The sequence below is a fragment of the Schistocerca serialis genome, chromosome 9 (assembly GCF_023864345.2).
Source record: "Schistocerca serialis cubense isolate TAMUIC-IGC-003099 chromosome 9, iqSchSeri2.2, whole genome shotgun sequence".
Classification (NCBI taxonomy): Eukaryota; Metazoa; Arthropoda; class Insecta; order Orthoptera; family Acrididae; genus Schistocerca; species Schistocerca serialis.
Genome location: NC_064646.1, coordinates 457,123,208 through 457,195,296, shown reverse-complemented (window position 1 = coordinate 457,195,296; position 72,089 = coordinate 457,123,208). Strand labels below are relative to the sequence as shown.

Below are 72,089 nucleotides of genomic sequence, written 5' to 3'. Positions count from 1 at the left end.
ACGTTGTTCGGAATGGTCCCCTAGAGTGAGCGCATATCCGACACGACCAGCAACCATCGAACCGTCAGTGTAAACAACACCAGAGCCCTGATACGTGGCCAGGATGGAATAAAAGCGGCGGCGGAAGGCCTCTGGAGGGACTGAGTCCTTAGGGCCCTGTGCCAAGTCGAGCCGAAGGCTAGGGCGACGAACACACCATGGGGGTGTATGCAAAGTAGCCCGGAAAGGAGGTGGAACAGTGAAACCCTGGAGCCCAGAGAGAAGCTCTTTGACGCGGACCGCTATTGTACAACCAGACCGGGGCCGACGTTCTGGCATACGGACGACCGACCGCGGGAACAGGAGACGATAGTTTGGATGCCCGGGCGAGCTTAGAACATGGGCAGCATAAGCGGCCAGCAAACGTTGGCGTCGGAACCGCAGTGGAGGTACACCTGCCTCCACTAGTACGCAGTCCACAGGGCTGGTGCGGAAAGCACCAGTGGCAAGGCGTATCCCGCTGTGGAGAATTGGGTCCAGCACCCGTAACGCAGATGGGGATGCTGAGCCATAAGCCAGGCTCCCATAATCCAGACGGGACTGGATTAACGCCTGGTAGAGCCGCAACAGGGTAGAGCGGTCGGCGCCCCAGTGGGTGTGGCTCAAGCATCTCAGAGCGTTTAGATGCCGCCAACACGTCTGTTTAAGCTGCCGGATATGAGGCAGCCAAGTCAACCGGGCATCGAAAACCACCCCCAAAAACCTGTGGGTCTGCACCACAGCAAGGAGTTCGTCGGCAGGATAAAGCCGCGGCTCAGGATGGACTGTTCGGCGCCGGCAGAAATGCATAACGCGGGTCTTGGCTGCCGAAAACTGAAACCCATGCGCTACAGCCCAAGACTGCGCCTTACAGATAGCGCCCTGTAGCTGACGTTCAACAGCTGCAATGCCAGTAGAGCTGTAATAAAGGCAGAAGTCGTCAGCATACAGGGAAGCGGAGACAGAATTTCCCACGGCCGCAGCAAGCCCGTTAATGGCTATTAAAAACAGACAGACACTTAAAACAGAGCCCTGTGGCACACCGTTCTCCTGGACGTGGGAGGAACTATACGAGGCCGCGACTTGCACGCGGAAGGTACGACACGACAGAAAATTGCGGATAAAAATCGGCAGAGGACCCCGAAGGCCCCATCCATGAAGCGTAGAAAGAATGTGATGACGCCATGTCGTATCGTACGGCTTCTGCATGTCGAAAAAGACAGCGACCAGGTGCTGACGGCGGGCAAAAGCAGTACGGATGGCCAACTCCAGGCTCACCAGATTGTCGGTGGCGGAGCGGCCTCTACGGAACCCACCCTGAGACGGAGCCAGAAGGCCCTGAGACTCCAGTACCCAATGCAAGCGCCGGCTCACCATCCGTTCAAGCAACTTACAAAGAACGTTGGTGAGGCTAATGGAACGGTAGCTGTCCACCTCCAGAGGGGTCTTCCCAGGTTTCAAAACGGGGATGACAATGCCTTCCCGCCATTGCGACGGAAACTCCCCCTCGACCCAAAGACGGTTGTAAAGATCGAGAAGGCGCCGCTGGCAGTCCACTGAAAGGTGTTTCAGCATCTGACAGTGGATGCCATCTGGCCCAGGAGCGGTATCAGGGCAAGCAGCTAGGGCACTGCGAAATTCCCACTCACTGAATGGAGCATTGTAAGATTCCGGGTGGTTGCTGCGAAACGAAAGGCTCCGACGTTCCAGTCGCTCTTTAATGGAGCGGAAGGCTTGGGGGTAATTCGCAGAAGCGGAACTCATAGCAAAATGCTCTGCTAAGCGATTTGCAATGACGTCGGAGTCGGTACAAACGGCTCCATTCAGTGAGAGCGCAGGGACGCTGGCAGGGGTCCGATAGCCGTAGACGCGTCGAATCTTGGCCCAGACCTGCGAGGGAGTGACATGGAGGCCAATGGTGGACACATACCGCTCCCAGCACTCCTTCTTGCCTTGGCGGATGAGGAGGCGGGCCCGCGCACGCAGCCGTTTGAAGGCGATAAGGTGGTCCATGGAGGGATGTCGCTTGTGACGCTGGAGCGCCCGCCGGCGATCTTTAATCGCTTCAGCGATCTCAGGGGACCACCAAGGCACAGCCTTCCGCCGAGGGGACCCAGAAGAACGGGGAATGGCAGACGCGGCGGCAGTAACGATTCCGGTGGTGACCGATTGAACCACCGCATCAATGTCAGCAGTAGAGAGAGGCTCAAAAGAGGCAGTGGAGGAGAACAAATCCCAGTCAGCCTTATTCATAGCCCATCTGCTAGGGCGCCCAGAAGAGTGACGCTGTGGTAGTGACAAAAAGAGCGGAAAGTGGTCACTACCACACAGGTCGTCATGCACACTCCACTGGACAGATGGTAAGAGGCTATGGCTACAGATGGAAAGGTCAATGGCGGAGTAGGTGCCATGCGCCACACTGAAGTGTGTGAAGGCACCATCATTTAACAGCGAGATTTCGAGCTGCGACAATAAATGCTCAACGATGGCGCCCCGACCTGTGGCCACTGACCCACCCCACAGAGGGTTATGGGCGTTGAAGTCGCCCAATAGCAAGAAAGGTGGCGGCAATTGGGCGACCAGTGCAGCCAGGACAGGCGGCGAGACATCACCATCCGGTGGAATGTAAAGACTGCAGACGGTAACAGCCTGTGGCGTCCACACGCGTACAGCGACAGCCTCTAAAGGCGTCTGGAGAGGGACAGACTCGCTGTGCAGAGTGTGAAGGACATATATGCAGACGCCACCAGACACCCTTTCATAAGCTGCTCGGTTCTTATAATAACCCCGATAGCCACGGAGGGCAGGGGTTCGCATCGCTGAAAACCAAGTTTCCTGGAGAGCAATGCAGAAGAAAGGGCGAAGGCTGAGAAGTTGGCGGAGCTCAGCTAAATGGTGGAAGAAACCGCTGCAGTTCCACTGGAGGATGGTATTGTCCATGGCGGAGAAAGGCGTGACGGGACTGGGAAGGCAGATTACGCCGCTGGGTCACCTGCAGCCTCCGATTGAGCACCCGTGCTAGTGCTATCCATGGCGTCTGAGGGACCGGCGAGATCGAGGTTCTCAGCGGACGCCAGGATCTCCACCTCGTCCTCAGACGCAGATCTGGAAGGTGGCGGTGGGGTGGCTGCCACCGCGAGTTCCTTGGGCTTAGAGCTCTTCTTCTTTGATTTCTCACGCTGCTCCTTGGGTTTAACTGGCTGGGAGGGCTTCACCGATTCAGTCTCCGGGACTGAGGAGGATCGTGGAGCCCGTCGACCAGCTGATTGTGGGCACTTACGCCACTGTCGGTCGTCAGCCTTCCCACTGGTGGAAACCTGGGAAGGGAGGGACCCGAGGGACCCCTTGCGAGCGTGAGAAGCCGAAGAAGTTGGACACTTCTCCGGCTTAGAAGCAGGGACGGACGTCCCTGACGGGGGGGATGGTGTTGCCCCTGAGGTAGGTGGCGCAGGAGCAACCCGGTGGGTAGAGCCCCCCACTGGTAAGGGGGCAGGAGGAGTTGTACCACTCAGCGATCCGGCCGGAAGTCGTGAAACTGATGGGGCGAGCACAGGTGTTGTAGCGGCGGCGTAGGATGACGTCATTCGCACGGGATGTAATCGGTCGTATTTCCGTTTGGCCTCAGTATAAGTCAGTCGGTCCAGGGTCTTATATTCCATGATTTTGCGTTCTTTCTGGAAGATTCGGCAGTCTGGCGAGCAAGGTGAATGGTGCTCCCCGCAGTTGACACAGATGGGAGGCGGGGCACATGGAGTATCGGGATGAGACGGGCGTCCGCAATCTGGACATGTGAGGCTGGAAGTGCAGCGGGAAGACATATGGCCAAACTTCCAGCACTTGAAGCACCGCATCGGGGGAGGAATATAGGGCCTGACGTCACATCGGTAGACCATCACCTTGACCTTTTCCGGTAACGTATCACCCTCGAAGGCCAAGATGAAGGCACCGGTAGCTATCTGATTTTCCTTCGGACCCCGATGAACGCGCCGGACGAAATGTACACCTCTGCGCTCTAAGTTGGCGCGCAGCTCGTCATCAGACTGCAAAAGAAGGTCCTTATGATAAATAACTCCCTGGACCATATTTAAACTCTTATGTGGTGTGATCGTAACAGCAACATCCCCCAACTTGTCACAAGCAAGTAACCGTCGTGACTGGGCAGAGGATGCCGTTTGGATCAGGACCGATCCAGAGCGCATTTTTGACAAGCCCTCCACCTCCCCAAACTTGTCCTCTAAATGCTCGACGAAGAACTGAGGCTTTGTGGAGAGAAAAGACTCCCCATCAGCTCTCGTACAAACTAAGAATCGGGGCGAATAAGTGCTACTGCCATCCTGAGATTTACGTTCCTCCCACGGCGTGGCCAGAGAGGGGAACGTTTTCGGATTGTACTTTTCAGCATGAAATTGAGCCCGAGAACGCTTAGAGACTGCTGGCGGCTGGCCGCCAGCGAGAGATGATGTACCACGCTTCATTGCGGGTCATCCGCCCTGATGCCACCTACTCCGACCAAGGGCCCTCCCCACGGGCGCCACCCAGCCGCAGCAAAGGCCACCTGGCAGGACGGCCATTGCCGGGAGTCCTGATGCCCCAAGGAGATGGGCATCTACTCCTTGGCATACGTGGGGAGTTAACGGCGCAGGCATCAGTAGAGCGATCCCTGTGTTGTCAGGGGGCTACAACCAAGAGGGTACATGGCGGCCCCACCACAACGGGCTGGCTACCGTGCTGGATCTTAGGTGCAAAAATGGCCAAGGTCGTCGTCGCAGTTAAAAGAAACACTGCAGAGTGCAGCGTGGTAATCACCCAAGAGATCGAAAACGAGCGGGACACCATTGCAACGACGAGAAAGACGGCTAAAGGTCTAATTGCACGACGGATACAGTGCACCATGTAAGGCGCCCTTCCCCAATTGGCTCGCTCTTCGGAATAATTTAGAAAGATGGAGGTCAAACCCGAGAGGGGACCATCACATAAGGCCGAAACATGTGAGACTCCTTTTAGTCGCCTCTTACGACAGGCAGAAATACCACGGGCCTATTCTAACCCCCGAACCCGCAGGGGGGACGAATCTATGACCTCTCAATCAAGGTTGAACGTCTGCGCCGCTCGCGCGGCCACGTTCAATGCTTCCGCTGTCAAGGTTTCAATCACGTGGCTCGCTACTGTATTATGCCGCCTGTCTGTGTAAAATGCGGTGCAGACCACGACAGCAGAGAGTGCAAGAGACCGAAAGAAGACACACCAACCTGTGGACTATGCGGCGGGGCGCATCCTGCAAACTACCGCACCTGCCCTAGACACGAGGAAGCCAGTCGAAGATTCCGTGGCCTGCCACCAATGAAGCCTTCTGCTCGACGGCAACGCCCGCCGCCTCCTCCAGCACCGATTACGGACCAGAGAAGCAGGCCCACACCTATGCAACATCGTGCAAATCGACTACGCGCAGACCTCTCCGCTGCAGATGCGTTGAAGCAGGGCCTCCCGCCCACTGCACCACCGCCACCACCTCCAGCACCACAAAGACAGGCAGCACCGACAATACATCCGACAGCAGCCACCTCCAGCACCACGACCGCCGCCACCTACGCCAGAACAACCTGACGTCTACGTTCTGCTCACGCAAATTGCACCGACGCTTGCGGAAGCGAGCAAAACGCTCGCACAACTTCCACGCACCATCGCTGCCACCATTGAGGCAACGATCAGCAGAGCCTTGCCGGCAACCACAGCAGTCACAACACAGCAACATGCCTAGAGCGCCACGGTTCGAAGAACTACGCATTATGACGTACAATGCAGATAACCTGACCCACGATATTTCGGAACTGCAGCAATTCCTGACTGACTACAAAATCGACATCTGCATGGTCGACGAGACATTTCTAAAGCCAGGCATCCGTTCAAATATACCAAACTACAGTTGCTACCAGACGGACCGACCGACGCACGGAGGAGGAACCGCCATTTTCATCCGCCGCTCCATCACTCATCACGAAGTTCAGCCGCCCATCACCCGCCACATCGAAGCCACCGCTGTTTCTGTGCAGACGCAAACCGGACCCATCACATTCATATCAGTATACCGCAGCCCATGACAACTGCTGGACTTGGACGACGCACGAGAACTGCTCCGCGCGCCGGGACGACTATTCATCGCCGGAGATCTAAACTCAAAACACGCACCTTGGAGCTCTTTGACGACCAATATGAGCGGTCGCCTTCTTCTACAGGCCACAGATGAGGCAAACGCATATGTCTGCGGACCGGAAGAGCCGACGTGCTATCTATCACGCGGACGCCCGGACATTATCGACATATCCATTACGAAGGGCATCCCTCAGTTCATGACAGCAGCCTCCATGCGCTCAATTCCAACCATCTTCTCGTCATCTTCTACCTCCACATCGCACCAGAACATCACACCGGCCGCCTCAACCTCAGACGCACAAACTGGGACGCATTCCGAGAGCATGTCACCTTCTCTGTGGACGTGTTGCAAGGCGAGAATGACATCACAGAAGAATCCATCACAACATTCACAGACTCCATCACTGAAGCTCTCACTCATGCCACACCACCGCTGAAGACGCCGCATCTGCAAACTCCGGGGCTGCCTCCAGAAATTCTCGCTTCAATACGACACAGGAATCGACTCAACCGCGAATGGCGTGTCACGCGAGATCCGCACCTCAAGCAGCTAATTAATCGACTACGAAGAGACATCAAAGCTGCCATAGTCGCTCACAGAAACCAACAATGGGCGGCCAAACTTCGTGTATTCACTCCTGACCCAATGCACTGGCACATGATACGTTTCTTCAATAACCGCAAGACGACAATTCCACCGCTTCAACACTAAGACAGAACAGCCTACCGACCGGAAGACAAGGCCAACATGCTGGCAGATACATTCGAAGCAAATTTTCAAGCACTCAACGACAGGACTGACCCGCAGCGCATCGCAACCATTGAAAGGGAAGCAGACGCCATACTTCAACAACAAGACGACGAAGACGAGGACGCAGAAGACGACCATATTCCGCCCATCAGCGCAGAAGAAGTACAGGCTGGCATCCGGGCATTACCTTTGAACAAAGCACCCGGCGCAGACGACATCCAAGGACGTGTCTTGAAGCAACTGCCCTGGACATTCAACTGGATCATCACCACTGCCACATACCCATCACAATGTAAGCTTTCAATAGTTATAGCGGTACCTAAACCGGGAAAGGATCGCCACCACCCACAGAGTTATCGTCCTGTAAGCCTCCTGCCACAAATCAGCAAGCTATTCGAACGCATCCTCCTACCAAGACTACAAAACATCATCAATCGAAATGAAGTGCTACCACAAGAACAATTTGGATTCTGCAGCGGACACAAATGCTTCAGTGATGTATTCGACGGCTCGAAGTATCTGCTGCGTCGTACTAACAAGAAGGAATCCTGCGGCGCCGTACTGCTGGACGTCACCAAAGCCTTTGACACTGTCTGGCACAAAGGCCTCATCTTGAAACTCAACAGACTACAATTTCCGAAGCCATACACCCGGCTAATAGCCTCCTACCTGAAGAATCGCACGTTAGCTGACCGGATTGACAACTCAATATCAACAGATCGCCATATAAAAGCCGGAGTGCCGCAAGGATCCATCCTTGGTCCAGTCCTGTACTCGATATTCACCTCCGACATCCCATCGCAGCCGAGGGTGGAAAAAGGGATTTACGCAGACGACACGATGATCTTCACGAGAAGCAGATGGAGAGAAGTCCTCGTGCCTCGCCTTCAGAGCTCTCTTAACGCCCTTGAGCAATGGGCTGCCAAGTGGCGCATCAGCTTCAACCCGACCGAGACTCAAGCCGTCATACTCACCCAACGTAAGACCATGCCTGCACTCCATCTACGACTCTACGACGTAGAACTACCGTGGGACGTCTCCGCCAGATACCTGGGAGTCATCTTGGACAAACGACTGACATGGAAACTCCACATAGAAGACGTGAGAGCGAAAGTAAACCAGAGGATAGGGGCATTGTACGCCCTCATTAACGAAGACTCTGACCTCTCAGTGGAAAACGGAATTTTAATCTTCAGGATGTACATCATGGATTACACCTCCGAAGTCTGGGGATGTGCAGCAAAGACGCACATCCAACGACTCCAGTCTCTCCAAAACAAAATTCTCCGACGCATCTTTCACGTACACTCACAGTTTCTACACCGCTACCTACAGGAAGCTGCAGAAGAACTTGAAGTAATGCAGAGACACCAAGACCTGGCACGTCGATTCTACAGCAAGACACAAGAAGCTGACAACCCACTCATAAGAGCATTAGGAGCACCGCAGAACCCACGAGATAAATACAAGAGACCAATAGCACTACTGGACCGATAGAAACGACGTAACAACAAGACGAACAATTGCAGCCATGAAAGGCTCAGAAGAAACCAAATATTGACGACAAATCAAAACTCCGTAACGCAATAATGCAAAGAAGTTCAACACCCGTCCCACACACACACCAGATACACATAAAAATAAAGAAGCACAGACCCCACACGCCAACCCCAGAAGAAGCAGGCAATGCTTAACAAGTAAACCCTGCGCCACATAGCTATAAGATAGCCATAAGAAGGTGGACGGAGCACGCGCTGGCGAAGTGCCGACTCGCGAGGTGCTGATCCCTCGCCTTCACGCAGCTTGCCACGCCTCGCAAGATTGGGCTGCAAAATGGCGCATTGCGTTTAACCCGGCGAAGACACAGGCCATTGTCTTCACGAGGAAGTGGACTGCACCGGAAAGAAGACCCCGCCTCTACGATGTTGAAATTCCATGGAGTGACACCGTCCGCTACCTGGGGGTCCTCATGGATAAAAGGTTGACGTGGAAGCCTCACATTGAAGATGTGAGGATAAAGGTCATTCAACGGATGGGCGCCCTCTACCCATTCCTAAACGAACAATCGGAGCTGTCGCCGGAGAACGGCCTTCTCGTATTTCGACTCTACCTAGACGACCAGTGGCCATGCTAGACCGATGAAGACTGAAAGCAGAAAAGCACTGCCATCCCCCATCATGACCTGAAGACCAAGAAAATCCCAAAACTGATGAAACCACGACGTCCCGCACCCACAGATGCCACACAGAAATAAAGATGATAAGATAAACACACACCACCTCAGCAGAAGCAGAAAATGCCGCAAGGTAAACTCTGCACAAAGCAGCTAATTTAAGTTAGCCTTAAGTAAGCGGATGGAGAAGTGCCGACTGAGATGTCGCACATGACGGAGGGGGTGTCTGCGCGTGCGCGAGAAGCGAGCGATCACGTGTCGGCCGGCCGCGGTCCGGCGGGGCCTGCCCCGTCGGCCGCCCCGCCATCAGCCGACACACCGATGACGAACCGACCCGCAGCGGGGGGAAGTAATAGTACCCACGCTGCGGAGCAGCTACAGGACGCCGAGATGGACTACAATTATGACACGGATGCCGACAACGCTGCAGACGAACGCATTGCGCGTCGTCGTAAAGATGAGAGGGAGAGAAGATCTCGCCCACGCACAACTGATAGACTATTTGTGCGGGACGAGCCGCCCACTGACGGATTCCGGCCAAGAAGCAAGCGCGTCCTAGACCGCTCATTGTTGCTCGGGAACTACAAGTTTCCAACCGCTACCAGCCACTGCAAGGAACGGGAGCGACTTTAAATGAAGCCATTGCATCCCTGGCAGCCCACCAGCGCGGCCGCGCCGAGCAGCAGCGCCCTGAGGAAGCAGAACAGCATCAGGAAGAAGACGCCGGCGAAAACACCACGCCCGACCAAGCACCGCCAACTGCAGCCTCTAGAAAAGTGCCGCCGATCGTCCTGCAATTTAAGCAGGACTATAAGAAGCTGCGTAACTGGCTGAAAGACAATTGTAAACAGTCATTTACGGTGAAGCAGATCGGGGAGGACCTATTAAAGCTCATATTGTCGTCCACAGAGGATTATGTAGGGTAGACTAGGTACGGTTGTGCCAGGGTACGGTTGTGACAGTCGCCATATTAGCCAAACAAAAATGAATAATGTGGAGAGTGGGAGGGAGACAAAAGCGGCGTGCCTGTCTGGACTTGTGGACCGTTGCTACCGTTATTGTCGCGCGACGGCTGACGCAATACTATGACATTACTTTTCAACAGTCAAAAGTAAGTTTCTTGATTCCATTTCATTTAATGATTGTTGCTATATGTGTGCTGATAAAGTAATGAGAGTTTCTTCTCGTTAAACGTTAAACATTAGTAGTTTAATATCAGTGATTACATCGCACGTAGAAAATTTTCTATTGCCATTGCGATGTTTTTCTTGTGGAGGAGTGCGTTGGGTACGGTTGTGACATGTTTTCTGGGTACCGTTGTGACACGAAGATAATTATTTTTTCTAGATGCCCAGAAAGAGGTTGAGGAAGACTGACAGAGGGCAGTGTGACATTACAAAATATGAAGACGCTTATAAAGAAGTGGAAAAACGGGTGTTCTATACGCAGAGCCGCGGAAATGCACGAAGTTAATCGCATGTATTTGCTACGATACATTCGTAAACGCGATGGAGTCACTGCAGGCCAGAATGAAGAGAGCGTCAGCATGGGATATGACGCACATAATAAAGTGTTCTCTGAGGAGCAGGAACAGCAGCAGGCACTTTATATAACACGATGCGCAGAAATATATTTTGGCCTTTCTCCGAAAGAGGTGCGGAAGCTAGCTTTCGAACTTTGTACTAAATACAATCTGAAGCGACCTGCTACTTGGCTCGAGAATGAGATGACTGGCGAGGAATGGTTTCGTTCACTCATGAATATAAATCCCTCACTCTCTGTTCGCGTAGCTCAAGCAACTAGCCTTTCAAGAGCAACGAGGTTTAATAAAACAAATGTAAAAGCTTTTTATGACAATTTGCAAACTGTTATGGACAGACAAATATGAACCGCAGGATATATACAATGTTGACGAAACAGGCGTCACTACTGTCCAAAAGCCTGACAAGGTAGTAGCAAGACGTGGGGTACGCCAAGTGGGAGCTCTTACCTCAGCTGAACGAGGCACATTAGTCACAGTTGCTTTTGCAGTAAATGCCTTGGGGAATACTATGCCTCCTCTATTTATATTTCCACGAGTTCGTTATCGTTATCATTTAGTTAGGGATGGGTCTGTATGATCAATTGGGACTGCAAATCCTTCAGGATGGATGCAAGATGAATCGTTCTTAGTATTTCTCCAACATTTTAAGAAATTCTCTAATGCTTCTCAAACGCATAAAGTGTTGCTATTGCTGGATAACCATTCCTCACACATCCACATCAACACACTGGACTTTTGTAAAGAAAATGGAATCACATTGCTTTCATTTGTCATAATTGTGATGAGTCAGACTAGATCTCAGTGTCGTACTTTTGTACTTTTAGAACTAAGAATCAACCTTATATTTCTACTGTTATTTGTTTTGTGATCATATTTACACAAATGCTTCGATGTTCCTTGAATATGACATTTTAAGATTTTTGTTTCACTGGTTTTTATAATGCCTGTTTATTTATATGTTTTGTATGTCAACACAGTTATTATATTGTATAGTTTGATATTTTAGTTGAATTCTTTTGCTGATTGCAATATGATGACTGTTATAATAACAGCTATAGGTGCTAGAGTTCCTTATTAATAACAAGCTATTAAAGTGTTCCAAGATTATATTTCTTTTGTTGCATGAAAGTTAAATTTTTACAGAAGATTATGTTGCTATTATGTTAGATATTAGTTGCAAGAAAACTGATTTTATATTATTTTGATGCAATATTTAACGTGTCACTACCGACCCCAGGTACTGTCACAACCGCCCCTGGGGTGTGGTCGGTTGTGACATTTTTCTTTTTTTTTTTTTAATTTGCTCCTATGAGATAACCACTGTAACTAGCGACAAAATTTTAATATTTTCATTTAGGCAAATGTACACTGTACCATAAAAAACATCTTTACTCCATCTAACTCGCATAGTAACAACAATATAGGGAATCAAATGAAAATAGTCACAACCATTCCCAGTCTACCCTACTAGTAATGGACACGCTCGGGAAACAGGGAATCCCGAACTACACTTTCCAGGCGGATAGACCGCCTACCATCAAAGCCCTGATCAAAGGAATTCCCAAGAGACTACCGCACGAAGATGTAAAAGAAGAGCTGGAGGAGATGGTAGTCCACTTTGGAAGCAACGTATCCCATCACATGCCAGGCACTAACCAACTTTATGGACACTGAGTTGTCATACTAAAGAACACTCCACAGCATCGCGGCATTTTCAATGTTACGCGATTCTTCAATTTAACGGTCACAGTTGAAAAGCTGCGAAAGACGCGGGGCACAATACAGTGGTTCCGCTGCCAGGGCTTCGGACACGTCGCCCGTCTATGTACGATGCCGATTATGTGCGTCAAATGCGGCGGTGCGCATGACAGCCGAACGTGCACACTTCAAGAGGGAAAAACACCGACATGCGGACTCTGCGGCGGCCCTCATACAGCAAACTTCCGGTCTTGTCCGAAGCATGAGGAGGACAGCAGGAGGAGAAGAGGACTACCACCACTTAAGAACACTTCCACAACGCAACCGCGACGGCAACCACCGCCACCACCGCCGCCTCCTGCTGATGGACGCTGCTGGCCTACATTACGTACTCGCAACCCGGCCCAGGCACGGCTAACAACGGCCTACGCTGCTGCAGCCTCTGCCCAACAAACAGAAGCTGCTCCTACTGCACCAGCACGAATACCTGCCTCCAAAAGGCAGCGCCAACAGCCTCAAACAGCTCCACAGAACGACGCAGATATCATTAAATTACTAACAAGCATCGTCACCACCTTGGCTGATGTTACAAAGCAGCTAACACAGGTGCCCAACACCATCGCCGCCGCAGTCGACACGGCGCTCTCAAGAGCCGTCACGGCAGCCATCGAAGCTGCAAGAACACCCCAGCATGCCTAGAGCGCCAAGGCTGGATGAACTAAGGATTGTTGCTTATAATGCAAACAACCTTACTCAAGACATCGCCGAACTGCAACAGTTCCTGTACAATTACAACATTGATGTTTGTCTCGTCAACGAGACGTTCCTAAAGCCAGGCATACGCAGCAATACTGCAAGTTATCGTTGTTACAGACTCACGCAGGGGGCACCGCCATCTTCATCCGCAACTCCATCCAACATCACGAAGATCATCCGCCCATCACTCAGCACATCGAAGCATCGGCAGTTCTTCTCGAAACTCAAACAGGACCCATCAAATTCATCTCGGTCTACCGCAGTCCACGAAGAATCATCACTCTTGAAGACGCAAGATCGCTCCTACGTGTGCCAGGCAAACTCATCATAGCAGGAGGTTTGAACTGGAAGCACGCCGCATGGAACTCGACAGTAACAAGCTGGAGTGGTCGAATTCACCTCCAGGCACTTGAAGAAGCCCACGCCCATGCGTGTGGCCCTGAACAGCCTACATGCTATCCCTCGCGGGGTGTGCCAGATGCATTGACGTCATAATCACGAAAGGAATTCCACAATTCCTAGACGCCGACGTGATACACGGACTCAATTCCGACCACCTTCCGGTCCTCTTCAGCCTGAGAGTGACGGCAGAACACGTACCTGGACGACTAAATTTACGACGAACTAACTGGGATCGCTTCCGCGAACATGTAGACTCTGCGTTCACCGACACTGACGACGAAGACATCACTGAAGATTCGTTTAACCGACTCACAGACATTGTCACCGACGCCCTACATGAAGCCACACCGCCGCCGCAGCCGCTTCGCCCTGTGGTGCCCAGCCTGCCACCGGACATCCCCGCCTCCATCCGGACGCGAAACCGACTATGCAGAGAATGGCGCCTCACGCGCAATGCAGCTCTCAAGCGTCGTATCAACCAACTCCGGCGAGAAATCAGAGCCGGCGTTGATGCACATCGTAACCAGCGACGGGCAGACAAGCTCCGCAGCTTCACACCCGATCCACTCGGGTGGCAAACAGTCAGCCACTTCACGAACAGCTTATCGACCTGAAGAAAAAGCTGACATGCTAGCAGACGTCGCAGTCGACACTGCGCACGGCAGAAACACCTTGTTTGCAGTCTATAGGCCGCCGCGCGGACAACTAGATGTCGCGGACGCCAACAAACTCATGTCCCTCCAAGTAAACCTTATACTTGGAGGCGACTGGAAAGCAAGGCACGTGGCATGGAATAGCTGCCTCACCAACAACAGCGGCAGACGGCTACAACCCGTCATAGAGCGTCACGACGCGGTCGCAGTAGGACTTCACGACGCAACGATCTATCCAACACGCGGACGGGAGGACGTGGTGGACTTCATCATACTAAAAGACACACGGCAGCAAGTGGCGGCCAGCACGCGAACAGCACTCGCGTCCGACCACTTGCCAGTCATCTTCATGCTCAACGCTGACGTCACACCGTTGCAACGCAGAGGACTCGACCTAAGAGGCATAAACTGGGAAGAGTACCGAGCGAACGTCACGAAAGCCCTCACGACGCTCCCCGACGTCGACGCCGAAGGCGCCGACGCCGCATTACAGCACCTGACAAGCCATCACAGATGCAGCCACGGCCGCGAAGTACACTTCCCTCACCAACTCCCGCAATGCACCCGAGACGCCATAGCTGCCAAAAACAGGCTCCAACGCGAATGGCAGCTCACGAGAAACCCGCGCACCAAGGGGGAATTAAATCGCATGTGCCGCCACATCGGGGCGGACGTGGAAGCGCACCGAAACGCCGAATGGGCTGCGAAAATAGAACAACTAAATATCGAGGACGGGACGACGTGGAAGTCCATGAAAAGCTTCCTACGCCGCACGCAGCCCATACCACCTCTGCTAGTGGGTAACAGGTTTGTTAGCGAACCAGACGCCAAGGCTAATGCACTGGCTGATGCTTTCGCTGCAAATGTCACCCCAATGGTTGAACCAATTGACGAAGAGCACGTCCGCCTCGTCGCAGACCGTCTACCAGCCTTCCTACGCGAACGCGAAGAGGACGACGAGATCCAGCCCGCCTCGCCAGAAGTAGTGCAACTGCAGCTTCGCCACCTTCAGCGCAAGAAAGCAGCCAGTGGAATTTCCACGGAGCGCCGAATACTTGCGGGTGTACCTCAAGTCTCTACATCGGCCCGACGCTTTACTCCCTCTACACCGCCGACCTGCCACGCACGAACCGCGTCCAGACGGCACTCTACGCGAACGACACGGCGATCTACAGCAGTAGCTGGAGCGTCGACGTCCTGCAGCGGCATCTACAGGCGGCCACAGACGAACTCACAGAGTGGGCAAGAAAGTAGCGGCTCGCCTATAACGGAGAAAAGAGTCAGGCGATAATCATCACCAATCGCTCCATCCGCCAAGACGCGCCGACAGTCTCGGTGTGTGGTGTGCCAGTACCTTGGAACCACACCGCCAAATACTTAGTCGTCACATTAGACCGGCGTCTCACATGGCAGCAACATGCAGAAGCAATCAGAGGAAAGGCACTGGGTAGATTGAGGCCGCTCTGCCCAGTGCTCAGCCCCACGACAACGCTACCCGAAGACGTCGGCCTCACTCTGTATAAGGACGTCATACGACCGCTGCTGGAGTACGCTGCGGTCGTCTGGGGCAACACGGCCTACACCAAACTAAAACGCCTGCAAACAATTCAAAACAGGGCGTTACGTCTTACTCTCCATCTACCTAAGGATTTCCCTACCGAGGAGCTCCACCACGTCGTTGGTATCGAGCCGCTGCGGCAAAGCTTCAGAGAAGCAGCGACAACATTTTATGACCAACGTGGTAGAGCAGTCGGCAACCGGCCACACTGGCGAGCATCAATTCGCACGACGACGACGGAGACACTCAGCATACGCTGAGCAGCAGCCGGTGCGAACACACGCGTGTTCCGTTGAGAAAACTGTAGTTGTGTTCGGCGAGTTGGAGCAGCGCCTTGGGAGTATTTGCAGTTACCGCTGCCGCGACGCGAGGCGCGTCTTCTTGTTGCCGCGGGCCGCTTTGCCGTCCAGTTCGAGCGCCTCAGCTGCCGCGGGGTATCTCCCTGGTCCCCCGAGAAGTAGGGCATTTGCGTGTCAGGGCCTGGAAGACGACCAGATCCGTCAGGAACTGCTCCCCGGCCAGTATACCCGCGCACGTCAGGCGTTAGGGCTGAGTGTTGGCCGGAAACGTATAACGGTGCCAACAAAGGCCGCACTCAGCAATCCTTTGGCAGCCCTTGACTTTGCCACTCCCACCGCGCGCGGAGATGGAGGACTCGGTAGAGATCGACGTCACGAGAGCAGGGACGAGTTTTACAGTAGAAAGGAGGGACCACAGGAGACTGGGCTCTATACTCAACAACCCGTTAATACAGATTGTCCTCTCACACTTCGACCCTGAAGAGGAGAGGAAGCTGATGCAGAGGGTTATGAGAACCAAAAAACGTAGGGAGAGGAGGAGACTAGAACAGCGCAGGGAACAGGCAAAACAGGACACGAAATACACCAGGGAAATCGAGAGGAAAGCCGAAAGAAAAATCCTCCCAAAGACGACGGCAAAATTGCTCGTCAGAGAGAAATGAAAGCGCGCCAAGTCACCCAAGGGAGTAGTAGGGGTACCCGAGGTCCCCCCCCTCCCCCCCCCCCCCCCAGTGTTTCAAACACAAACAGCCACAGATAGGACGGACACAGCTGCAGAGACGGCCACTCCAGGCCCAAGCAACGAATCTGCGAGAGAATCCACTGTGACGGACGCGTCTCCCGCAGAAGCATCAGTGACAGACGAGACTATAGTTACAAACGACGAACCAAAACCAAGTACGTCCTCCCAAATACACGACACACATGACACACCGGCCACGGACTCGCCCCAGAGCCGGCACTCACAGGCACCATCGCCGCTACAGACCGCGCGCCTGCCACAGCCAAAGAGCCGGAAGCTAACGGGACCTTCCAATTGGCGCGGCGCACGGCCAGGGCCACGCCGCCACCAGCCGCGGCCGGCACTGCCTGCGCCACACAAAACAAATTCGCCGCGCTCGACGAAGACGCGCAAACACATCAACCACCACCACCACCATCAACGACACAACAAAATACACACCAACCAGAACACGAAAAACTGCCACCAATAACTGCCACATTCCCAGACTATTACAAAAAGATATACAATATTATCACCGCCGCCATAGGCGACGAACCCTTCCACGCAAAATCCGCCGGCGGTGATAAGATCAAAATCACACTGAAAACGTCGGATGACTACACTACCGTGAAAAACACTCTAAAAGAGCACAAAACACCACACTAGACTACATATACCAACAGTCGCACAGTAGACACCGAAAGTCGTTTTGAGAGGCTTCCCCACACGCATCGACCCCGCCGATATCAAAGACGCCATAACGGCGAAAGGATACGACGTAAGATCTGTGCGCAAACAGGGCTCAAATAACCGAGACCCACTCTACTGTCCCACATCAACTGACACTCCACAGCACCGGAAGCTGTTCCAGGAAACCCGACTAATGGGCCTCGGAATAACGACCGAACCACTCATAGATCGATGGCACCTCAGTGCTTCAACTGCCAAATTATCGGGCATGTTAATTATTATTGTGACACGCCGCCACGCTGCGTGCGGAGCGCTGCAAGCCTTGCGTCCAGGGAGTGCCGAACGACGCTCCAAGACGAGCCAAAATGTGCGAGCTGAAGAAATAGACATATGCATGGTGCAGGAGACCAACCTGAAACCGGTAATCAGAGTTTCTGCACCAAACTACCTCTGCTACAGACGAGACCGACCAACTGCAGGGGGCGGGGTAGCAATCTATATAAAAAGAGGATACCGCACCACCAGATTCATACACCAGAAATGACGCAGTTGGAAACAGTAGCACTAGAGGTACAGACATCCACCGACTCGGTAACTGTGGTGTCACCATATCGACAACACAAAAATCACAGGTTAGTTGAAGACGACATCGTCAAATTTGGACAAATTGGAGGCAAGCTGATACTTGGAGGAGACCTTAACTCCAAGCAATCCGACTGGAACTCCAGGAGGACGAACCAAGCTGGCCGACAGTTAAAAATCATCGCGCGCATCCACCACATGCACGTGTGGGCCCCCGAAGAGCCCACACACTTTCACAGAAACAAACCGGATGTAATCGATATAGCAATCACCAATGCCTCCCCAGCTGCTTCCGCAGATCAGGCACAAAAACAGGACCGCGAAGGAATGGGAACTGACGCGAAATCCGATAACCAGGAGGCTGCTCATTAGTTTACAGAGGGAACTTAGAGTAGCGCTCACTGAGCACAGAAACCAGCAATGGTCAAACCGCCTTACAGCTCCCAAAGTGCAGGATAACAGCCTATGGCAAGCCACCAAGCAGTTGACTAAAAGACGCGCAAGGATGCACGGCGAGAGAGGACTAGTGTTCACCGCCCAACATAAAGCCAACGCACTCTCCGAGGCGCAGGATCACGAACATGAAAGAATGATCCGCAGACAAGTAACCGCATTTCTGGCGGCGGATGACGACGTCAATGACGATCCACCTGCCTTTTCAGCGGAGGAGGTAGCGAAACCCGTCATATCGCTGCCCAAAAAGAAAGCCCCAGGTCACGATCTCCTCACCAATGAACTGCTTAAGCAACTGCCCAGCTACCGATAGAAAAACTGACAGAAACGTTCGATGAAATCACACGGTCACAAAAATTCTCGAGATAGTGGAAACACGCGGAAGTGGTCGCGATCGCCAAGCCTGGAAAAGATCCCATCTTTCCCCAGCACCATCGTCCCATAAGCCTACTCCCAACACTGAGTAAGCTGTACGAGCGCCTCCTCTTAGTGCGCATAGACAGGCACTTAAGGAGAGAGAACATGCTCCTCAAATTCCAGTTCGGATTTCGCAACCAACACTCAGCACCCCAACAACTCAAGTGAGTGGTCGAAGCCGCCACAGAAGCCTTTAACCGGAAAGGCTACTGTGGACTACTGCTGCAAGACGTAGCCAAGGCTTTTGACAGTTTGTGGGACACCGGACTACTGTACAAATTGTACACATTAGGTTTCCCTGGCCATGTCGTTAAGCTCCTGAAGAGCTACCTAGTCAACCGCACATTTTGCTTCAAAGTGGACACTGCGAGTTCCTCAAAGCGCACCAACAGGGCTGGGGTACCACAGGGCTCGGTACTGTACACGGCCGACACACCGTCTGCCGCACAGATCCAGACAGCCCAATACGCCGATGACATGGCATTCTTCACCGTTAGCACAAATAGGAGGATGGTTACTGCGAGACTACAAAATTTACTACACTAGACGGAAGCCTGGGCCAGGAAACGGCGGATAACAATAAATGGGGAGAAAACGCAAGCGTTAATGCTCACCCAAAGGAGAGGCAAACGTGTCGTGCAGGTGGGCAGGATTGCATCAGACAAGTACGACTACACAGACATGACATCCCATGGAGGGCTACGGCCAAATAGCTGGGTGTCACCCTTAACAAAAGACTGATATGGCGCGCACATATCGACGACATCAGAGGAAAGGCCAGCGCCAGACTCAACGACATTTACCCCCTTCTACACATCCAAAGCAGTTTGGCGGCAACTACAGGAGTGAGGCCGTACTGTACGCTTGTCCGCCCTATCATCGGGTATGCCTGCCCAGTCTGGGGCTATGCAGCCAAAACGCACTTGCAGAGGCTGCAGAGAGTCCAAAATGAGGCACTCAGACGGGAAATTCACGTTAGGACGCGCTTCCCCACTGCCGACACCCACGAGGCAACGGAAGTGAAGATGTTAAAAGAAAGATTCTGAGAACTCGCGGCAGCATTTTACCAAACCGCAAGTCACTCTGACAACCAACTAATAAACAACCTAGGGAACTGCCCCACTGAAAATCTAAAATACAGGAGGCCAAAGTGCATCCTAAATTTCAAACACAAACACACAATAGTGGTCCATGAAAATCTGCATAAAAAGTAAGGTCAAAACAAAAAGTAAGGTCCATATCACAAGCAAAAATTTAACATATAAGTTTGGACGGAATGTCAAAGGACAACAAACCTCCACCAAAAGTCTGCTCAATGTCCGAGTACGTCAAATAAGGTACATGTGCCAAATAAGGCCCGGTTCCTAATAAAGCCCACTCTCATTTTCTAGCATAAAAAGTTTGAAAACAGCGCGAAATGTCTTCGGTAGTGACAGCTTGTGACATCTAGTGGCCAAGGCAACAACTATTTCCGCAGCCGCTCTCGTGCTGGCCATTTTACTTTCTGTTGTGCTACGGCGTTCAGCAAAGGAGGGCTGCTTCTTATTTGCACGATACGTTTCATCTAATGCAATCGTTTCGGTTATGAAGCATTTGTATTAGTAAATATGTATTTATGAACAGAAAATTGTGCTCTATTAAGATAGCTGCATTATCTTCCTAACAGTAAGTTTCTTTTTAAACAATTAACGCACACGCGTTTTAAACTGGTTGTTCCCAATAAGGCCCATCCGTGGCGCTCCAAACAAGGCCCGGGCGGGCCTTATTAGGCACCCTGTTGTACGGAGCTGTGCATAACTGCAATGCATATTTTAAGTTCAGTGTATCCTGGGAAACCTCATGGAACACGTATTTACTATCTGTAAATTAAATTTAAATTGCAACATGGGATGCAGATAATAACGAGCTGTAGAAGCTGTTGCCGAAGGGATGCCTGTCAGAGCCGCTTCAAAACATACGGCATTCCTCGACGTACGTTACGCAACCACATACGTTCTGGACTAACAACCAAACGTTTGGGACGAAAAACTTGTTTGAACGAAACTCAGGAAAGAGAACTTTGCCAAAGAATTTTTCGACTCGCTGAAGTTGGGTATCCAATTACAACAAAAGTGCTCAGAAAATGTGTATATGTATATTGCGAAAAGAATAGTGTGCAGAATCCTTTTAATGAGACGAAGAGATTGGCTGGACGCAAGTGGCTTAAGCTCTTCCTACAGAGACACCCAGACATTGCAAGAAGGGAGGCACAACACTTGAATCCAGGAAGAGCTGCAAAACTGAACAAGATTATTGTAAATGATCATTTTCAGAAACTGAAAACGGTCTTGTCCGAATTGGAGGTATTTGACAATCCCCACCTTATCTACAATATGGACGAAAATGGATGTCGCCTGGCACTCCGTCTCCTGAAGTTTTAGCCAAGAAAGGTGTGAAACGCTTTGTTGCCCCAGAACATTGGGAAAATGTTACCATTGTCTCACGTGGGAATGCAATTGGACAGGTTATTCCTCCTATGATACCTTTCAAAGGAAAGCGACGCAAGCCAGAATGGGGAGACTATTTGCCACCTGGGACTGCAGTAGAAATGACAGATAAGGGCTCAATGAATACTGCGACATTCATCAAATGGATAGATCATTTTGCCAAATACAAGCCTGCAAAAGATGTTATTTTGATATTTGATGGAGCATCGTCACATTTGGACCCGAAAATTTGCGACGTTGCTGAAGAGCACAATATCAGACTTTACTGCTTGCCCACCAACACAACACATGAGCTGCAGCCCATGGATAAATCAGTATTCAAGCCGTTTGAGTCTTACTGGGATGACGAAGTTCAGCTGTACTGGTCTACACATGAAAGGGAAGAAAACAGAGCAATTAATAAACGTGTGTTTGGAAAAATCTTCAGCAAGGTGTGGCCAAAAGCAGCATCCCCAGTAAATGTCATGTCTGGAATAGCTTCTGGGTGAAAAGGATAAATCCCTGCTGCACGAAACCCATACACTGCATTTGCTCCCTCTCGTCCATCAGAGCGTCCTGACCTAGAAGAAGACATGACAATTGCCCCTGAAACAGGGAAACTGCCAGAGACTCAATCAGTCCCAAAGGCTTACCGCAAAAAGGGGCGCCAGTCCATTGATTCCAGTTCATCAGAAAGCGAGGCATATTCAGTAAAGGATAGTTCAAGTGACTTCAGTCTCGAAGATAGTGACGCACCTGAAGTCTAGAGTGTTCTTTCAAGGAAATTTTGCAAACCCCAAAGCTGAAGAAGAAAAACCAAACACCAACGAAAGTACTGAGTCTAAGGCAGATTCACGTCGCCAAAAATTTCACCCTCAGTAATGAATATTCAGAAGAAAAAAGGCAAAAATAAAGACTCCACTGAAGCAAGCAGTAGTTCTGCCTCTAAGAAAGTGTTGCAAGAGGTTGGCTGGTTTTGTCACGTATGCTGTGAAGACAGGATATTCGACATGAGACTTTGCAGAAAATGTATGAAATATGTGCATGAAGATTATGTAGGGTTGACACGAAAAGACAAAGTGCTATTTTCCTGTGCCCCACCCGTAAAAAATGATTTAAATGAGCCAAACCAGTTTCACAAATCATTATTCATGTGTTCACTGAAATTGTAAGGATTAGAATTATTGTTCCTATTACGATAAGGAAAATTACCGCTGTCAGAACAATTTTGATTGCTGATTGAATGTAAAAATCTAAAGAGCTAATAAGCAGTAAGAACCTACAGTTCTGTATGAAGCGTTTGTAAAAAAAAGTAATTATAAAGGTCTACGTATCATCTCATTCCACTTATTTCTAAAATAAACTTACAACAAGGACCACTTGCAAGGGTTAAACATTTTCTTTAATATGATGATATTATTTAAATAAACTTTCAATGTTCATTTATTTTCGAACTCAATATAGTTGTAGGATGATGCACTTACGATCTCGGAATCTTACCACTTACAAATACTGAATACGAAAATCCTAAACGTTAGGTGGGCCTTATTTGGTACACGCTCCTTATGCGTTGTGTGTGTGTGGGAGACGCTCAATCTGTAGGTATCCCCTGAAGATGACGGCAAGAAACGCTTGCGAAATATCGTGGTTTGGAAACGACTGCACCCGGCTGGGGACCCAAGAACAGTACAGACTCCATCCACTTCAGCCCAGCTGGTATGAGCAAACGTTAAAACCTGCGAAGATCCCAGCAAGGATCCCCCCCACTCTACCTCCCTGCGACAGTCACCCCACCCCCTATAGCTCGCTCACGACGGCTCCTCACCCCACCCCCAATAGATCGCTCACGAACGGGACCTCACCCCACTCCCTATAGTTCCCTCGCAACGGAAGACCGGAAACAATACCTGCATTTACCGATTGAGGCCCGCGTGGTGTTGCTGTTTTCTTTATTTCCAGTAGTTTATTTTGTTAGTGCGGAGTCCACGTGCTATTTTGGTTTTGTGCGTCGCTTGTTTTTAAATCATTGTGAGTGCGCAGTGCGCGTGTTATTTTAGTTTGTTTTTAAATCATTGTCAGTGCGGAGTGCGCGTGGTATTTTGTTGTGCGTCTTTTTTTACTGATTGTGATTACGGTGTAGCGTTTGTCTTAAGAAAATGAGTGCTTTTAAATGCGAAGTGTGTGGGCAAGAGTATAATTACAGAAAGAATCTCAGTCAGCATGTTTGCAAAAACCATCAACAGGAGCTGCCTGTTGCCACTAAAGCTACTGTAGCTTCTTATCAGTGCTACGTGTGCGACAAAACTTTTCTCTTAAAAATAATTTGTATAGCCTCCAACGAAATATTCATGGTTTGCAGGAAGCGGGGTTGTTCTTCAAGTGTACATCGTGCCCATTTGAAAGTAGTTCCAAACGAGGTTGGATAGATCATTTACAAACTGATCATCAAATTCAAGTTAATTCCGAAGATCTGCAGTTCTCAAATGAAGATGAGTTTTTACAGTGGAAAGAAGACACTGAACGCACGACACATTCAAAGTGTACGATGTCAGCGGCAACGCCGGCCGCGTAGAAAGGATGTTCTGCTGCATGGGGTAGATGATGCAGCAAATGTAAGAGCTTTTGGCCGTAGTGAAGAGGGTTGCATCCGCCATCCAACCGTGCAGCATCCATCATGCCTGAAACGCTAAGGGGAATAAAAGTGTGCGTCTTCAACGCCGAGAGGCTCATGAAGCAAGCAGGCGAATTTCGTCACCTCATCAGAGACGAAAACATCGATGTGTGTCTCGTCACAGAAACGTGGCTTAAACCTGGCATCCGAGTCGCTGTAGCAAACTACGAATGCTATAGGGACGACAGGGCAACACCTAGAGGCGGTACAGCCGTGTACGTACGGAGGACTCTTCGGCACTATCGCGCCCAAACACCGGATCTCGCAACAGCGGAAGCGACTGCCGTATGAGTGGAGACGGCACACGGCACCATCACATTCGTCGCTGTCACAGACCGCCTAGAAGAGCACTACTACCTGCCAGCTTCAACAAGTTGTTGTCTCTCCCCGGCAAAATCATACTTGGGGGAGGCTTCAACACAAAACACGCGGTATCGAACAGCAGGACGACCAAGGCAAGGAGACGTCGACTACTCCACGTCGCAGAACGACACGAAGAAGTTGTCACTGGCCCTCACGACCCGACAATATATCCACGAAACCCCGGCCACCCGAATATCTTGGACATCATGACCATGAAGGGCGCCCGCCTGCACGTCACGGCCGGCACGCGGCCAAAGATGTCCTCCGACCACGTACCGGTCATATTTGACCTCGACGCCGACGCTCTTCCAAGACAGCGGAGAGGTCCCGACATTCGCAATATCAGCTGGGACGAGTTCCGCAACGCCGTCGCCGAACCCCTTGAGGCCACACCGGACGCGGCGGAACACGGAGCAGACGCAGCACTTCAGCACATCAGACAGTCGATAGTTGACGCCGCGTCCGCTGCCACGCCGGTCAGAGACGATGACAACATCGACTGCCGGCCACACCCTCTGCCACGGCACATCCGAGAGATTATCGTGCAGAAGAACCGCCTACAGCGTGAGTGGCAAAGGACAAGGAACCCAGCCACAAAACGAGAGCTGAACAGAATGTGCAGCCACGTAGGGCCGACGTAGACGCACACCAAAACCAAGAGTGGGCGCACAAGACAGCGCAACTAAAAAACATCGAAGACGGCTCGGCCTGGAGAGCTGTAAAAGGCTACCTACGCCGTATGCAGGAAATTCCGCCGCTTCAAGTGGGAGCTGAATTCTTGAGCGAGCCGAACGCGAAGGCGGAGGACACGTTCGCCGCGAATTTCACGCCGATCAACGACCCAGTAGACGCCGCCCACATCCAGCTGGTAGAAGAGCGCCTCCCTGTCTTCCTCGACGCGGGAAATGACGAAGCAGAAGACGCCATTACGCCGATCTCATCCGACGAAGTTAAGTTGCAACTTCGCCACCTAAATGGTAAAAAAGCAGGCGGACCAGATGACGTAACGAACGTAATGCTGAAGCAGCTACCGGACATGGCAGCCGACGTCCTCGCGTCAATCTTCAACCAGGTGCTGCTCAGCAAACAGTTCCCATCGTGCTGGAAGCATGCTGAAGTAGTAGCCCTCCCCAAGCCAGGGAAGGACATCAGAAGCGCGAAGAACTACAGGCCAATCAGCCTGCTTCCGGCACTATCGCAAGTATTCGAACGCCTGTATCTGGTCCGCCTGCGGGCGCACACCGAGGCGGAAGAGATCCTACCAAACGAACAGTTTGGCTTCAGGAGTCAACACGCCACGACGCACCAGCTGCTGCGCCTAACAGAGGAGGCGTTCGGTGCCATCGACCGATGCGAGTATTTCGGCGCTCTCCTGCCCGACGTGTCGCGTGCCTTCGACTCCGTGTGGCATCGGGGCCTCCTGTTCAAACTATTTGACCTGGGCGTCCCCCGGTGTCGCATGTGAAGCTCTTACAGAGCTACCTCGAGGGCAGAACGTTCCACGTCAGAGCGGACAGTGGAATCTCCACGGAGCGTCGTATATTCGCGGGTGTACCACAAGGCTCGGCGTTGGGCCGACGCTCTACTCTCTGTACACAGCCGACCCACCGTGCACAGCCCACCTGGCGCTGTATGCGGACGACACAGCCATATACAGCCGCAGCAGATGCGTCGAGGCGTTGCAGCGCAAACTCCAGACGGCCACCGACGCCCTCACTGACTGGGCGAAAAAAATGGCGTCTTGCCTACAATGGCGAAAAGGCACAAGCAATCATCATAGCGACGAGGCACTTCAAGGACGACGCGCCTACAGTCTCGGTCCGAGGCGTCCCGGTCCCGTGGAGCGGAACTGCGAAGTACCTGGGCGTCACATTGGACCGCCACCTCACCTGGAGGCCACACGTGGAGAGCATCAGGGGCAAAGCACTCCTCTACCCACTGCTAAACCCCACTACGACGCTGCCTACCCGCGTCGGCCTCACACTATATAAGTCAGTAATTCGACCTCTCCTCGAATACGCGGAGGTAGTGTGGGGCAACACGGCGCAAACAAACCTGGAGCGGCTGCAAAAACTGCAGAACAGGGCGATCAGGTTAGCTCTACACCTCCCACGGGACTTCCCCACGGAGGACACTCACGTGGTCGCCGACATGGTTCCGCTTCGCAGGAGGTTCGAAGAAGCGGCCACAAACTTTTACAACAAAACAGGGGCGTCAAACAACCCGCTTATAAGGAACTTGGAACAACGTTCACACTGGCGACGCACACTTCGCTGGCCGGGCCTGCTGAGACGGCCAGCAGACGATGCCGCCATGCCTGATTAACACTCAACGCTACATGAGAATGACGTAGCACTAAAAAAAACGCAGCAAGCATCATCATCTACTACGCCCACGAAGCAGGGCAACCTAGAAAACCAGAAGCTTAACACTAAGAAGAATCGAAAAGGACACTGAAATCCTACATTTTGAAGGCACGGTAGAGAAATTCTACCAGTACTTCAGCCACACTACAGTAGTGTCCCCTTATGAAGAACATAACACCATCATGCGAAGTGAGATTCAGCAGAGACGCTCATCACTCGAGTTAGCGATGCCGAGCGAGACGGACGCACGCGCCGAGCGCTCCGCTCCCGAGCCCGCTAACGTGCGTACGACTGCTCTGGTGGACAGGGCCGCGTCCCTCCACGCTACTAGGGTCGAGTCGAGTCGAGTCGAGTACGCCAGGGGCGCTACCGAGGGTCTCTGTTAGTACCCCTCCCCCAACGAGCGTCGAGGGTAGTGATATAAACAGTGTTCACGCTTTCCGCGTCGGTGAGTCAGTGCTAAAGATCACTCGCGAGTGTCGTGAATCGGAGCAGCAGCCGATGGATACGCCATCACGCAGCAGGACAGCGACGGAGCACTCCAGCTCCCCGTCGGACTTTCGCCGCATGCATCTGCTGCCTCTCTCGGCAGTGACACCGAGAGTGAAGACGAGGAGATGCAGACAGAGCAAGGTGGACAACGACGGCTTCACTGCAGCTAAGAAGACTGCGAAAGCCACGACACAGCCGGCAGCAGCACCTGTAGGCACCAGCGACAGCTGTGACCCACTCAGTGATCCAGGAGGAGCAGGAACTGACGCTACCTCCACACCAGCGACGCACGCCGGCGCCGCTGGTGATCAAATTCTCAGCCCACTTTCGCGTACTGAACTTTCTTATAGGCAAAGACAATTACAGCGTGAATGTGTCTGGTGACGACCTCAACAAAGTGGGAGTGAAAATGTCGGAACAATAGGGTAACTCAGGATGAGTTGGACCACTGGGTGAGACGGACCAGCGACGTATTTCGTGAATGCACCGCTAGACACCAGCACCGTTCACTTGTGATTTTTCTCCTGAACTAAGACGATAATGACAACAACACTTTTGCTCGACGTTCGTTCAACAAAGAGCTTACTCACATTTTCTGTTTTTGTAAGATGAAAAGTTTTATCATGCAATTACGTTCTTTTAGTAATATGGCACAGTATTCCTGCAGTTTTATTACTAAAAGCTTGACAATGTGTTGGCATGTACCTAACCAAAAATGGCCACCGAGCTCTAAAACTGCAGACTGGAATCGGGGTGGTCCATCTCTCCCAGACAATCGTGATAGATGGACCAGTTCTATTTGTGAGTGGTGGACCATGCGTTTTAATTAGGGAGAGATGGGCCACAATTAAATATAGCTTAAGTCACCGTGGAAATTACATTAATATTTTAAAAATTGATCGAATAACACGTTTTTCCATTTCACCCCCAGGAAACCAGCAGGAAAAGTACTGTTAATACTTGATGGACACACGATCACACAAGCTGTTTCGAAACTTAAGAGTTTGCAGAGGAACATGGGATTCTTTTAATGAGTCTACCTCCACATACAGCCCACTGGTTGCAACTGTTGGATCGAACATTTTTCAAGTCACTGAAAAACTATTTTTACGAAGGTAGGAGACGAGATACTGGCAGAAGTAAAGCTGTGAGTACCGGGCGTGAGTCGTGCTTCGGTAGCTCAGATGGTAGAGCACTTGCCCGCGAAAGGCAAAGTCCCGAGTTCGAGTTTCGCTCGGGCACACAGTTTTAATTTGCCAGGAAGTTTCTTATTTTTACAAAGCTTGCAACAATTCCTTGATAAATAATCCAGGGAGGAAAATAAACATTCTTCAGTTTGGAAAACTGCTCAATTCAGCGTGGGCTAAATCAGCCACCGTCGAAAATGGTACAAGTGGCTTCAAGGCATGCGGAATAATTCCACTGAATATGTCTGCATTCCCCGACTGTGCTTTTTTGTCGGAAGTTGAGCCAGTGCCAACAAATATAGGAACTGAATCTGTAAAGGCGCGTTTACATTGAGCTCAGAACATGTTTTTGTTCGGAACATTGTGTGCAACTTGTTCCCTCAACAGGTTGGCAGCATTGTTCGTTGTTCGCATTCCTGTTTACACTAGCGACCAACATTTCTACGTATTCGCGTAGTCTGCTGCGGTGAACTGATAGCGTATCTCTTGATGGGAGTACACAAAGTAACCTATGTCAAGTGAAGAGGAAGAATGAATGTCATTTGGTGCTGCATTTGAAACGTCTCTGTCGAGTCTTTTCATACATGTTTGCCTCATATGATTCAGTTACGTCTCATTTGATCCATTGCGCTATTGCGATTTTGCTTATTAACTCTCCCAGAAAGACTGAGCAGTGGAACTGAAAGCAATTCACTATATATCCAACGTAAAATGCAAGCAAATGGTGCCTTGCACTAACATTTCAATGCATTGTATTCTAATTTTATGTTCTACGTGAAATCATGAGCCATATTTATCATGCCCCTCCGTTATGTTACCTTATGTGTAGTTGAATGTGAGTGAATGAGTGTTTTACGTATCTTTTCGGGCTTATTTTGTGGTGGAAGCTAGTTGGTTGTCGTCTGCTGGGAGCAGGGCAGGGTTCACAGGCTCACCAACTTAGAATTGCTTACCTGAGAAAACAGGTTCATCCGACGTTCATCCCTTTTGTCCCGAGATTTGTGTGTTTGTCAGGTTGGAGGCGGAAACGATCCCTCTGGTCGCTTCCGTCTCAGCCAGGGTTTGCTAGGAGCTTTGTGCAGAGCAGGTGCTCTTCTCCAGGCTGTTGGTGAGTACGGTTCGCAGCTCCTAAGTAAGGCTTCTAGTAGTAATGACAAAGTAGGAGGTAGGGTTAATCGCGATTTTCCTATGTTAAATTCGTTGGAATATTTGAGTCGTTCAGCCTAACTGAAACCTTACGAATTTCTGCTCGGACTGTGGTACAATTGGTTAATAATAGGTCATGATCGTGTTTAAAAATAGTTGTGGAGGAAATTGGCTTTGCTCCTTTGGGACATCGTCGTGTGGAGCATCCACTATTGAACATGATTAGGAACAGCAAGTGAACTTATATCTCGTGCCAATGTGAGACTAGTTTGTTTTGCGTGAGTGGTTTTATTTTTTTTCTATTTTTTATGGTTTCTTGGTAATAGTATATGCTTGTGTTCGTATTGTACTTGGGGTTTGGTAAACCATGTACGTTTCCGCTTCCTACTGCATACCGATAGGTTTTTCCAGTGCTAATTTAATCTGTTTTGTGCGGGATAAATACGTTGAAACATCGGATTTTCGTGAATTAAGGCGAACTTTTGTAATGGTGGTGGTGGTGGTTAGTGTTTAACGTCCCGTCGACAACGAGGTCATTAGAGACGGAGCGCAAGCTCGGGTTAGGGAAGGATGGGGAAGGAAATCGGCCGTGCCCTTTCAAAGGAACCATCCCGGCATTTGCCTGAAACGATTTAGGGAAATCACGGAAAACCTAAATCAGGATGGCTGGAGACGGGATTGAACCGTCGTACACCCGAATGCGAGTCCAGTGTGCTAACCACTGCGCCACCTCGCTCGGTGAACTTATGTAATGGTTTAATTCTTAACGGACCACGTGTACCTTGAATTATCGGAAGGTTTCTGCCATGGTGATTTAGTTATCCGTTGCAGTGACAAATTCATTTTATAGTCGTTCCCTAAGAAAAGAAACGCTTCTTGTATTTGTGCTTTCAAACCATAAATGTGTGACCCAATTCACCACGTGGTGAACACACACACACACACACACACACACACACACACACACAGAGAGAGAGAGAAAAGAAAAAAACAGCAAACGAGCATCTTATTTGACAATCTTTCGTCGCTGATGGAGAGATATAAATTTGAACCTCATCGCATATATAACATGGATGAGTAAGGAATTACAACTATTCCTAACAAAGTACCAAAAGTGATTGCAACATGCGGCAAGAAGCACATAGGCAAAATAGCATCTGCAGAAAGAGGTCAGCTTATAACGGTTGTATGTAGTATGGAAGCTGGGGGAAGTTAGATCCCTCCAGGAATAATATTTCCTCGGAAAAGGATGAAGGGGAGTTTGAAGAACGGTGCCCCTCCTGGGTCGCTAATGATGTGTTCGGAACATGGATACATCAACTCAGATTTGTATCTCACACGGCTACAACATTTTGAAAACATACACAGCCAACAGAAGACACTCCAGTCTTGTTAATTTTGGACAATCACTCGTCACATTTGAGTCTGAACGCCGTTCTTTAGTGCAGGGACCATAACATTCACGTGCTTACCATTCCTCCACACAGCAGCCACAAAATGCAGCCACTGGATCGCTGCTTTTACAAGCCACTGAAGGACTTTTATTCACAGGAATGCGAGCAGTGGCTCATTAACCACCCTGGATATGTAATTACGCAAGAATGTATCGCTGAATTGTTTGGAAATGCTGATCAAAGGACGGCCACAATGACGAAGGCAACAAAGACGTTCAAGGCAGACCAAAGTGACAAATTTAATGATGCATCCACAGTTGAAACTGGATCTCTCCAGAGCCAAAGTTCAGAGACGTCTACAAATGAACCACAACCAGGACCAAGTACCTACGTTTCCCCAAAAGAAATAATTCATTTGCCAAGAAGAAAAGATTACCAAAAAAGAGATAAGAAAGGAAAGAAGTCAGAAATAGTATCTGGGACCCCATTCGAGAAGCAACTGGAATACCAATCAACAGAACAAGAAATGAAGAAACCGAAGAGGAAACTGTTTGATTCTGATCAAGCAAACAAAAAGAAAGCAAAGCAAAACTTACATACGTCTAGGGAAAATTTACAAACTTTTCACTGTTCAGGCTGTACTGAAAAATACAATAATCCACCAACAGAAGACTGGATTCAATGTCTCAAGTGCGAGGAGTGGTGACATGAATCCTGCTCTTGTCATGATGGTTCTGGACACTTCATTTGTAATCTCTGTTAAAAAGATTTTCGTCCGACAGGAATATTTTTGCATGTTTTTGATGAAAGGCCCAGATTTGTTCATTAGGTCAAATATTGTTTCAACAGTAACTGTTATTAGCTGAGAAACAAGGTATATTACGTTTATGTACGCTATAAATTAAATAAATGACGAAGAACTAAAAGACACTGTAATGTCTCTTCCAGCGGTCTCTCCGCGATATTTACAGAAATTTGATCATATGTTAACAATTTTGAGGATCAAATAATTGTACATTTAGAAAAACCAAAGGGAAAGGTACAACGCATGTCCAGAAATGTCAAACATCAAAAGATCAGTAAGTGTCACAACACTCGCGGCCAAGGATTGAGAGATCACAATCGTAAGCACCTCCCAAAGTTTCTAGGAAAGTTACAATTAAGACTGACACCTCCCGTCTCCGAGAAAAGGGGTCCCTTGAAAAGGGAACAACCAAGGAGAAAGAGAAGGGAGATAGGATGTCCCTACAATCGAGGACTCGGGGAAAGCAGCAGAAAGAGAGAGAAAAATTCCCATCAACAAGAGATCAAGACAAACCCCAAGATCCATCAGAGTCCAGCTCTGAGAATGATCGTGATGAACCAGAAAGGGTGGGTGCTCCAGAAGAGGAAGAAACAGGGTGCAGTAGAGAGACATGTAGGAGACTTTCTCTGAATGACCGGAGAGATCAAGAAGACAAGCAAGTGACCCCAACAATAGGGGAACATCAAAAGAAGGAAGCTCCAATAAGCCCAGCAGCACAGGATGGAACCGGGCCGGAAGAGATAGAAAGGAGGAAAGGAAATTCACCCACAGATGATGAGAGGGGCAGCAAAGGAATGAAATCTTCCCGCACTAGGCTCGGGCCCCAGACGCATGGTCCCGGGGGTGTGTCTTCTGAAGATCTAACAGGGGAATTCCAGAAAGGTGGGATCAGATACTTTACAGCTAAATTAAGCAGCATCCAGGACTCCGATGAACCTTCAACATCATTGGGGATTAGGAGAAAAGTCAAAAAAATCAACAAAGAAGGGAAGACAGTGAAACCTCTTGTTATTAGAGGTCAAGAAAAACCACCTGTTTGCTCTTATTACCCAACTCGGTGCCCAAAGGGTTTCACATGTCCCCATAGTCAATTATTCCTTGTTCACTCCTGAACATATGGCTAGTGCTATTGATAGAATGGAGGGGGCCATATATACAGCATTGACTAGGATTACATCACTTACAAGAGAGGTAAAAAGCTTGAGAAAGAAAATTGAGAAGCAGAACTGAATTTATCTAATCACCCTACTTAATATTTTGATAATCAAGAGATGATATTTCATACACTGGACATAGAACAGAGATTCCTTTTCCTTTGTAAACCGCCACTGGCTCATTTTTGATATGGAACTCTATTCTTAATTTGATTATTTAAGAAAAAATGACACCTTATCCTTTTTGGTTACAGGTTTAGTTAAATTTAATGTGATCATTAATAGATATCAAGATCCACAGTGTTTACCTAACAATTAAGGGAAAAAAAACAAATTTCAATTTGAGAGGTGTTTAATTGAACATGAACAATGATATTGACATATTTTTAGAAAAACCAAGGGGAGAAGGATGATATTCGAAGAAAACTACGATGATAATGAATATGAGGACCTCCCTTCAGGAGATAAGCATCCGAGGATCCCGGATGCTCATTTACAATCCCCCATAAGAATTGAGATCAGAAAGTGTCTCGTGGAAGACATATCTAGGAGTCCTCCATATATATATAAATAGCAATAAAGGATCTTAAAAGGTTGAAAATAAACAGATTCCTCATCAAAAAAGACACAGAGATCCTCTATGGGAAAATTCTCCAGCTTTTGTTTAGAGATGACTTGGTTACAAATCAATGGGCAGCGAGACACTACACAGATTCACACAAAATAATCCTGAACACTGTCAAAACAGTTCATGAGAAACTGGGCACTGTCATGCCGCCAATCTCACACGGGATATCAGAATCAGACGTGAAAAGATTAGGATATACATGGGACTGGATGACATTGAGAAGATCAATCCAAAAATCCAGAGAGAAGGAGACAGATCAATTTGAAAACTGCTGGAAATAATTCCAAAAAGACATATGTGGAGTGGAGAAGATATATTATACAGGGCACCTATGTTTGATCAAGTTTGAAGACAGCATATCCAAAGAGTGGTGTGCTTTCGACTACGAGCAGATTATGATGATTTGCGATACATTCCTAGCCAGAACTTTCTCTATATGGTGCCACAATACTTTGCCAAACGGAATGCCAGGGAAGATCCCACAAGAATTGTTAATTCAAATGTACTCAATATTTGATGATGCTTTACCAGTCAGAGGGAACAATTATTCAATATATTAACAGAATATGAGTCAGTTTTCGATGAAAAGCTCGGAATTATTAGAGGATATGTTTGTACATTACAGATTAAGCCCCATAAGACATTTTGCCGCACACACTATCCCATTCCCTGGCGATTAAAACAACCAGTTCAGGAAGAGATACAAAAAATGTTAAACTGGAATCTTATTGAACCGTCGAACAGCCCATATTGTTCTCCGTTGCTTGTTGTACCAAAGCCAGGAGGAAAAGTTCGATTGGTATTAGATGCAAAGGAAATTAACAAAATTATAGTACCTGTGCGCACACATCCGGAGAACATCGATGAGTTAATACAGAAATTTCAAGATGTATCCTATTTAACCAGTATTGATTTGAGAAGTTCGTTCTGGCAAGTCCAGTTAGACAAGGACTCAAGAAAATATACTGCTTTTATATATGGAGGGAGAAGCTATCAGTTCAAGGTCGTCCCGTTTGGTCTCAATATCAGCTCTGGAGTTTTTATTTCTGCGTTGGACTATGCCCTAGGACCAGAACTACGTAGTCGAATAACAATTTTTGTGGACGATCTATTAATTGCCTCTAAAACTTAGGAGGAACATGCACAACTTATTAGGAGGATTTTTGCTGTGTTCAAACAAACTGGTGCAACTGCAAATCTAAAAAATCCCAATTTTCTCTACAGAGAATTAAATTCTTAGGACATATGATTAATGCAAAAGGAATTCTTCCAACAGAAGCGAAGGTTAGTGCGATAAAAAAATTTTCCAACTCCAAGAAACAGAAGACAACTGAAAGGCTTTATAGGCTTGGCTTCATTTTTTCGTCGATTTATTAAAACTCAAGCAATGAACTCTGAAGCACTAAACCGGCTCCTGAGGAAAGATGTACCATGGCAATGGTCTAATGATTGTGAAAAGGCTTTTTGTGAAATTAAGGATCAACTGATAAATGCTCCGTTATTATACCACCCTGATATGAATGTTGGATTCTGTTTAGCCACTGATTATGATCTTCTTTATTTTAAATTAGGTACATCGATGGTGTAAAAACCTTTTGTACAATTGCATTTGCTAGCAGAGTTTTATCCACCTGTGAAAGAGCATATACCACTACGGAATTAGAAGCTTTAGCAGTTACTTGGTCTTTGAAAAGGTTTAATTATTATGTATATGGCTCAAGGATAGCCGTTTATTGTGACCACCAATCACTAGCGTTTTTAAACACTTGTAAGTTGCTGCATCATCGCTTGTCAAGGTGGACGCTAGCGCTGCAAGAATATCAGTTTCAAATTATTCATGTAGCCGGAAAAGAAAATATTATAGCTGACGCGTTGTCAAGATCTCCAGAAGGAATAACACCTGAACTGGATGTAAATAATAAGGCAGAATTTCCAGTGCTTCTTCTTCAAGAAAATAATTACAATTTATATTATATTCATTTATGTAAGACAATGGCTCAGCTTCAGAAGAAGGATCGACGATGGAATGCTATAATACGACAATTCAATCAACAAAATCCTATGGTCAATTTGGAATACTACCGGCTTGTGAATAATATTTTATTTTTTAAATCTGGGAAGGCTGAGAATCCAAAGTGGTGTGTCTGCATACCCGAAGAATATGAAGAACGATTAATTTGGTTTACACATTTGACCTGGGGTCATGTTGGTGTTGTAAAGTGTGCTAATAAGATTAGATATTATTGTTACTTCCCAAATATAAGGCGAAAAGTGCACAAAGTCATTCAGAAATGTATTCTCTGTCAAAAGGCTAAGCCGGACAACAAGGGAAATAAAATTGCGCTTCACTCAATAATACCTGAAGCACCAAGATCACTTATATCATGTGAAATTGTGGACCACTTCCTAGAGCCAGAGGTGGTGTTAAGTACATTATTGGATTCTGTGATGTGTTTACAAAATATGTTAAACTATATCCTATAAAATCAGCAACTGCAAGAGCTGCCCCAGTAAAGTTTGTAAATGACTACATTCCTCATGCAGGGATTCCAAAATCTATAATCTCCGACAATGCGAAGATATTTACTGGATATTTATGGAGAAAATTAGTATCACAACTAGGAATAAAACAGATATTTACATCTTGCTATCATCCACAAGGGAATTTAATTGAACGGGTTTTTCGAGAACTAAACAGATTCATGAGAACGTACTGTCATGATAAACAAACTACCTGGATAAACTATTTGACCGAGTTTGAGGAGATTTATAATAATTTACCTCATAGTTCTACAAACTTTACCCCGAATGAACTGATGTTCAGAGATAACGAAAGAAACTTTTTGGTAGATAACTTGCCTAAACTCGAGGACACCAAAATGTCATGGGAAGAAAAAATTCACAATGCTCTCATTAATATTACGGAGAAAGCAAGACAGCGAAAGGAAATCCATGACAGAAACATCAAACGGATTCAGACTTTCAATATCGGACAAAAAATTCTTTTAAGAAGACACATCAAGTCATCAAGGTTGAAGAAGACCATCAGAAAATGGAATCTAATTTATACAGGTCCATATATAATAGTTGATATACCGAATCCTGGTGCGTATTTATTAGCATATCCGGATTCTGGAAGAATAAAAGGATTATTTCCCCATGTAGACCTAAAGAGGTACTTTTAAGAAAAGTGTTTCAAATTAAATGAAAAGTCTGTATGAAGTATTTGGGTGTTAAAAATGAAGTGCGAAGGACAGTATGCCTCAGCTACTGTGATAGGTTAAATGACAGTATGCCTCAGCTACTGTGATAGGTTAAATGACAGCATGCCAAGCATCTATGATAGTTCAATGAACAGTAAGCGATTGCTTCTGTGATAGTATAGGAATATTTAGAAAAGTAAGTGGAACTGTAGCTATTGCTGCTGTGAAGACTTACGGTTTATCTGTCTACACAATGATCACCAAAGAAGCTTGTGCGTGTGAAATAATATACATTCAGGGAGTGTTAATCTCCAGTGAGAGTAAGTTTACTGAAACTGTATGGTCGAATACGGCGCTTGCGTGTGAAGTTAGTGTTTGTAAACTGACAGTTCACAGGAGAACAAATGAACCGCGTTAGGAAATTAGAATCGATTGCTACTGTCCACAGATATAAAGACTCGCTGGTTTTTTTTTATGGCGCGAGCTAAATTCTATTCAAGAGAATTTAATTAACCAGCTTAGTGTGTGTTTATAAAATTAGAATTAATAAGAAAGTTCTTCATTGAATTTATAATAATGTGTCATTTTCCAGTTGGATTTGTTTATTGTTATATTGCATTCATATATGTTCATGAGAAAATGCGGCATTTGGAGTATAAAAGATAAAAATTAATTTCAGCTGGAGAGGTCATGCAGCAAGACTTAATCAAACGTTCTCTTTCAGCAAAATTTCATTTTAATCATATATGAGTAAGATATAATTTTTTTTTGGAAATTGTCTCCAATAATAAAGTTTTTAACATTCTGACATGGTATCCACATTCGTACTTGAAACCAAATTAGGAAAGATTCAGATCTACTTCCACCTGGAAAAGCCAACGAAAAATAAATAAATAAATAAATAATTAAAACCAGGATTAGAACCTTTCGGCTTACTCAAGAAGATGGATGAAATTATCCATGTTTTCAAAATTGTTTTCCGATCTGGAGTTGTGATATTGTGCAACTACAGTATCGATTAAGACACCTAAGTGTGGAAAGTACAAGACGAATGGATTTTCCCATTCCTCAGATGGAAGATTGGATGGATCAGGTCCATATTTGAGTTCAAAATGAATCTGGACAATTTCGACTAACCATTCTCTTCCAGGAATCTTTAATAGTTGACCATTCCTTAGACGAATTTCGATTGTTTCATGCCACAATCCTGAGTACCTGTTCCCGAGGTTCCTTCTGGTCTCTAAAATCCGTTACGTCTCCTGTCCGGTACGCCAATGCGACGCCTGTCCTCCGTGCCGTGTCCCATGTTCCTGTTCGATCAGTTTCACCGCAGTTGAGCAAGACATCGATGAAGAAAATTTTTCAGAAGATTGTAAAAAAAAATTTGCATGTGTAAAGTTTTTTTTGGCTATGAGGCAGATTTTATCTTTCCTATGAATTCTAGATAACTCTCAAATTTCTAAATTATTCTGTCTTTCCTATCATCTGTGATACCTAGTTGGGGTCTAAGCCTCCAGGTTTTCCGGGGTTTCCCTGTGAAGGCCAGTTCCTGAACAGGTAGACCTGATGAACAACTATATAAGTCCATCTTCCCTGGTTGTGTACGTGGGATGCGGGTATGCCCCAGTACACGTGAAAGCAACAACTAGGTATCTAGGTAACGAAGATACCAAATCCCTTTCAATTCTTGTAATCAAAAAATTCTTACTAACTTCTTAAAATTTATAGGAACGTATGTTCCACAAATTCTAACGAGTTAGCTAAGCCAATAGTTAGCTCGCAAAGTGGATACATATCAACTTTGCTCGCTGCGAGGGGCGATGTAATGTCTCTTGCAGCGGTCTCTCCGCGATATTTACAGAAATTTTATAAATCATATAACTCAGTACATATCTCGAAATATCTCTTCTTATCTTACCGATTATCAATGCAAAGTAGTTTCAAGCCCAATTATTCCTTGGAGCGTCCATTTACTCCATGGAATAGCTTCTCTGCTATCTATGTTTTCTCTTATGAAAAGAATAGGGGACTTCTTGCCGATTAGTCGTGAAAGAAGGATGTATATGTATGTATTGTTGAGCTAGTCGCCATCTTGATGAGATTCTGTATGAGAAGGAATTTAATACATGAACTAAACTAAAGTAAGTGTGTTCGCGTATTATTTAACGGATTATTATTATTGACAGTGTCTGTCTGCTTACTACGCTGTGTTGCACGGGATCAGTGGGGATCGTCTGATTTACACTGGACAAACCTGCCGTTTTGTATGCTCAAGATATCCAGTTACTTCAAATAAATAGGCTAACACGGTCTTACCACCAGATCTCCGGTCTTCCCCATGTGATCACCGAAAGTTAATAATTATTACAAATGTTTCCAGGAGATCGACTGACAATTTTCGTCGCACCGAGACTTCGAAATTGCTTCACTGCCTTATGGAATTTAAGTTAAGCTTAATTTAATCAGGATAGAACAGTACTGAACTGTGTGAATGTGATAAGCCTGCTTTGTCAATGAAAATTCCCTTAATATACGCATGTTTTTACTATCCTGATCAGTGAAGGTAAATCAGGCCGGTGTGGGAGAGGTTTTTAAATTTTAGATCCCATACAAAATATATTAAAACACACATGTTTTTCTCATTTGATAATAACGCGTAAATTTGCCCCACTAGAAACGCACTCTTATCCCACGGTCGGGTAAGACTGCGCATTTGCATTACTTTTTTTTACTAAGTGCGAATTACAGTTTAAATTGTTTCTATGACTTTCGGACTCCGGCATTTCATCTGAATTTTGCTTGTTATATGACAGTTAAAATATAACTGTAATTTGTGACGTTTCCTTCAATATATCGCTATTTAAACCTTAAGTGCGCAATCTTGCCCCATTTTACGCATTCGACTACGAGGGAGAAACCGCTGAAAGCCGTCTAAGAGGGTTCTCCTTTAAAACGGAGCCAAGTCACATAAAAGAAGAGCTGGAAGAAATGATACGCCGCTGACTGAGTATCCCAAAGATGAAAAACCCAAAGACGAGGAAAGACTCGCCGCTGTTGTGCGTATACGCCCCAAAGACACAGCGCAAGAGGCAGTTGTTTGAACTCTGCCTGATAGCCAACTGCAGTGTGACACTGGAAAACCTGCGCACGAAGCAACCGTACGCACAGTGCTTCCGGTGTCAACAACTAGGACATGTACAGAAGCATTGCGGCAAGGACGAGAGGTGCGTGAGATGTGCAGGGGAGCACTTATCTCGCGACTGCCCGATTAAAGAAGTCCCGCACAATGACTTCACACCAAATTGCGCCCTGTGCGGTGGAAACCACAGGGGCTGCGGAAAGTACATAGCCTTCCTCGAGCGCGTTCAAAGACAGCGGCAGCGCGGAGGGAACAATGCGAGAAACGGGACATCGGCTGCCGGCCCGTTCTGCGAGTTGCGGATTGCGGGACATTACCCAGTCAGTACACGCTGGTGGTATGTCAGTCCAAGGAGAATATTTTCACATTAATGTCTGAAAGTTGTTTCCAAGAGGCTATCTTCTCAGTACCTTTAAGTGAGTGTAATAGGAGTGGTTCGGTATGCTGTGTCTGGTATTTCAACAATAGCACTTCCGGTTAGCTCACAACAAAGAGGTCTAGGGTCCCAAAGGCCAGCCGCGTGCGCTGGTGTCAGTTTATTGTTAGCTCCGCCAAGATACTAAAATGTAGACTTTCACGGCCGGAAATATCATGTCCATTATAATTATCCGGGCTATTATGCTGTGGCCGGTTGATGAATTCTGTGTCAATTCCCAACGTTTCGTCTCCGACTGCGGGAGACGTCTTCAAGGGGGTCCGTAGCTCGATGGAAGGTCCAACACACCCACTGGCTCACTACTGACTGCCGCTAAATTCCGTGTCCGCGCTCTCCCACGCCGCGGCGTGACGTCACGCGTTTTGAAAACTTCAGTGCAATTGACCGCTGTCCGTCGCCGTCGATCGCCGTTGCCATCACCCGAATCCCGTTACGAAACGGCAGCTGAATAGAATGCCGTGGGAAATCAAATCGACCGCCGACGCCCACAGGCTCGAAGAATGGGCGCGAAAAGTAGCGTCTTTGAAAACGGAGGACGGCACAGCGAGGCAATCGGTGAAAGGATTCTTCTGCTGCACCGCCAAAATACCGCCGCTGCAAATGGGCGACGTCTTCGTCAGCGAACCGGACGCTAAGGCCAACGCCCTTTCGCACGTGTTCGCTGCAAACTTCAACTCGGTGGAAGACCCCACGTGGCGCTCGTAGAGGAACGACTTCAGGTTTTCATGGCGGCCGAAGATGCTGAAACCGTCATCCAGCTGATCGCCGAAGAGGAGGTCGGAGCTCCAGCTGCGCCAGCTCAACGGCAGAAAGGCAGAAGGCCCTGACCTCGTCACCAACCAACTCATTAAACAACCGCCGCCAATGGCAGCTGTGCACCTCACGAAGATCTACAACTCCATCCTCACAACAGGAGAATTTCCAGAGTGCTGGGAGCACGCCGAGATCGTGGTCCTCCCTAAGCTAGGGAAGGCGAAAAACTACCTCCCTATCAGTCTTCTGCCAGCGCTCTCGAAGATCTTTTAGAGGCTGTTCCTCTGGCGTCTGGGCAACCATGTCGACGCGGAAAACCTCCTGCCCGACGAGGAATTTGGATTCCGGAAGGGGCATTCTACCACCTATCAACTACTTTGGCTCACAGAGGACGATTTCTGTGCCCTGGTTCGACGCGACTATTTCGTCGCGCTTCTGCTCGAAGCGTCTCGTGCATTTGATTCAGTGCGGCAGAAAGGTCTCCTTTATAAACTGTTTACATTGGGGATTCCTGGGCCACACGTGAAGCTCCTGCAGAGCTATCTCGCAGGTCGTCCGTTTCACGTACGGGCAGACTGTGGAATCTCCACAGAACGCCGAATACTCGCCGGAGTCCCGCAAGGTTCGGTGCTGGGTCCAGTGCTCTACTCGCTGTACACTGCCGACCTTCCGCGTACGGATCGGGTGCAACTCGCCCTGTACGCGGACGATACTGCAGTGTACAGCCGCAGCATGCAGCCCCAACTTCTGCAAAGGCGACTGCAAAGCGCAGCCACGAGCCTGGAAGACTGGGTGGCGAAGTGGAGGCTGGCGTACAACGCCACCAAATCACAAGCCATCGGCACAGCTCACCGAAATCTGCCGACTGACCTCCAGGAGATAACTCTATGTGGAAGACTAGTCCCCCGGAGAGAAACCGTCAAATAACTGGGCGTCACACTCCACAAGAGACTAACGTGGCGCCCACATATTGAAGAAATTCGGAAAAAAGACGATGGGATGCATCAGCATGTTTCCCATACTAAACCCGAATTCTTCACTGCCGGATCACCTGGGAGTGTTACTTACTCTACAAAACATTCATACGACCAGTGTTGGAATACGCCGGGGTCGATGGGGAAACACAGCACCAACGAACCTAAAAAGGATACAAGTGGTGCAAAATAGAGCACTGAAATGGGCACTCCATCTACCACCGGATTTCCCAAGCGAAGAGCTACACGAGACAGCAGACGTCCAAGGACTACACAACCGAATGCATCGCAGAACGTGAAGATCCACGAAATCGGCAGTCGTGAAGAGCGGAGGGCGCACCTGCGCTGGCCACACCAACTTCGCCAGGCATACTGACGAAGACCAATTGTAGCAAGAAACCCACACACCAGAAAACACGGAAAACCAACATGCACGGAAAACTAAAGCGTACACAAAGGCTACTTATGGAAGAAATAGCATTTCATATGCTGAAACTTCGTAAATTCTCTGAAACCCGGAAACGGGAGTTTCAACGAATGGAATCACGGCCTCGGCCCCTGGCGAGTCGAGTCAGCGACGCCGCGCCGAACGGACGTATGAGTCCGCACAGGATAAGGTGGCCGATGCGCAGACACGAGTTTCCGTCCGCAGCGCTGGGCGGGTCCACCCCGCCGTTCAGCCTGTCAGCTAGTGCACGTCGAGTGAGCGCTGCGGTACACACGGCACGGCACCGCAGTCTGCCATCACTATAGGGGCAGGAAGAGTTCTGCACAGACTGGCAACAGAGACTATTTTCAATGTAATTATATTTGTGTCACACGAGGCAAAAGAGAGGGGCCAAATCCAGTAAAAAGTGTTCTAGAAAGAGCGCAGGCTGCTACTCGTGTGTCACTTCGAACAAAACGGAGAATAAAGAAAGAGGGAGAAAAAGTAGTTGCCGGCAGTTCCGAGGGTTTCTCTACTCCCGCAAAAAAGAGGAATAAAGAGAAAAAGATTTTACATTTAGATGATTTTGATGAACAAGTTGTGCGGAGACTGATACACAATTTCCACGTCACAAACAAACAGCGTCCCACAGTAAAGGCACTTTATCCCGTAGTAAGAGAAAATACGCCTTTTAAGGGGAGTATTTCTTCATTACGGCACCTACTTCAAACTTAAGGCTTCCGGAACGTTGGTTTTTTTTTAATGTCAATGTATTATTTATATGCATCAATTTTTGTGCAATTAACGTGCTTAATATCTATCAGGTGGCGCAAAACAATATAACAGGAAGGTGCTCGTGGATCGTTTAGAAATACGCAGTAAACGTATTGAATGGTTAAAGAAATTAAAAAGTACCGTGAAGAGGATAGACCTATCATACATTTTATTGAAACCTATATTCACAGTTCGCGTACTACGCCCCAAGAGTGGACAGATGGCTCAAGTAAAGGAGTAAAGGCGCCACTTTCAAAAGGACACCGTCTGATTATAATACACGCAGGTAACAAAAATATCTGATGCGTCGGTGTTATTAACGCGTTTATGTGATTTTTCTGAGCACAGGAGGCAAATCAGGTTTTGTGCCAAATGCACTTTTAATTTTCAAATCCGGCACTAAAACGGGAAATTATCACGCAGAAATGAATACTGAAAATTTTTCAAGGTATTTGTTTTATCTTTTAACTTCTGATTGTGCTACACACGTACAGTAGTGTCATAATTAGACTGAACGGCTATATTCGTTACCAGGCGGCTGGAAAACAAACTAATACCGAATGTGCCGCAAAACTCCGTTGTTGTGCTTGACAATGCTAGTTATCACAATGTTATGCATGAAAAACCACCAACAATGCCTAGCAGAAAAGGTGACATGGAATATCGGCTAAATTCCCGAAACATTCCATTTCACTAGGGAAGCACGAAGATCGAACTGCTTCCCTTAATAGAAAGCAACAAACCCACAAAGATTTACACTGTGGATAAACTTCTGGCACTTATGGTCATTCTGTTCTCCGTGTACCTCCTTACCATCCTGAACTAAATCCCATAGAAATGGTATGGAAGATTCATAATGTTAATAGCATAATAATAGAAATAATAAAATAATGTTCACAAAATTGGGCGGCACTTCCCCTCCAGTGCTCGCTCACTGCCCAGTCGCTACCCCCACCACTACCGCTCTCGCCACACTTGCCCAGCCGCGATTCCGAGCTGGGATGGCGCGGGAGACAGACGTGCGTTCTGATGAGACGGGTGTGGCGGATCGCCGTCCGGCGGAGCTTGCTCCGTCGGCGGCCCCCACACCTACAACGACCACGCACACGGCAACGGTGACGATTGGGTCAACTAAAACGACTAAGACACCCGCAGCCGGCGACGCTATTGCGTCGCCGATGACTACTATCTGCACCTCCACCATCACCACCACAACCATCACATTCACAGTCATCTGCCCCTCCCCTGCCACTCCCGGTCGCAGCTTCATTGATGCAGCCATCAATGAAGCTGCACCTAGGGCGATTAGGGAAATTTGCGCATCAGGGCCCCCTTCACGTGGGCCAAGACCGCGTGCGCCGCGTTGTAGATCCCGCTGCCCCCTCCACCCCCCCCCCCCCCCCCCCCCCCGCCAGAACTCCACTCGACATGACGGACATACAGGACGCTGTATGCGTCCCACAACCGCTTCCGGCACCTGATGAAGACCTTGCGTCGTCACTGATGTCAGACGCAGACATACAGGAGGGACTGCAAGAGCAACTGATCGCCCTCCGCGACGCCGCAGAGGAGGGGGGCCAGCAGGTCGATCCTGTTCGGCTTCAGGCCCTCTTCTACCCGAACATGACTGCCGCGGCCGACGGCAGCGATGACGGGAGCGTGATGGAGTTCGATGACGACCATCGGCGCCCGGTCGCTGAGCGTCGGAAGCGGCAGTTAGCCTCCTCCTCCGATTCGGAGGCCACACAGCCTGCTAAACGCGGGCAGTCTAAGAAGAAAAAGGCCATAGTCGACGCGGAAGGATTCCAAGTACCGCGCAAAACGGCACCTCGCCGTCAATCCGCAGCGATGGCAACAGATGTGCCCGTCCATAACCAATTTGCAGCCATTGATGGTGCTGCAGACGCTGCCCCTCCCCCTCCCAAAGTCACCCCCCCTCCCCCCGCCCATTATCATTGATTACAGTCGGCCCCTCAAAAAACTTCTAGATATTCTGAACACCGTCACCACCTCCCCCTACCAGATCAAATCAAATCCCAATGACCAGTATAGAGTTTCTCTTCAATCCCCAGAGGATCTCTGTAAAGTTCTCTACACACTCCACACTTCCAACATCACATACTTCTCCTACCCCACCAAGTCCCGCCGCCTGCGGGTCGTCAGGGGGCTTCCTATGAAGTACTCTGGCGATGACCTGAAGATGGCCCTAAATTCATTAGGCATCACCCCCTCAGTCATTTCCAGGATCATTTCCCCCTGCACCCGCCGCCTCACCCCACTCTTCTTCGTTTCCGCTCCTGACACGCCGGAGAACCGCCTCCTCCCCACCCTCACCCTCCTTGACCACGTCGAAGTGACGATGGAGAAGCCCCGCTCCAGGAGGATGACCCGGGTGTGCTTTCGCTGCCAAGGACTGGCGCACTTTGCGGGTGACTGCACCCGCGAAGTGCGATGGATGAAGTTTGCAGGTGGTCATGCCTCCTCGGAGTGCTCCAAACCCCGGGACGCTCCCCCCACTTGCGCCCGCTGTGGCGGGAATCATACAGGCAGCTACATGAGCTGCCCAAAAATCCAGTCGGGTCATTCCACACCAAGTGGTCTAAAACTGAAAAAAAGTTCCCACCATCATGGTCTCCAATTTTCGTCAAATTTTAACTGTAGCTTTAGTCAAGTGTTGAAGTAAGTTTCCCAAGATTTCAGGCCTCTAGCTGCAATAGCTGCTGATCTAGACCCCCTTGTCTGAAGTGTACTTAGTCCGTGTGCATGCAACATAAAAAAATGTCATATTTGGAGTCTAATAAAATCGAAACTAATTCATAAGAATGGTTAGTAAGATGCGACCCTGTACAGTTTTTTTTTGCTGATTCCAACGAAATTATGTATAACATTACTCATGCAAACCCCGGTCAAATAACTCGACTCAAAGTATACTTCAAAATTTGTCGTGACACAACGCGACAAATTTTGACCAATATTAAGACTGCAATGATTTCCTTGCAGTTGAAGATATGGACTTGAACTTTTGGCCAAGCTTCATGCTTGTGCTAGACATAATGCAGCCGGATTTGCAATGATCCAGGCCATATGGTCGCCCTGCAGTATCTCTTCAAATTAGGCAGTGTCAGCACAAACGGTAAAATTTACCAAAGTTTCAAGCCAATTACTAAAAAATAGTTGGCCTGAATCTGCTTGTGAATAGTATCACCTAAAAGAGAAACTCTTGCTCTACAAGACTGACATTTGTTTTTTTTGCAACGCGACCATTAAGTACTCATTAACTCACATCAAAGTTGTTATATTTTGTATGCGCGATGCACTAATTTTTCTTCATTTCTAGGAATTTGAATCTTAATAGTCGCTTAGAATTACTGATATAATTGGATATTTCATTCGTGTTTTATTCAGTGATTGGCCAGTGAGAGATGTCAGAAGTTAATGAAGAAGAAGAATCGTTGGCCCCCTGTTCAATTGGAAAAGATGCTGCTGCATCGAAGTGCCATGTTATCTTCTATGCTAAGAAGACTGGATTCAAAGCGTTTAGTGATTTCACAGAATGTGACCAGAAATTGCTTGTTTCGCGTTCAGAAGCCAAACTTGACGAAAATTCCATCATTTGCTTCCACCATGAAGCCCTCTTCCTACATGAATATCAAGCGATGCAAAAGAAATGTTGCAATCCATTCAAGAAGAGGAATCACAATGTAAAAGCTGGACTTAGACTGCTTGATAATGAAACAGCTGCCAAACTTTGCCTGTTAAAGAAAAAAGAAGTGATTGATATAAAACCTGGTCAGAAGCTTTGCCCTCGCTGCATGTCGGCACTGAACCAAAAGCTAGAAGATTCATCATCACTATCAACCCAATCTGAACAAGATTTCACAACGGATGAAACTGAACCAGCCATCAACAAAAGTTTATCATTTATTGGTGCTTCACCATTGAAAAGAAGACAACTAAGTAAAAGAGATAAGCAAAGCTATGCAAAAAGAAAGATCTTGGATGCACAAAGTTTAATTGGGAATCAAATTGCTGCTGCTGTAGGAATCAATTACGATGAACAGCCAAGTTCAAGTAAAAGTCGCCCATGCAATAATTGTGCAGATCTTGATAATCTTATAGAAGAGTTGAAAGAAAAATGTAAAGTGTCAAATCGTAGGACAAAAGTTCAAATATTGACCTTGGTTCCAAGAAGCTGGACAATTAAAGATACGACAACAGCATTTAATGTATCAGAAAGAATGGTGAAGCAAGCGAGAAAACTGAAGAATGAGCAAGGTGTTCTAGCTTTTCCAGCAAATCGGCAAGGAAGGAAGCTTTCAGATGAAGTTGTCCAGAAAGTACATGACTTTTTTCAAGATGACGAATTCAGCAGACTTTGTCCAGGGAAGAAAGACTGTGTGCCTGTGAGAATTTCAGGAACAAAGGTGTACAAGCAAAAGCGGTTGTTGCTTTGCAATTTGAAGGAAATGTACGTGTCTTATCAGAAGCAAAATGGACCAGAAATTGGCTTCTCAAAGTTTTGCGAGCTTAGACCAAAATGGTGTGTTACAGTTGGCTCTGCTGGAATGCACTCAGTTTGTGTCTGTACAATACACCAAAATGTCAAGCTTATGCTCACTGGTGCATCAATCAATGAAGACTACAAGGAAATTCTTAGCAAAGCTGTTTGCAGCTTGGAAAACAAGGATTGTATGCTTCATCGTTGTGAAAACTGCCCTGGTCCAGAAGGTGTAGAAGCAGTTATTGCAACATATTTTGAAGATAATGACCCTGAAGAACTGATTGAGTACAAACAATGGATTCATACCGACAGGGATACTTTAGAAACAAAGCAGCTTTCAACAGAAGAGTATGTTGAAGATATTGCAGCAAAAATTTGGAACCTGTCTTGTCATCACTACATTGCCAAGCATCAAAGCCAGCACCTGAAAGCTCTCAAAACTGATTTGAAAGAAGGCGAATTCATAATACTAATGGATTTTGCTGAAAACTATTCATTTATTGTTCAAGATGCAGTGCAAGGCTTTCACTGGGAAAACAGTCAAGCAACAGTTCATCCATTTGTAGTCTACTACTGTGAAAACGAAGAGGTGCAATGTGTGAATCTTTGTGTTATTAGTGACTGCCTTCGACACGATACGATTACTGTCCATGTTTACATTGGAAAAGTAATCAATTACCTGAAGATGCAATTTTCCAAAATAAGCCACATCCACTACTTCAGTGATGGTTCAGCTGCACAATATAAGAATTTCAAGAATTTTCTCAACTTATGCTATCACAAAGAAGATTTTGAAATAACAGCAGAATGGAATTTCTTTGGAACAAGCCATGGAAAGTCGCCTTGTGATGGCATTGGAGGCACAACAAAACGGTTGGCAGCAAGAGCAAGTTTGCAACGTCCATATGAAAACCAGATTCTAACACCCAAAGATCTTTTCAACTTCTGCAATGATAATATCAATGGAATCAAATTCTTTTTCATCAGCAAAGAGGAAGTTGAAGAAGAAAAAGCTTCTCAAGAAGAAAGATTCCTGCAAGGGCACACTCTAGCTGGCACAAGAGAAAACCACCATTTTTTGCCCATTGATATGACGACAATTAAGGTCAGTAGAGTTTCTAATGATGCGACATCTTTTTTGGCCAAAATTAGTGCTGCTGAAGTAGTAGTTCAAGTCATGGATCTTCAGCCTGGGCAGTATGTTGCTTGCATTTATGAAAAGAAATGGTGGATTGGAAACATCGTTGAAATCTCAGTCGAACAGAAAGATGCTTTCATAAGCTTTATGCATCCTCATGGTCCTGCAAGTTCATTTTATTGGCCCTTAAGACGTGATACTTGCTGGATTCCAGAACAACTTATCATTGGTGTTATTCCAGCTCCATCAGTGACATCATCTGGTCGGCAATACAGTTTTCCTGAAAGCATTCTCTTGCAAATCAACGATGCTTCCAGAATGATGAAGTAACTGAGGAAGACAGGCTTGGGAACCTGCATAAAGAAACCCACAATCAGGCTTGGGATCCTGTGGTAAAGACACCCTGTAATCAGGCTTGGGAACCTGCAGTAAAGATACCCACCCGTGGCTGTTACTGCATGGCTATCGGGCGTGGCCCCTATGGCGATGGGGATGCTGGTTTTATTGTGATAACCAGTAATGGCTCAGCCATCATGGACCAACGCAGGGCACTGCGCACACAAAATATAAGATACTTTGACCTGAGTAAATAAGCACTTAATGGAAGCGTTGCAAAAGAAAAATATATCCATCTCGTAGAGCAAGAGTTTCTCTTTCAGATGATACTATTCACAATTAAATCCAGGCTGACTATTTTGTAGTAATGGGCTTTGAACTTTGGTAAATAAAGCCATTTGCGCTGACACTGCCAAATTTGAAGAGATTTTGCAAGGCGACTATAAAGCCTGGGTAGTTGGAAATCCAGCTGTATTATGTCCAGCACAAAGATAAGACTTGGTAAAAAGTTCAAGTCCATATCTTTATCTGCAAGGAAATTATTGCAGTCTGAATATTGGTCAAAATTTGTCGCATTAAGTCACGACAGAATTAGGGGTACACTTTGAGTCGACTTGTTTGACCGGATTTTGCATCAGTAATCTTATAATTAATTTCGTTTGAATCAGCACAAAAAACTGTACAGGGTCTCATCTTACTAACCATTCTTATGAATTGGTTTCAATTTTATGAGACCCCAAAAATGGCATTTTGTCTGATGTCGCGCGCATGCGAACTTACTACCCTTCAGACAAGGGGGTGTAGATCAGCAAGTATTGCAGCTAGAGGCTTGAAATCTTGAGAAACTTAATTTAGCACTTGACTAGTGCTACAGATAAAATTTGAAGAAAATTGGAGACATGATGGTGGGAAGGTTTAGACCACTTGGCATGGAATGACCCAGTCATTTAGGGCATATCAGAACCAAAAACGATTTTCAGGGCCCTCGGCGGCGGCCCGTCCGGGCACTAGTTACGCTGGTGCCCTGGGTGGGTCGACGTCGCGGACTTACCCCCTCCACGCGTCTCGCTCCCATCCTGCCCCTCTGGACTCCTACCCACCCCCCTCCTCTCCATCCCTATCCCTCCTCCCCCAGCAGCGTCATGCACTGCCCCCTCCCCACAGTGGGCGTCATGCTCTGCAGTTCCCCACCGCCCCCGGCAACAGGCGTTAAGCTCTGCTGCCCCCACTCCCACCCCGGTACAATCTCAGCAACTCCCTCTCCCCATCCAGTCCCCCATTCTCACCCCCTTTGGTGACCTCATCAACAATGTGTTTGAGGCCTTGACCTCGGCAATCTCCTCCGCTTTCAGCTCGTTCCTCCAAACCATCCCACTCCAACTTGCCTCTGCCCTCTCCCAATCCATGTCCCCCACCACCACCCCCGTTCCAACCATTCATGGCTGTTAGACATCACGGATTGACAGCCATGATCTGGAATGCCAATGGTCTCCACAAACAGCAGGGCGCGTTCCGTCAGTTTCTCCTTGATGAGAGGGTTGACATTTGCCTTGTCGCTGAGACGCACCTCAAACCTGGTGTTTTTGTGCATGTAGCAAACTACTCCTGGTACAGGACAGACAGGCCCACCACCCTCGGTGGCACAGTGGTGTACGTGCGAAATTCCCTCCGCCACCACCGCATTCCCCTCCCCCCCAATTAACACTGTGGAAGCCACTGGCGTTGTTGTTCACACGGTGAGGGGTCCCATCACGTTCGTGGCTCTCTATAGACCACCACGAGGCCTTCTTGAAACACCGGACTATGAGGAATTGTTGTCGCTCGGCAACGACGTCTTTGTTGGCGGCGACTTCAATGCCAAACATGCTGCCTGAACAGTAGATTAACAAACACATCTGGTCGTCGACTCCTCTGGGTCGCTGAGTGGCATCATGCCCGCACCATCGGCCCGCACGACCCCACCATATACCCCACTGGAGGACGTCCCCCTGATGTCCTAGACATCGCAGTGGTGAAAGGTCTACCCCACCCCATCACTGCAGCCACCCGCCTCTGACCACCAGCCGGTCATCCGCTCCACTGATCTCACTGGAACCATGACCGCGCCGAGTGAAGGCCTGAACATCCGCGGTATTGACTGGCAGTCCTACCAGAGACGGTTCGAAGCAGCCCTACCCACAATCCCTGCTGCTGATCAAACGGACGCAGATCGTACCCTCATACACCTCACCACCATTGCCCTAGATGCTGCAACAGCAGCGACCCCTCACCATCCACACCAGCCCCCAGACCATCTGCGTCCACTCCCCACCCCACATCCTTGCTCTCATCACAGAAAAAAACCGGACCACCCGAGCAAGAATGGCAGCTCACTCGGAACCCGGCAACCAAGTGCCTCATCAATAGACTACAGTGCCAAATAAAGGCTGCGGTGCAAGACCACCGCAATCAGGCATGGGAGGACAAAATCTCTGCAATTGACCTGAGTGACCTGCCTGCTTGGCTGACAAAAAGCCTTCTGAGACGAGAGCAACGGATCCCCCCCCACTCCAGGTCAACAATGACTTTGTGTCCGAGCCAGACGCCAAGGCTAATGCCTTGGATGATGTCTTCGCGCACAACTTCACCCAGGTCAATGACCCCATTGACCCCGACCATATCCGCCTGGTAAAGGCACGTCTTCCACGACTCCTTGCCGTCCAGGACCCCGAGGATGAAATCACCCCCATCAATGAAGAGGAGGTTGAACTGCAATTGCGGTACCTCAAACCTAAGAAAGCTGGTGGCCCTGATAAGCTGACGAATGCCCTCCTCAAGCAGCTACCCCCAACTTCTATTCCCATCCTGACGGCCACCTTCAACAACATCCTCAGAACCAGGCAATATCCCACTGCCTGGAAACATGCTGAAGTGGTCGCCATACCCAAGGCTGGGAAGGATCTTCGTTCCCCTGCCAACTACCGCCCCATCAGCCTCTTGCCCGCCATCTCCAAGGTCTTCGAGAGGCTGTACCTTAAACGACTGCTCATCCACATTGCCCGAGAACGAGTCCTCCCTGATGAGCAGTTTGGCTTCAGGCAGGGACACACAACCACTCACCAACTCCTGCGCCTTGTAGAAGAGGCACTGGACGCCATAGAACGTAGGGAGTACTTTGGGGCCATACTCCTCGACGTGTCCAGAGCGTTTGACTCGGTCTGGCACAAAGGGCTGCTCTACAAATTATTTTCCCTCGGCTTTCCATTGTCTCATGTACAGCTAATAGCCACATACCTGGAAGGTCGTACCTTCCATGTTAGGATCCCTGGCGGGAAATCTACACGACGACACATCAGGGCAGGAGTACCACAAGGCAGCGTACGTGGACCGCTACTCTACTCCCTCTTCACAGCCGATCTGCCCTCTGCGCCGAGGGTACATTTAGCTCTCTATGCAGATGACACTGCACTCTTCTCTCGTTCTCGGAGTGCGGCAGGTCTTCAACAGCGGCTCCAAGGGGCTACAGATTCCCTAACCGATTGGGCTAGGACCTGGCGTCTGGCATTTAATCCCTCCAAAACTCAAGTCCTTATCATCTGCCGATGCCATATTCCCATTCGGCTCCCTCAGGTGATGGTCCTTGGTACACCAGTCCCCTGGACTCGTACTGCGTGCGAAGTACTTGGGTGTTACCCTAGACCAACACCTCACTTGGTGCCCCCACATAGATGACGTGCGTCGTAAAGCAATGGGGCGGCTATGCCTGCTCTACCCTCTCATCAATCCAACCTCTTCACTCCCCTTCCACCTTGCTGTTAGATTGTACACCTCCCTTGTTCGCCCCATCCTTGAATATGCGGTGGTGGTGTGGGGCAATGCTGCCCCCACCCACCTCCGCTGACTCCAAACCGTCCAGAACCGGGATCTCTGGCGTGCCCTCCACCTCCCTTTCGACTTCCCAACCCAAGAGCTCCACATCCTGGCCGAGATGCCGCTCCTTCGTACCCGTACCCTCTCCGCAGTCAATTCCTTTTACCAACAAACCCGTCACTCTCCTAATCCCTTAATCCTTTCCTTGGGCACCCATGTCCATCGTCTAGCCACCACTCGATGGCCTGACCTTTTATTCCGCCCCCCATGACCTCGCACACACTAGTCACCTCAATTCATGTAGACTACCATCTCTCATATCATCGATTCATCTCCCCTAGTCATGTCATCCACCCTCCACAGAATGCCACCCTCATCAGCCCCACATCCTCCCCACTACCGGCCTAATCATGACAGGCTCTCCTTTTTCACTTCTTTATCGGTCACTCTCACACTTCGTTCTCTTTCTTGCCACCCCACCTCACCACCTCAAGACTGTCTGCCACCACCATCAAAAGATACCGCCAAGAGGAAGAAGAGACCAGGAAAATGGCCTTTCGTTTTCCCTCAACTTATGCTGTTCCTCCTCCTATCCTTTACTCTATCACTTAGTTATAATTCTCGACTAGCCAATGGGCCATTCGGCATCCGCACACTTCTACTGTCCTGTCTTCTTTCATCAAAAAAAAAAAAAATATATATATATATATATATATATCGCTGGCCAGTCAATTGGGCCATTCGTTTTCCAACTTCTTCCACTATCGCTCTAACTATCGTTTCACCCTAAAAAACAAAAATAAAAAAAACCTGCACAAAAGTCAAGCAAACATCCAACCGCCATGACATCCCACACCAATCTTCAAGTAAGAAGGAGAAGCGTCTTAGTTACGCCAGAGCTTCGACAACTGCAGAGGGTACAATCCCTGTCATGTGCGTCTGCGTCTGCCCAGCCGTCTGCGCATCTAACCGCTTATTCCGAGCTAGGATGCCGCGAGGGAAGGACCTGCGCTCCGAAGCGACGGGTGTGGCGGATCTCCGTCCGGCGGAGCTTGCTCCGTCGGCAGCCCCATCCGGCCCCCCACCTACGACGACCACCCATACGTCCACGGACACGATTGGAACTACGAAGCGGACGAAGCCTGCCGCAATCAGCGACGTAAATGCGCTGCCGATTCCTATCATCATTATCTGCACCTCAACCATCACCACAACAACCACCGTCATTTGCCCCACCCCTGCTACTCCCGGTCGCAGCTTCATTGATGCAGCCATCAATGAGGCTGCACCTAGGACCAGGAATAGGGAACTTTGCGCATCAGGGCCCTCTTCACGTGGGACAAGCCCGCGTGCGCCGCGCTCAAGGTCACGCTCTGCCCCCCCCCCCCCCCCACCCACGACATGCCTGATATCTAGGACGCTGTGTGCCGCCAACAACCGACGTCTTCCGCACCAGAGGAAAAACTTAACGAGGCGCTGATGACCGACGCCGACATACAAGAGGGGCTGACCGAGCAACTAGTCGCTCTCCGCGACGCCGCAGAGGAGGGGGGCCAGCAGGTCGACAGCGTTCGGCTGCAGGCCCTCCTTTACCCGAATATGGCTGCCGCGGCCGACGACAGCGACGACGGGAGTTTGATGGATTACGACGATGACCATCGGCGCCCGGTCGCTGACCGTCGGAAGCGGCAGCTAGCCGCCTCCTCTGACTCGGAGGCCACCCAGCCTGCGGAACGCGGGCAATCAAAGAAAAAGAAGGCGGTAGTTGACGCGGAGGGTTTTCAAGTGCCGCGCAAAACGGCACCCCGCCGCCAACTCGCCGCGACTGCTGCGGATGTGCCCGTCCGCAACGCATTTGCGGCCATTAATGGCGCTGCAGAAACCCCACCACCACCAGCCCCTCCCTACCACCCTCAGCCACCCCCCATGCCCCCCTCCCGTCATCATTGAGTACAAGGAGCCCTTTAAAGGACTCCTTGACATTCTAAATTCTGTCACTACCTCCCCCTTCCACATAAAAACGGCAGAAGAGGACCTTTTCCGCCTGTCTTTCCAGTTTCCAGAGGACCTTATTAAGGTCCTCCACACCATTAACAGTTTTCTCCACTCCCCACCCCACCAAGTCTCGTCACCTGCAGGTCGTCGTCAGAGGACTTCCTATGAAGTACACTGATGGCGACCTGAGGGCGGCCCTAACTGCATTGAACATCACGCCCAAAGTCATCTCACTAATCATCTCCCCTCGCACCCATCGCCCCACCCCCTTCTTCTTCGTCTCCGCTCCGCACGCGCCAGAGAACTGCCTCCTCCCCACCCTCACCATCATCGATCGCGTTAGTGTGACGATGGAGAAGCCCCGCTCCAGGAGGCTGACCCTGGTGTGCTATCGCTGTCAGGGCCTGGCGCACTTTGCGGGTGACTGCACCCGCGAGGTGTGCTGCGTGCAGGTGGTCACGCCTCCTCGGAGTGTTCCAAACCCCAACACGCCTCTCCACCTTGTGTATATCATACAAACTAGAGCTAATAAAAAATTTTCATTGTCATATTTGTTTTTCTCAACGCAAAATGAGTAGGAATTGCCTCATGAAGTGCTCGAAACATTAAAAAATTATTTTTTTGTTGCCCAGTGTTATAGAAGGAACAACGCCAAAGGCGTAATAGACTTCTACAACAACATGGAGGCGCAGTGACAACTGCGACTCAGGACAATGCACGCAGCCCGCCCGCTACCATGTCCACGACGTGATCAGCGAGCTCCCTGCCACAATGACGGCCGCTGTTAACCAGGCCTTCCACACAAATTTCTTACCGCAGCAGCATGGAGGAGCCGCTCAGAGCAACTAAGCTATGCGTGTTCAACGCGAATGGTCTGCGTACATAAGACGCGGAAGTCCGGCAAATGCTCCGAGACCAACGTATACAGGTAGACATTTGCTTAGTCTCAGCAACGCATTTGAAGCCTGGGGTCGGAGTCAGCGTAGCGAACTACGTGTGCTTCAGATATGATCGACCAACAGGTGGGGGAGGAACGGCAGTCTGTGTCAGACGAGGCCTGAAACACCACCAAGTACAACTGCCGCCACTGACAGCAACAGAGGCAACAGCCGTAGCCGTGGGCACCACTCAAGGCCGAATAACCTTTGATGCCGTCTACAGGCCGCCAAGAGCTCACCTCGACAGTAACGACATCGATAAACTGCTAGCACTCGCAGGTGAAGTGTTACTGGGAGGGGACTTTAATGCGAAGAATGCTGCGTGGAACTCGCGGCGGACTAACATAAGTAGCCGGCGATTACAGAGTTCTTCTGCTGCCGGCTCGGGGCCCTTGCCTCCGCTTCGTCCCGCTTCGCGCCCGGAGACAGTGTCCCACTCTGCTTGGGGAACTGCAAACCCTTCCCCAGAGCCCCCTGCACCCCCGCCCCCCACCCTCCCCCTCCACCCCTCCCACCATCCTGCTGATCTTGCTGCCTTGTTGCAGCAGCTCAACATTCACAAACTCATCTCTATTGTCCGTTCCACCATCCACCAACTCAATTAAGCTTCTGATCCTTTCAGTAAACTCATGATAATTCTGTCAGCTTTCATCTCCTACTTCTCCGATGGACCCCAATCTACGTCGACCTTTTCGTATTGTCAGTTGGAACGGCGATGGTGTTCTTCGCCAACGCCATTCTCTTGAGGGCTTTCTCGATGATAGGGGGATCGACATAGCCCTCATTTCCGAGACGCACTTGAAGCCACATCAGCAGTTTACTATCCCCAACTATTATGTATATCGATGTGACCGCGCGGATCGGCCACAGTGCGGTACTCTTGTCTTAGTCAAGCACTGCCTCACGCACCGGCTTCGACAGATTCCGCACCTAGAACACCTGGAGGCTACGGCGATTGATATACATCTATACGGACAGTCCTTGACTCAACTCCGAGCGCGGGACGTGGGGATGCCGTTCCACCAATGTTAATGGACGTCGGCTGTTCCAATATCTTGAACTCAATGCAGCTATCCGTGTCGTTGCTCTGGATTCTCCCACGCACTTTCACAAAACGGCTCTCTACCGTCCTGACATTCTAGACATCTTCTTGGCTCGGGATATCCTGTGGGTCCACCGGATTTCTGTGGTCTCGGAACTTGATTCCGATCACACTCCGGTGATCCTCGAATTCCTGGATGCTCGCCCTCAGGACCAGCTCCGTCCGGCTTTTGTGATCAACACCGACTGGGAGCGCTACCAACAGCTCGTAGACCTACATGTCCTTGAGCTTCCGCCTATTACCCGCCGCAGCCACATCGATCCGTCGGCGGACCGGTTTGCAACAATTCTCACTGAATGCTATCGCACTTCTTCTCGACGAGTCCTCCAGCCCCCTCGTCGTCTGGACCTTCCACCAGACGTCCAGGAACTGATTCGCTCCAAACGTCGATTTCGTTGCCGGTGGCAACGCCTCCGAGACCCAATCGACAAGCGAATCTGGCAATCATTGGCATAAGAGCTTCGCATCCGTCTACAGCAGGTCCATGATCAGGCATGGAACCAACGCCTTCGCGAGGCCGCCGACCGTCCTGACCGACTGTGGCGTATAGTCAAGGAGACTATATCTACTCCCCCTCCTCCTCAGCCCCTCCATGGTCCCCAAGGCTTGGTCTACTCGCCTCAGGACAAGGCAGAGGCCCTGACACACAGTCTTGAGCGGCAATTTCGCCTCAACGACGTCGACGACGACGAGGCTGACGCCCACGAGACCCGCGTCCATCGTCGGGTCCGTCAGCTCCTTCGCCGCCGTACCGACACCACCTTTCCACCGGTCACACTCCCAGTGGTGGCGGAATACATCAGTCACATTCCATCCCGTAAGGCCCCGGGTCCCAACGGTATCCGGCCGGCCCTTCTTCACCACCTCTCTCCAGCTGCGCTTAACTACCTGGTTCAACTCTACAACAGCTACATCTCCTACAATTACTTCCCTCCTGTTTGGAAGTTGGCCCGTGTCATTGCCCTCCCCAAACCCCACAAGGATCCACTCTTCCCACAGAACTACCGTCCCATTTCTCTTCTCAACTTCCTCGGCAGATCCTAGAGCGCATTATCCTCTCCCACCTTCAATCCTTCCTTGATGCTCATTCCATCCTCATTCCGCAACAGTTCGGCTTTTGGGCTGGCCATGGCACGGTCCACCAGCTGATCCGCCTTCAGGACACCATCCGCAGGGCGCAGCTGGAGCGTCAAAGTACAGGCATGGTTCTACTCGACATCGAGAAGGCCTTTGACCGTGTGTGGCATGAGGGTTTACTCCACAAGCTTGCCGATTACGGCTGCCCTCTCCACATCATCCACATTCTCCGGCGCTTTCTAACAGGGCGATCATTTTACGTTATTCAAGGCCGAAGCTGGAGTTCGATCCGGGCCGTGGAAGCGGGTGTGCCCCAGGGGGCTATCTTCTCCCCAGTTCTGCATGCCGTTTACACCAACGACATCCCGTCCCGTGGCCCCAACCAACTGTCCCTCTATGCGGATGATACCGCTGTTTTCACTTCGCATCGCAACCTCTATATCACTGGTCTAAATCTGACACGCCACCCTGAATTGATCACCCAATGGAGCAACAAGTGGAAGATCAAGATCAACGCAGACAAGACACAGGCCATCCTTTTTACTCATAAACGGATTCCGCCAGCTCGCCTGGTGGAACTTGAAGGTCGTCGTATTCCATGGTCCCCGACAGTCACTTACCTCGGTCTGACATTTGACACCAGCCTCACGTGGAAACACCACGTTGATGGCGTCTGTCACAAAGCATATGGAATGTTACACAAACTATACCCCCTGTTGAAGGGCCACGGCCTTTCGGTCCACTCCAAGCTGTTCATCTGGACGTCCTGCGTCTTGTCTCTCCTGTTGTACGGCTGCGAACTGTGGGGCCTGGCTGCTGACACCCATGTTCTCTCAGGCCCAGGTGGTACAGAGCAAATCACTCCGTATCATACTAAACGCTCCGCGTTACGTTTCCAACCACGACATCCGCCGTCTTCTCCGCATTCCGCCGCTTATACACCAAATTCGCCTACGCGCCTCGAACACCCTTGCCTTTCTCCAAAACTTTCCTCAGGATCACCTTTCGGTTCTTTATCGTGCTGTTGGAGACGTCCGTTACCCTCATCCGACACTGATACTTCAGCGCCGGTATCGCCCCAACTGACGGTCTCACCGCCGCTGGGTCTCTGCTGATATTTTGATCTGTCCATTTTCTTATTTCTATCGTTCTTGCCCATAAAAACGCCATTTCGAACCTCTTATACATTCTGAAGGCAGGCCCAGAGCGATCCTTCAATATTTCAGTGGACGAAAGTCCCGTCAGGTTTGCGGTGGTGGTGGTGAGTTTTGCAGAACGTCACGAGGCGGTAGTTATCGGCCTGTACGAACGCTCGATATATCCGTCACGCGGCCATCCCGATGTACTGGATACCATCGTTGTAAAAGGAATACGTCAGAATGTAACTACCAGTGCTAGGATGCCGATGTCATCAGATCATCTCCCAGAAATATTCTTACTGGAAGCAGACGTCGCACCTCCAGACGGCAGAGGACTAGACCTGCAGGAAATAGAGTGGCCCCGCTACAAAGAGTTAGTTACCGAAACGCTAGCGGAAACACCCGACCCAGCGCATTTTGGTGCAGAAGTTGCTGTACAACATATCACGAGAGGCATCATTCAAGCCCCTACCAGCTGCTGTAGCGGCGAGGACGGAGGACGACGGCAACTTCAGGCAACCAGCGCAGTCCCCACAACACCTCGTGGACGAAATTACGGCCAAAAATCGTTTACACCGAGAGTGGATAAGGTCGCGCAACCAAGCGATAAAGAGGACATTAAACCGGATGCAGAGCCATATGTAAGCGGCTCTGGACGCCCACAGGTAACGAGCGTGGGCAGATAAAATAGCTCAACTAAGCATCGAAGACGGCATCGTCTGAAAGGTAGTTAAAACCTACCAGCGCCGATCGATGAAGATGCCGCCCATGCAGATCGGCGCGGATTACGTTAGCGAGCCGAATGCAAAGGCAAACGCCTTGGCAGACACTTTCGCCGCTAACTTTACGCTGATCGAAGACCCTGTGAACGCCGATCACATACAGCTCGTCAGGAAGCGCCTCATCGTCTTCCTGGCAGCGAGGGATGATGACCAAGCCATCACACCAATGAGCCCAGCCGAAGTCGCTGCGCAACGTCGCACACTCAACAGCAGAAAGGCAGGAGGCCCAGACTTGGTAACAAATGCTGTGCTGATACAACTGCCGGCCACAGCAGCGGATGTTCTAGACAATGCTTCCATCATCATACTGCAGACTGGAACATTCCCATCGTGCTAGAAACACACAGAGGTGGTAGCTCTTCCCAAGCCAGGGAAAGACATCCGCTTGGCGAAGAACTACCGTCCTATGAGCCTACTGCCAGCGCTATCAAAGGTGTTTGAGAAGTTATACATTCTGCGCGTCCACCGGGACACTGGAGAGCGAGGGCATCATACCAATGAACAGTTCGGCTTTCGCCAGAGTCACTCGACGGTCCACCAACTACTATGTCTAATGGAAGAGGTTCAGAGCCATTGACCGACGCGAGTAGTTCGGCACTCTTCTACACGACCTGTCTCGCGCCTTTGACCCCGTGTGGCACGACGGCCTCCTTTACAAACTGTGGGTTCCGACAGCGCACGTGAGTCTCCTGCAGAGCTATTTTCAGGACAGGGCGTTTCACTTTCGGGCTGTAAGTGGAATTTCCACAGAGCGTCGTATACTCGCGGCTGTACCACAACACTCGGTCATTGGCCCGACCCTTTATTCGTTACACACAGTGGACCCGCCGCGTACAGAGCCGATCAAACTTGCCCTATACGCTGACGAAACCGCAGTTTACGGCCGCAGCAGAAGCCCAGCCATCGTGCAAAGGCGACAACAGAGGGCCACAGACGAATGCAGAAAAGTCGCAGGCCATAATGATCACAAGAAGACACATCTCACAGCGGGTAACACCGATCTCAGTACGTGGATGTCCAGTAGAGTCGAGCGCCAGTGTCAGATACCTTGGCGTCACGATAGACAAACGTCTGACGTGGCGCCAAATATAGAAGAGGTGAGGGCGAAAGCACAAGGCTTGCTACGATTACTATACCCTGTGCTAAGCCCTACAACAACGTTACCTGGCCAATTAGGTCTCGCCCTGTATAAAGCAACAATACGACCCCTGCTAGAACATGCAAGGGTAGTGTGGGGAAAAACAGCAGAGACCAACATATACCGCCTTCAGGCAATCCAAAATAAGGCTCTGAAACTGGCACTCCACCTCCCACGAGATTTCCCCTCGGAGGACATACACGTCGTCGCCGACATACTAACATTAAGAAAACGGTTTAAGCAAACCGCCGAAAAGTTCTAGGTGGCCAGACCTGTTACAGCTGGAGTATGCGAGTCGTAATCTCACGAATCGTCTCAAAGCTCCAGTGCAGAGCAACGAAGCCATCCAAAAGACTTTCACTAAAAGGATCACCCCAACTTTAGAAGGACCAATAGCGAAAGGCTACTTAAGACATCTACGGAACCAGGAGGCGCGCGGTAATGAAAGCGCAGGGAATGCAAACTGATGCACAGGTCCTCCTCACCCACTAGCCGGTGGGTGGAGGCCGCCAGCTGTGTCTGTCTGTCACCCACAGCAGCCAGCCCGCCGGACCCAGCGCCGACACGGCGCGAAGTGGCGACAAAGAAACGAGTCACGCAGCTCGAACGCATCCTGAAAGAATCGGATGACGAGCACAAAGAAAAAAAAACGAAGACCAGAAAACGTCATTTTATCAAAACTAGGATCCATCCTCTCAATCCAGATGCCGACTTCTTGGTGGAGATAGTTTTTCAAAAGCTAACTAACGTACCAGTTGCCGTTGATGATCCAATAGGACTAAACACAGCATCAGATGATTCACTGGTGACTACAAGTGAGCCGAATGGAAATGATCGTAACATCAATCCACCTACGGCTTGCCCTTATTTAAAAAATATTGAAAAATAACAGAATGATCCATTAGGCCTAGAGAAGAGTAGCACAATAGTTCCAATAAATGACATCTCTCTATTACCTGGTTGTTGCATCTGGCCAGATAATTTGAATTCCAAAATACCGAGGCAAAAGCAGCACTCAGAAATTCTCACCTCAAGCCCAATGCAGAAAAAGCTTTGAGAAAGAAAGAAAACAATATACCAGAAAAAATCTCAGGCGAAGAAACGAAATTATCATAGAAAAGCAAGCCCTCTCTCTAAAACTATAAACAAAAGGAATAACAGGCCTAAGAAACAACGGTGGGGAGACTTCTAGACTCTTGACGCTGATGATTCCAATAATCGAAAAAGTTTTGAGTCAGGATCAATAGGAAAATTAAGATTTTGGTAACAGTGCAGTTTGCTCTTACTGTGGACAATTTGGAATGGATGATAAACGTCGGTTTCGATGCACAGTTTGTGGAATATGGGCTCGTGAAGCATTTTCAGGGCGGGATAGTGCTGACTGCTACATGTGCGACTTCTGCAACGAATAACGACAATGTAGACTATTTTTGTTACGCATATTTTTGATATATCTATTTAGTCTCATTTGTTATTATATAGTAACCTCCATGTTAAGGCATTGACTGTCATTGCCTGAAGCTAGGGGTAATGCCAATAAAAGGTACAATTCTGTTAAAAATATCTTAATAATAAATTAAAAAGAAAAAATACTTGAACAACATTGCTAAAAAGTGCATAATATTCTTATTGACTTGCACGTGGTTCGAAAAAATAGTTTTAAAACTGCAGTTGTATGCTAAAAATTTCCTTAGGTTATCGTCAGTATTCCAGACTCCCTAGGCCTATCCATTTCTCGTGGCAGATCTAAATCAAGAAAAGTTATGAAGAGAAGGATATTATCAACAAAAACTTAAAACCACCCCAATGTACCATTGTGATGACAAAAGAAACTTACGATAAAGTAGTAAATGAAATTGAAGAAGCATAATTAGCTATTTCAAAAAATCCACAGGAACAGTACAGAATACTATATTGATTCAAAGTTATTATTTGTGGAACGCGGAAGATGAGAAGCCTAGTAAGTGCTACAGGGTGGTGCACGACCAACCGGCCCGACCAGACTCCACGGTGTCACCCGCAGATTCTCCTCTATTGTTTCGAAGCTGTCGCGACTACATTTCGTATTGTCAGTAATAAACCCGCTGCGACTTGGTTAAGACGTGTGATGTATGTATGTATCCTCTTCCAGAAAGAATCAATAGTGGAGGCGTTCTACCGGTTCCTTTAATGAAACGTGGGACATTTTGCAAGAAATTTTCTAGCGTTTCAATACCATCAAAGCGCAGTGTACAGGACTTGGTGACAAAGTGGTGTACTACAGGCTCAGTGGCAAACGCAAAAAAGAATCGAGCCCCGCCGTTCGTACACCTGCTGTGATTGCGGATATTCGAGGAGGAATTATCCAGAATCCAAAGAAGTCGACGCGTAAATTATCGCAACAAGTGAACGTTTCGCGTAGGACTTGTCAACGTGTTTTTCCATATAGAAATTCACCCGTACAAAATGGCGTGTCCAGGAAGCTGAGGAGGAAGATAAGGCAAAACGCGTGAATTGCTGTACGTGGCTATGTCAAACAAGTGTTGTATCCGCTGTTGTATTTGATGAGTGATGGAACCTGGTTCCGTCAGACAGGTCGTTTTAAGTCCCAGAACATCACATACTGGTCACTACACTATCTATATACGATTAATGAGGAGCCTCTTCACCGAGAAAAACATCGGATCGTCGTGTACCGCATCAGCATGTCAGACTGTGCATTGCATTTTTTTTAACTGTGATCACTGCTGTGTATAGGCCTTTAAACCCATTATCCAGAGATGGCAGTAGACATATTGAGTTGGCCATCATGCCAGTGTGGGCGTGGAGGCACCTCTTGTGCTAGGAGAGGCAACTGGGACACGCCACGCGCCAGCGCTGGGTCGCTCGCTCGCACATGAGAAAGTTTTATACCGCGGCAGGTTGTGAAGTAACGCCAGCGACACAGGTCACTTGCTCGCACATGAGGAGGTTTTTAACCTCGGCAGGTTGTGAAGTACTAGTACCCCTGGGACACTTCACCTTCAGTCTTCATAGTTCGAAATGGGAATTACATGAGGGGCTGGGATGTACTTGGTGGTGTGCTTGGGTTTATAATATATGGGATTGATGGCATGACATGGTGATGAAATGAAGCGATGATATAGAAAAGATGAAGTGACATGAAAGTGACTAGCGAATATGGAGTCGGGGGGGGGGGGGGGGGGGGGGGGGCGCAAGAGGAGGTCAGGCCAGTGCGTGGTGGCCAGGCGGTCGACACAAGTGACCAGAGAAAGGATTAGGGGATTGGGAGAGTGGCGGGTTTGCTGGTAGAAGGGAGCGGCTGCGGAAATGATGCGGAAGTGAAGTGAAGGAATGGCAGCTTGGGCAGGATGTGGAGTTCTTGGGTGGGGAAGTCAAAAGGGAGGTGGAGGGCACGCTGGAGGGCCCGATTTTGGATGGTTTGGAGTCAGCTGAGGCACCACCACTCCGTATTCAATGATGGGATGAACAAAGGAGGTGTACTGTCTGACAGCAGGGTGAGGAGGGAGAGAAGAGGTGGAATGGATGAGGGGGTACAGCAGGCATAGCCGCCCTATCACCTTTTGACGCACGTCGTCAATGTGGGGGCACCAAGTGAGGCGTCGGTCCAGGGTAATGCCCAAGTACCTTGCAGTACGAGTCCAAGGGATGGGGGTACTGAGGACAGAATCCTGCGGGAGCCAAATGGGAATATGGCACTGGCAGATGATAAGGCTTGGGTTTTGGAGGGATTGAATGGCAGATGCCAGGTCCTAGCCCATTCGGTAAGGGAATCAGCGAGCTGCTGCTCCAGACCGGCGGCACTCCGAGAATGAGAGTACAGTCTTCCGAGTAGAGGGCTGAATGCACACTCAGGGCGGATAGAACGCTACCGCGAGACGTGCAGCGGACTTGTTACATCATGCAAGTTAGCAAAAAAGTTGATATAGAGCTTAACAATCTGAGCTTACATTTATGACAAAAATTTCATTGTGAACACTAAACAATGGGCTAACTTTTGGCATCTGTCCAATCGACATACGTGTTTTGCGTCGAGGAATACGAGATTCCAAAAATATTTGTAACAACTAGCCCCGGTCTCCCCTACGGAATTTTATCACCATAGCAGTGTCTGTTTTCGCCGTTTACGCGCACCGTCTATTAAAGTTAGCACACACTAGTTTTCAGTTACAAATATCTGTATAGTTCTTTTGTTTTGTTTCTTCTTTTGTGAAGAACAATGCACAGTTTAGTAACTGCTGAGCTGCCTGAACAGCAATCATGAGGGTAGTGAATATGGAAGTAAGGAATATTACAAAATCACGTGATTTAGAAGCAAGGCAGTTAAGTAAAACAAGGTCACCTACCAGCTGCTTGGTATGCTGACGTATCTCTAGGACCTGTTGCAAAAAGCTGAAAAGGCGTAATTTCCAAAGATATGACCCCATCGTGCTTCTGCTAAAAAGCGTCCAAGATATGAAGTACATAAGTTTCACTATCGTTACTTGGATATGGATGTACATGTGGACATACCAATTCCACTGCAAGCTAGAAACAGTCGACAAGCAGTCACAAATAATGTTTTAATTGTTTACGCTGATAATGTCCATGCAACAATTGAGCCGAACTAATTATACAACGGGATACACAAATGAAAAGAATGGTCGGTATTATTACAAAAGTAGGAATATGTAAAACGGTGTCATGATTAGATATATTTAATTTGTTGAAATGTACTGCTGATAAAGGCAGATATACATTCATGACAACGTTTTTCGAACTCCAGCTCACAAGGCACACGCGCGCATTATCCTCCGCTGCTGACTGCTGACAATACAATGACCATTGTGTTGTGCGACAGATAAATTGTTTATTTGCGACAGATCAATTGCTTATTTTTATCACTAGCAACTATTTTATTCGCGATCACAGCTGCCAGTTTCGCAAGCCGTAGGTGAGTAACCAGCATCCAGCATGTGCCTATCATTCCGCCTGAAGGAACTTCGTCATCATTTTAATACTGCTCAGATGAAGAGAGGAATAAAACCATTTGGTAAGTTTCCATCCTAGTCGCTCAGAGTTAAAAATACGATAGGTTATGGGGATTCAACCAAAATTCCAACAGAACTGGCATTATATTTTTGTGTGAGTTGTTAACGTTTTCTCATTCGAAGAAACATCACCAATTATGAGTAACGACCACATTAATTGTACTTCCTTTGTCAAAACACAGTGTAATTTGCACAAACTCCTCTCACAACAGCTACTGCGGCAGAATTCTGGAACAGAGTGCCTCATTAAGCAAGTAACTGGCAATCACCGAGTTCAGTAGCTTATGGAGAACCAGTTTCTGAGAAAGATTGCATCCCGCTCTGCGCTGACAGAAACGAAACGCGCACACACTGTAAACACGTGTACGCGTCTCAATATGCGTTGGACCCGCGCGACATGTGTGGAATGTGCATGTCGCGCTGTAGTGTAGTGTAGTGTAGTGTCTCACGTGCTATACGCGTCTCAATCTGCCCTTAGCCTTCGAGAAATAACTTAACACATTGCCTCGAAGTATCATTTTAAAATAGCAAAGGACAGGATGGCAGTGACCTAGTACATCATTCTAGAATTACGTTAGCTTTATGAATACAAAAATCAGATAATAAGTTTTCTGTCATTTCTCTTTTGCTGTGATATAAGTGCACGTGTTTACACTAGATTTTGGCAATAAAAGCACACTTTACCAGTGTAAGTCACTAACATTGACGTAATATGCTCTTAAACACATTTATCATCATTCAGGAGGTATAAATTTACAAAGTAAAGATCCTTATTTTGGGTAGCAAAGGGCAAAACAATGTAAGAGACCAACCTATAAGATATGGGCTTGTTTCTGCTGTGGAGCTCCAAGTAATGGATCTCTGGCACGGCTCCAAGCGTAATAGGGCGTTGGTACACTGCTAGAAAACTATACTGACAATGTCTTTGCTAAGGAGCTGACATGACAAATGACAACCAGCTAGAAGAGCTGCTGTACGCATACCATTTTAATAATCAAACAATGGGAACTCCATACTGTGGAGATGCTGAGTCACGGATAGGCACAACAAAAAGACACTCACAATTATAGCTTTCGGTTGTAGTCTCACGCAACTGAAACCACACTGCTGCACTCAGTTGCCTGAGACTGCAGTCATATGAGAGAGTTGCGCTTGCACGCACACGCGTATGCCTACTGCTGACGAAGGCCATAACAGCCGAAAGCTGTAACTGTGAGAGTCTTGTTGTGCCTATCTGAGACTCAGCATCCCCGCAATAGAGTGAGAGGCAACTTTCCTTCCCATTATATCATTTTGATAATCTACTTACTGCATTTCATCTTTTGCATGGGTTCCATCAAAGAAATGTTTCAGCCATGAGTACAATAACAGCCAACAGAAATGGTAAACATTGCAATCCACATAAATGAGATGAACTGAAGAAGAAACCTAAAGCGGCATTTGACTTCACATTTAACAATTCCTCTAATACATTAGTGGCTTTATGGAATGACAACAGTGTGATGACAGTGAGTACAAACTACGATACTACAAATCCAACTCATCCAGTATTCACACCAGCATAAAAGAGGCAGCTCTGCAGAGAGAATGGCGGTAAACTGGAGCACATGGCATTTCATTCACGAATTGTGTCACCGAATTACAGAACCATACAGATATCTAAAGTGAAAGAACAGAAAAAAAAAAAAAAAAAAAAAAAAAAAAAAAAAAAAAAAAAAAAATCGCAAAAAATTATTCTAGAAATGACAAGCTGGAACATGGCATCACCGATTTGCCACTAGACCACATTTTGAGAGAGAAAAGACAACTTTACTGCTGTCAGTGTCACATTGCATTAATTGTTGATTTGTGTTTCATGTCAATGCAAACAAGACCATAAGAGATTACACATTTAATGCTTTTATAAACTGCAATATGTCCTTGTATATTCAGTTGATGCCTCCCAGAAGGATGGGGTATATTTCAAAAACTATGTAAATAAAAAACTACAACTATATTGGCATTGGCAGAAACACGTGGTGAGACTGCTTTAGTCTCTTTCACAACACGACATTTACTTACATTAACTAATTATACTGATAATACTACATACATGGCAAGGTAGTAATAAATATATGGCAAGGCAAGCATTGTTGCTCTTCTATCAGTCAAAAGAAATATAGTACCTACATTGGTGTATGCAAAAGCTTGGCGAGAGTAATGCAGTCTCTCTCTCACAACAATACATTTACTTACATTAACTAATTATACTGATAATAATAAATACATAGCAAGGTAATAATAAATACATGGAAAGGCAGACATTGCTGTAGGCAGAAAAATGGTGAGAGTAATGCAGTCTCTCTCACAACAAGACATTTACTTATAGTAACTAATTATACTGATAATAATAAATACATGGCAAGGTAATAATAAATACATGGCATGGCAAACATTGTTGCTCTTGTATCAGTCAAAAGAAATATAGTAACTACATTAATGTAGGCAGAAACATGGTGAGAGTAATGCAGTCTCTCTGTCACAACAAGACATTTACTTACATTAACTAATTATACTGATAATAATAAATACATAGCAAGGTAATGATAAATACATGGAAAGGCAGACATTGGTGTAGGCAGAAAAATGGTGAGAGTAATGCAGTCTCTCTCACAACAAGACATTTACTTACATTAACTAATTATACTGATAATAATAAATACATAGCAAGGTAATAATAAATACATGGAAAGGCAGACATTGGTGTAGGCAGAAAATGGTGAGAGTAATGCAGTCTCTCTCAGAACAAGACATTTACTTACATTAACTAATTATACTGATAATAATAAATACACCTCAAGGCAAACATTCTTGCTCTAGTATCAGTCAAAAGAAATGTAGTAACCACATTGGTGTATGCAGAAAAATGGTGAGAGTAATGCAGTCTCTCTCACAAGACATTTACTTACATTAACTAATTATACTGATAATAATAAATACACCTCAAGGCAAACATTCTTGCTCTAGTATCAGTCAAAAGAAATGTAGTAACTACATTGGTGTAGGCAGGAACAGGGTGAGAGTAATGCAGTCTCTCTCACAAGACATTTACTTACATTAACTAACTATACTGATAACAATAAATATACCTCAAGGCAAACATTCTTGCTCTAGTATCAGTCAAAAGAAATGTAGTAACCACATTGGTGTAGGCAGAAAAATGGTGAGAGTAATGCAGTCTCTCTCACAACAAGACATTTACTTACATTAACTAATTATACTGATAATAATAAATACACCTCAAGGCAAACATTCTTGCTCTAGTATCAGTCAAAAGAAATGTAGTAACTACATTGGTGTAGGCAGGAACAGGGTGAGAGTAATGCAGTCTCTCTCACAAGACATTTTTTTTACTTACATTAACTAATTATACTGATAATAATAAATACACCTCAAGGCAAACATTCTTGCTCTAGTATCAGTCAAAAGAAATGTAGTAACTACATTGGTGTACGCAGGAACAGGGTGAGAGTAATGCAGTCTCTCTCACAAGACATTTACTTACATTAACTAATTATACTGATAATAATAAATACACCTCAAGGCAAACATTCTTGCTCTAGTATCAGTCAAAAGAAATGTAGTAACTACATCGGTGTAGGCAGGAACAGGGTGAGAGTAATGCAGTCTCTCTCACAAGACATTTACTTACATTAACTAATTATACTGATAATAATAAATACACCTCAAGGCAAACATTCTTGCTCTAGTATCAGTCAAAAGAAATGTAGTAACTACATTGGTGTAGGCAGGAACAGGGTGAGAGTAATGCAGTCTCTCTCACAAGACATTTACTTACATTAACTAATTATACTGATAATAATAAATACACCTCAAGGCAAACATTCTTGCTCTAGTATCAGTCAAAAGAAATGTAGTAACTACATTGGTGTAGGCAGGAACAGGGTGAGAGTAATGCAGTCTCTCTCACAAGACATTTACTTACATTAACTAATTATACTGATAATAATAAATACACCTCAAGGCAAACATTCTTGCTCTAGTATCAGTCAAAAGAAATGTAGTAACTACATTGGTGTAGGCAGGAACAGGGTGAGAGTAATGCAGTCTCTCTCACAAGACATTTTTTTTACTTACATTAACTAATTATACTGATAATAATAAATACACCTCAAGGCAAACATTCTTGCTCTAGTATCAGTCAAAAGAAATGTAGTAACTACATCGGTGTAGGCAGGAACAGGGTGAGAGTAATGCAGTCTCTCTCACAAGACATTTACTTACATTAACTAATTATACTGATAATAATAAATACACCTCAAGGCAAACATTCTTGCTCTAGTATCAGTCAAAAGAAATGTAGTAACCACATTGGTGTATGCAGAAAAATGGTGAGAGTAATGCAGTCTCTCTCACAACAAGACATTTACTTACATTAACTAATTATACTGATAATAATAAATACACCTCAAGGCAAACATTCTTGCTCTAGTATCAGTCAAAAGAAATGTAGTAACCACATTGGTGTATGCAGAAAAATGGTGAGAGTAATGCAGTCTCTCTCACAAGACATTTACTTACATTGACTAATTATACTGATAATAATAAATACACCTCAAGGCAAACATTCTTGCTCTAGTATCAGTCAAAAGAAATGTAGTAACTACATTGGTGTAGGCAGGAACAGGGTGAGAGTAATGCAGTCTCTCTCACAAGACATTTACTTACATTAACTAATTATACTGATAACAATAAATACACCTCAAGGCAAACATTCTTGCTCTAGTATCAGTCAAAAGAAATGTAGTAACTACATTGGTGTAGGCAGGAACAGGGTGAGAGTAATGCAGTCTCTCTCACAAGACATTTACTTACATTAACTAATTATACTGATAACAATAAATACACCTCAAGGCAAACATTCTTGCTCTAGTATCAGTCAAAAGAAATGTAGTAACTACATTGGTGTAGGCAGGAACAGGGTGAGAGTAATGCAGTCTCTCTCACAAGACATTTACTTACATTAACTAATTATACTGATAATAATAAATACACCTCAAGGCAAACATTCTTGCTCTAGTATCAGTCAAAAGAAATGTAGTAACTACATTGGTGTAGGCAGGAACAGGGTGAGAGTAATGCAGTCTCTCTCACAAGACATTTACTTACATTAACTAACTATACTGATAACAATAAATATACCTCAAGGCAAACATTCTTGCTCTAGTATCAGTCAAAAGAAATGTAGTAACCACATTGGTGTAGGCAGAAAAATGGTGAGAGTAATGCAGTCTCTCTCACAACAAGACATTTACTTACATTAACTAATTATACTGATAATAATAAATACACCTCAAGGCAAACATTCTTGCTCTAGTATCAGTCAAAAGAAATGTAGTAACTACATTGGTGTAGGCAGGAACAGGGTGAGAGTAATGCAGTCTCTCTCACAAGACATTTTTTTTACTTACATTAACTAATTATACTGATAATAATAAATACACCTCAAGGCAAACATTCTTGCTCTAGTATCAGTCAAAAGAAATGTAGTAACCACATTGGTGTATGCAGAAAAATGGTGAGAGTAATGCAGTCTCTCTCACAAGACATTTACTTACATTGACTAATTATACTGATAATAATAAATACACCTCAAGGCAAACATTCTTGCTCTAGTATCAGTCAAAAGAAATGTAGTAACTACATTGGTGTAGGCAGGAACAGGGTGAGAGTAATGCAGTCTCTCTCACAAGACATTTACTTACATTAACTAATTATACTGATAACAATAAATACACCTCAAGGCAAACATTCTTGCTC

General features: G+C 47.7%; 1 protein-coding gene across 1 annotated transcript; it reads right to left on the bottom strand.

The window, feature by feature from the left end:
- Window positions 1-45,474: 45,474 nt before the first annotated feature.
- On the bottom strand, window positions 45,475-50,659 carry LOC126419707 (uncharacterized). The gene is made up of 2 exons (XM_050086889.1): window positions 50,506-50,659; window positions 45,475-45,770 (listed from the first exon to the last, which is right to left on the bottom strand). The coding sequence occupies exons 1-2, from the start codon at window positions 50,657-50,659 to the stop codon at window positions 45,475-45,477; spliced, it is 450 nt and encodes a 149-aa protein (XP_049942846.1).
- Between the last annotated feature and the right edge of the window lie 21,430 nt (window positions 50,660-72,089).

Excerpts from the sequence above, each read along its gene's own strand:
- LOC126419707 (XM_050086889.1), bottom strand. The coding sequence starts at position 50,659 with ATGAATGGTTGGAACGGGGGTGGTGGTGGGGGACATGGATTGGGAGAG. Across the intron at positions 45,771-50,505 it reads TGATGAGGTCACCAAAGGGG|CGGGCGCAAGTGGGGGGAGC; the intron begins GTGAGAATGGGG and ends TTCCCGCCACAG.